Source organism: Tursiops truncatus, chromosome 5 (assembly GCF_011762595.2).
Source record: "Tursiops truncatus isolate mTurTru1 chromosome 5, mTurTru1.mat.Y, whole genome shotgun sequence".
Taxonomy (NCBI): Eukaryota; Metazoa; Chordata; class Mammalia; order Artiodactyla; family Delphinidae; genus Tursiops; species Tursiops truncatus.
The window spans coordinates 86,242,945-86,315,033 of NC_047038.1; the positions used below are offsets into that span (position 1 = coordinate 86,242,945).

At 35.6% G+C, this 72,089-nt stretch overlaps 1 protein-coding gene across 1 annotated transcript; it reads right to left on the minus strand.

The window, feature by feature from the left end:
- Positions 1 to 33,171: 33,171 nt before the first annotated feature.
- On the minus strand, positions 33,172 to 54,180 carry SULT1E1 (sulfotransferase family 1E member 1). Its single transcript, XM_004317384.4, has 7 exons — positions 54,029 to 54,180; positions 52,090 to 52,215; positions 50,992 to 51,089; positions 40,821 to 40,947; positions 38,571 to 38,665; positions 35,500 to 35,680; positions 33,172 to 33,606 (listed from the first exon to the last, which is right to left on the minus strand). The coding sequence occupies exons 1-7, from the start codon at positions 54,177 to 54,179 to the stop codon at positions 33,494 to 33,496; spliced, it is 891 nt and encodes a 296-aa protein (XP_004317432.3). The 5' UTR covers position 54,180; the 3' UTR covers positions 33,172 to 33,493.
- Between the last annotated feature and the right edge of the window lie 17,909 nt (positions 54,181 to 72,089).

The window sequence follows — 72,089 nt, forward strand, 5'->3', positions numbered from 1 at the left end:
GGAAATAGGCAGTCTACCTGAAAAAGAATTCAGAGTAATGATAGTAAAGATGATCCAAAATCTTGGAAATAGGATGGAAAATATAAAAGAAACATTTAACAAGGAACTAGAAGAATTAAAAAGCAAGCAAACAATGATGAACAACACAATAAATGAAATTAAAAATTCTCTAGAAGGAATCAGTAGCAGAATAACTGAGGCAGAAGGACGGAAAAATGATCTGGAAGATAAAATACTGGAAGTAACTACTGCAGAGCAGAATAAAGAAAAAAGAAATGAGGACAGTCTCAGAGACCTCTGGGACAACATTCAATGCACCAACATTCGAATAATAGAAGTCCCAGAAGAAAAAGAGAAAAAGAAAGGGACTGAGAAAATATTTGAAGAGATTATGTTTAAAACTTCCCTAATATGGGAAAGGAAATAGTCAATCAAGTCCAGGAAGCACAGAGACTCCCATACAGGATATATCCAAGGGGAAATATACCAAGACACATATTAATCAAACTATCAAAAACTAAATACAAAGAAAAAATATTAAAAGCAGCAAGAGAAAAGCAACAAATAACTTAAAAGGGAATCCCCATGAGGTTAACAGCTGATCTTTCAGCAGAAGCTCTGCAAGCCAGAAGGGAGTGGCAGGACATATTTAAAGTGATGAAACAGAAAAACCTACAACCAAGATAACTCTAACCAGCAAGGATTTCATGTAGATTCAATGGAGAAATGGAAACCCTTACAGACAAGCAAAAGATAAGAGAATTCAGCACCACCAAGCCAGCTTTACAACAAATGCTAAAGGAACTTCTCAAGGGGGGGAATACAAGAGAAGGAAAAGACCTACAATAACAAACCCAAAAAAATTAAGAAAATGGTAATAGGAACATACATATCGAAAACTACCTTAAATGTAAATGGATTAAATGCTCCCACCAAAAGACATACACTGGCTGAATGGATACAAAAACAAGACCCAGATATATGTTTGTCTACCAGAGACCAACTTCAGGCCTAGGGACACATACAGACTGAAAGTGTGTGGATGGAGAAAGATTCCATGCAAAGGGAAATCAAAAGAAGCTGGAGTAGCAATTCTCATATCAGGCAAAATAGACTTCAAACTAAAGCTATTACAAAAGACAAAGAAGGACAATACATAATGATCAAGGGATCAATCTAAGAAGAAGACATAACAATTGTAAATATTTATGCACCCAAAATAGGAGCACTTCAATACAAAAGGCAAATGCTAACAGCCATAAATGGGAAAATCGACAGTAACACAATAATAGTACGGGACTTTAACACCCCACTTTCACCAATGGACAAATCATAGAAAATGAAAAAAAAAAAAAAAGGAAACACAAGCTTTAAATGATACATGCAACAAGGTGGAATTAATTGATATTTACAGGACATTCAATCCAAAAAACACAGAATACACATTCTTCTCAAGTGCTCATGGAACATTCTCCAGGAAAGGTCATATCTTTGGTCACAAATCAAGCCTTGGTAAATTTAAGAAAATTGAAATCATATCAAGTATCTTTTCCAACCACAATGCTATGAGACTAGGTATCAGTTACAGGAAAAACACTTTAAAAAATACAAACATATGGAAGCTAAACAATACACTACTAAATAACCAAGAGATCACTGAAGAAATCAAAGAGAATATCAAAAAATACCTAGAAAAAAATGACAATGAAAACACAACAACCCAAAACCTATGGGATGCAGCAAAAGCAGTTCTAAGAGGGATGTTTATAGCAATACAATCCTACCTCAAGAAACATCTCAAATAAACAACCTAACCTTACACCTAAAGCAAGTAGAGAAAGAAGAACAAAAAAAAAAAAAACAAGAGTTAGCAGAAGGAAAGAAATCATAAAGATCAGATCAGAAATAAATGAAAAAGAAATGAATGAAATGATAGCAAAGATCAATAAACTGAAAGCTGGTTCTTTGAGAATATAAACTAAATTGAGAAACCATTAGCCAGACTCATCAAGAAAAAAAGGGAGAAGATTAAAATCAGCAGAGTTAGAAATGAAAAGGAAAAGTACCAACAAAGGATCATGAGAGATTACTACAAGAAGCTAAATGACAACAAAATGGACAACCTGGAAAAAATGGACAAATTCTTAGAAAAACACATTTTCCAAGACTGAACCAGGAAGAAATAGAAAATATAAACAGACCAATCACAAGCACTGAAATTGAAACTGTGATTAAAAATTTTCCAACAAACGAAAGCTCAGGACCAGATGGCTTCACAGGCGAATTCTATCAAACATTTAGAGAAGAGATAACACCTATCCTTCTCAAACTCTTCCAAAATATAGCAGAGGGAGGAACACTCCCAAACTCATTCTATGAGGCCACCATCACCCTGATACCAAAAACAGACAAAGATGTCACAAAGAAAGAAAATTACAGGCCAATATCACTGATGAACATAGATGCAAAAATCCTCAACAAAATACTAGCAAACAGAATGCAACAGCACATTAAAAGGATCATACACTATGATCAAGTGGGGTTTATACAGGAATGCAAGGATTCTTCAACATATGCAAATCAATCAATGGGATAAACCATATTAACAAACTGAAGGAGAAAAACCATATGATCATCTCAATAGATGCAGAAAAAACATATGACCAAATTCAACACCAATTTATGATAAAAATCCTACAGAAAGTAGACATAGAGGGAACTTACCTCAACATAATAAAGTCCATATATGACAAACCCACAGACAACATCATCTTCAATGGTGAAAAACTGAAACCATTTCCACTAAGATCAGGAACAAGACAAGGTTGCCTATTCTCACACTATTATTCAACAGAGATTTGGAAGTTTTAGCCACAGCAATCAGAAGAAAAAAATAAAAGGAATCCAACCAGAAAAAAAGAAGTAAAACTGTCACTGTCTGCAGATGACATGATACTATACATAGAGAATCCTAAAGATGGTGCCATAAATCTACTAGAGCTAATCAATAAATTTGGTAAAGTAACAGGATGAAAAATTAATGCACAGAAATCTCTTCCATTCCTCTACACTAATGATGAAAAATCTGAAAGAGAAACTAAGGAAACACTCCCATTTACCATTGCAACAAAAAGAAAAATATATCTAGGAATAAACCAACCTAAGGAGACAAAGAACCTGTATGAAGATAACTATAAGACACTGATGAAAGAAATTAAAGATGATACAAACACATGGAGAGATATACTATGCTCTTGAATTGGAAGAATCAACCTTGTGAAAATAACTATACTACCCAAAGCAATCTACAGATTCAATGAAATCCCTCTCAAACCATCAATGGCACTTTTCACTGAAGTAGAACAAAAATTTTCACAATTTCTTTGGAAACACAAAAAACCCAGAATAGCAAATGCAATCCTGAGAAAGAAAAACAGAGCTAGAGGAATCAGGCTCCCAGACTTCAGACTATACTACAAAGCTCCAGTAATCAAGACAGTATGGTAGTGGCATAAAAACAGAAATATAGACCAATGGAACAGGATCAAAAACCCAGTGATAAGCCCACACACATATGGTCACCTTATTTTTGATAAAGGATGCAAGAATATACAATGGATAAAAGACAACCTCTTCAATAAGTGGTGCTGGGTAAACTGCACAGCTTCATGTAAAAGAAGGAAATTAGAACACTCCCTAACACCATACACAAAGATAAACTCAAATGAATTAAAGACCTAAATGTAAGGCTAGAGACTATAAGACTCTTAGAGGAAAACATAGGCAGAACACTCTATGACATACATCACAAGATTCATTTTGACCCTCCTCTTAGAGAAATGGAAATAAAAACAAAATTAAAAAATGGGACCTAATGAAACTTAAAAGCTTTTGCACAGCAAAGGAAATCGTAAACAAGATGAAAAGACAACCCTTAGAATGAGAGGAAATATTTGCAAATGAAGCAACTGACAAAGGATTATTATCCAAAATTACAAGCAGCTCATGAAGCTCAATATCAGAAAAACAAACAATCCAATCCAATAATGGGCAGAAAACCTGAATAGACATTTCTCCAAAGAAGATATACAGATTGCCAACAAACACATGAAAGGATGCTCAACATCACTAATCATTAAAGAAATGCAAATCAAAACTACAATGAGGTATCAGCTCACACCGGTCAGAATGGCTATCATTAAAAAATCTACAAACAATAAATGTTGGAAAGGGTGTGGAGAAAAGGGAACCTTCTTGCACTGTTGGTGGGAATGTAAATTGATACAGCCACTATGGAGAACAGTATGGAGGTTCCTTGAAAGACTAAAAATAGAACTACCATAGGACCCAGCAATCCCACTACTTGGCATATACCCTTAGAAAACCATAATTCAAAAAGAGTCATGTACCACAATGTTCATTTCAGCTCTATTTACAATAACCAGGACATAGAAGCAACTTAAGTGTCCATCAACAGCTTAATGGATAAGGAAGATGTGGCACATATATACAATGGAATATTACTCAACCATTAAAAGAAACAAAATTGAGTTATTTGTAGTGAGGTGGATGGACCTAGAGACTGTCATACAGAGTGAAGTAAGTCAGAAAGAGGAAAACAAATACTGTATGCTAACACATATATATGAAATCAAAAAATAATAAAAAATAAAAAAAACTGTTCTGAAGAACCTAGGGGCGGGACAGGAATAAAAACCCAGATGTAGAGAATGGACTTGTGGACACAGGGAGTGGGTAGGGTAGCCTGGGATGAAGGGAGAGAGTGGTATGGGCATATATACACTACCAAATGTAAAACAGGTAGCTAGTAGAAAGCAACCACATAGCACAGGGAGATTAGAGTGGTGGGATAGGGAGAGTGGGAGGGAGATGCAAGAGGGAAGAGATATGAGGGCATATATATAGCTGACTACTTTTTTTATAAAGCAGAAACTAACACACCATTGTAAAGCAATTATATTCCAATAAAGATGTAAAAACAAAAAAAAATTGCTTCTTTGCTGTTATTTTTCCAAAATGAAAAACAGAGAAGTTCAACAGTTAGGTGTGTTTTCACTAATAGAGGAGATTGCATGCCGTTCAATTCCTCAAGCATAAAAGTTAAGCTGCATTTAAAATATGGAATCATAAAGGTCAATTACAATATAATCTAAGGCTTTTTAAACATTAACTCTACTATATGGCTTGAAATGACTATATGGCTATATGTCTTCCTATACTTCTGAAATCCACAATGAGATAAAAACTGATAAATTCTGGTGAGCTAGGCTATTTTATTTATAAATAGTGGGCTTTATTATCTTCATAAGTGTCTATAAAATCCTCAGATACAAAGCCTTGTTGAGGCAGAAACAGCAGTAGGTCAAGTGTAAGATGTCCAAATTTTTCCTTTATTTATCTTCCTCTTTTTCTTGTTTATAATATGGGAAAATTGAACTAGAGGACTTCAAAATCTCTTTCCAGCTTTCTTATATTCAAATCCTAAAATCAAATTAAGCCATGAGACCCATGGCTAATTTTAAATATTTTAATAACTCAAGACCACATGTTCTCATCATCCTTTTCTTTGAGTCTGTGAACATCTGCTACATAACAGTAAACATGATTCTATATTAGATCGAACACTGAATTTTCTACCTATAAAGATCACGCATTATTTAAATGTTGAAAACTTCCATCTGTCCTATTCACAAAAACATATACTCATCAAAATCTCCTCTTATGTAGGTATTATCTTTGGGTGGAAGATGAGTATAATATGGGTATTGGCATAACTAAATTCTTAATCTTTTATTATAGACACTTATGATTCAACTGTCCAAGCTCTGTCTATATCATTTTTCATCATGGTTCCTCCAGACACCACAAAAAGACAGGGGGATTTAGTCCTATGATGAAAAGGAATATTAAGAGAAAATACCATTTGTAATTCTGGGAATTATTAATCCATGAATGGCACTCATTTTTATATTGCATCTCCTTTACATCTCTCTGCATCCTCATTGCTATAGATCAAATCCAATATTTCACTGGTCCAGGTTGTTTCTGAGGAAAAAATAAATGGAAGAAACTCTAAACTTTTCTGTTAAAAAGGGTATGAGAGGGTTAATAGAGGTAGAGAAGCTGTGTAACATCAAAAAAAAATGTGCTCTTCATTTGCATTCCTTTTATCTCCTCTCTTTTCCTAGGAGACATCATTATCTATCTTGAACGTATACATATGTACTGTGTGTGTGTGTGTGTGTGTGTGTAAAATCTGATTAAAATAACCACAAAAGCAAGACATGAAAAGAAAGTAAACATGAAGTATTAAGGAGACAGAATGTAAGAAATGATAGCACACCCTCCTGGGTGAAATGGATGGGGGAAGCAGCCAATTTCAATGACTCTGATAAGCAATTTTTACATTTCCTATTTAAATAAAATGATTACTAGGTTTTGGGACTGATGATCACTTCAGGTAAAAATGTTCAACATTTGGTGGAGGGGTGAAGAAGGGAAACAAATAACTCTGTGACTGCATCCGTGGAGACCAGTGTGCCATTCACAAACAAAAATTAAGGATCCTGAATGAGCGGAGCAGATCAAGTCACTCTGATCTTTCTGAGATTGTGCTTCACCAGTCTTTTGAGAAATGAATCTAAAGTATATGAGGATATGGTCTACCCAATTGCCTATGGCACTCAATGATCAGCGTATTGAGGCACTGCTAAACAAACAAACAAGCAAGCAAACAAAAAACAACAAAAAAATTATAATACCAAGGAGAAAAATACCTCTTAACTGTTTCTCTCCTCTTCCTCTTTACCAAATGTGTAATGATAGCCTCTAAATTGAATAATCATGGATAGAAACTAAAAATTTAAATTAGATAATTGATCTGTACACACAGCAACATTTCTGAAGAATGATCTGTCCATGGATGCACCTTTGGATTGGTTCCAGATGTTAGAGTACTTTAGACTTCATTACTATTCAGTCCTTTCTTGTGGACAACTCTTCCTCCTTCTTGTCCCTAAATCATGAGTATGAGACTCTCTCACCCTTTCTTCTAACACAGACAATTACAGTGCTAAGAAAAAGATGAGTCCAATGAATGCTACCCTTGAACATCTTGTTGCCTGATCTGGTTTAGGCTTAAGCAATGATTCATGGGAAAGAAAGAGACCTAAATGCCAAAGTACAATATGACACATTTTATTTCCTATCTGCGGGTGTTTCAAATTGTGGCCAATGAAATCTGATTAAAAGCAATGCTAATTTAGCTATGCTTTGAACTGTAAACATTTATTTTCCATAATATTTGAAAAAATAGCACATGGCTTAGCTCATTAAGGAGTTCATTAACTTGGATCTTTTATAACAAAATCAGCAGGGCACTGATGTATTAATAATTTTAAGACATGTTCTAAATAGCTTGTAAGGGAAACAAAATAAAAGAAAAAAAAAGAAAAGGACCAAAGAGCATATGATTAATTTATGTGTAGCCATCTAGCTTTTACTATGTCAGAAAAAACTCAGCTTCAAAGGTCAATTTCATAGGTGAACAATTTGTATGATGGTAGCTTCCAAAGACTGTCTTTAGAACACTCCCAAACACCTAAAAATAAACAAATGGTTGGGTTGTTTGTTTGTTTTGATATTAAGCTGCATGAACTGTTTGTATATTTTGGACACTGATCCTTTGTCTGTTGCTTTGTTTGCAAATACAGTATTTTCTCCCATTACGAGGGCTGTCTTTTTGTTTTGTTTATGGTTTCTTTTGCTGTGCAAAAGCTTTTAAGTTTAATTAGGTCCCATTTGTTTATTTCTGTTTTCATTACTCTAGGAGGTGGATCAAAAAAGATCTTGCTGCAATTTATGTCAGAGTGTTTTGCCTATATTTTCTTCTAAGAGATTTATAGTATCCAGCCTTACATTAAGTCTTTAATCCATTTTGAGTTTATTTTTGTGTATGGTGTTAGGGAGTGTTCTAATTTCATCCATTTACATCCAGTTTTCCCAGCACCACTTATTGAAGAGACTATCTTTCCTCCATTGTATATTCTTACATCCTTTGTCATAGATTAGGTGACCATAGGTGAGTGGGTTTATCTCTGGGCTTTCTATCCTGTTCCATTGATCTACATTTCTGTTTTGGTGCCAGTATATTCAGAGACAACCATAATTTGGAAAGATACATGAACCCCAATGTTCATTGTAGCACTATTTACAATAGCCAGGACGTGGAAGCATCCTAAATGTCCAACAGAGGAATGGATAAAGAAGATATTGTACATATATACAATGGAATATCACTCAGTCATAAACAAGGACGAAATAATGCCACCTGCAGCCACATGGATGGACTTAGCGATTGTCATACTGAGTGAAGTAAGTCAGACAAAGACAAATAGTATATGATATTGCTTATATGTGGAATCTAAAAAATAGGTACAAATGAAATTATCTACAAAACAGAAATAGAGTTACAGGTGTAGAAATCAAATTTATGGTTACCAGGAGGTAAATGGGAGGGAGGGATAAATTGGGGGATTGGGATTAACATATACACACTACTATATATAGAATAGATAACTATTTTAATAATAAGGACCTACTGTACAGCACAGTGAACTCCACTCGATACTCTGTAATAGCTTATATGGGAAAATAATCTAAAAAAGAGTGGATACATACATATGTATAACTGATTCACTTTGCTGTACACCTGAAACTAATGCAACATTGTAAATTAACTATACTCCAATAAAAATTAAAAACAAAGTAAATCAAAGGTTGTCTTAACAGTTTCCTGCTTGTAAATATATCAAAAAAAGCAAAAACAAAAGAGCATGTACGTTCTCAATGAAAATCCTTCATTTTCTAAACTTGTACCTAAGCAAACAAATGTAAAGTAGGTTTGGTCCTAAACAATTTGGGTTTAGTGAACTGCTCTTTTCTAGTAACAAAAGAAAGGAAAAACTAGTTTTTGCCAAAATAAACATGTTTTTCATGTCTACAAAGGTCCATATCATACATTTGTTTACTTCCTAGTGGGAGCCTTCTGCTCTCATGCAGTGTTTGTAATTTTAGCATATTAGAATCACATAAGTTTTGCAGGGCTTTCCTCCTAGGACTTGTTATATATTGCTTTGAGGTAATTTTAATATTTATAATCTAAAAAAGATCAGCATTCAATATACTTATTAAAAATTTATTTTCCTCAATTCCTTTAAGAAATGAGGCAGGAATATAAAGGAAAATTGGCTTCAGAGACTGCAGTAATTAGACCAGTTGATTGATTACAGTCTCAAGTAAATTAACTGGATAAAAGGCAAGAGAGAGCCTCATCTCTCTGATATCTTTCTGTATATGTATCACTGGGTAAATTGAAAGACTCTATCATTAAAAGATAGGAAGAAATACAAATTTTTTTATTGAAGTATGGTGATTTACAATATGATTTTACTTTCATGTATATAACAAAGTGTTTCAGTTATATATATCTGTTTTTGAGAAATACAAATTATTGATCCTTATTGAGTCATAATAAATTCTCCTTTTTTTTTTAAAACCTTCCTTGGAGTATAATTACTTTACACTGTCGTGTTAGTTTCTGCTGTATAACAAAGTGAATCAGCTATATGTATACATATATCCCCATACCCCCTCCCTCTTGCGTCTCCCTCTCACCCTCCATAGTCCAACCCTCTAGGTGGTCACAAAGCACCAAGGTGATCTCCCTGTGCTATGTGGCTGCTTCCCACTAGCTATCTATTTTACCTTTGGTAGTGTATATATGTCAAAGCCAATCTCTCACTTCTTCCCAGTTTACCCTTCCCCCTCCCAGTGTCCTCAAGTCCATTCTCTACGTCTGTGTCTTTATTCCTGTCCTGCCCCATGTTCTTCACAACCATTTTTATTTTAGACTCTCTCTATATATGGGTTAGTATATGGTATTTGTTTTCCTCTGACTTACTTCACTCTGTGACAGACTCTAGGTCCATCCACCTCACTACAAATGACTTGATTTTGTTTCTTTATATGGCCGAGTAATATTGCATTGCATATAGGTGCCATATCTTCTTTACCCATTCAGCTGTTGATGGACACTTAGGTTGCCTCTGTGTCCTGGTTATCGTAAACAGTGATGTAAAGAACATTGTGGTACATGACTCTTTTTGAATTATGGGTTTCTCAGGGTATATGCCCAGGAGTGGGAATCTGGGGCCTAGGGTAGTTCTATTTTTAGTTTTTTAAGGAACCTCCATACTGTTCTCCATAATGGCTGTATCAATTTACATTCCCACCAACACTGCTAGAGTGTTCCCTTTTCTCCACGTCCTTTCCAGCATTTACTGTTTGTAGATTTTTTGATGATGGCAATTCTGACCAGTGTGAGATGGTACCTCATTGTAGTTTTGGTTTGCATTTCTCTAATGATTAGTGATGTTGAGCATCCTTTCATGTGTTTGTTGGCAATCTGTATACTTTGGAGAAATGTCTATTTAGCTCTTCTGTCTATTTTTGGATTGGGTTTTTTATTTTTTTGGTATTGAGCTGCATAAGCTGCTTGTATAATTTGGAGATTAATCTTTTGTCAGTTGCTTTGTTTGCAAATATTTTCTCCCATTCTGAGGGTTGTCTTTTCATCTTCCTTATTGTTTCCCTTGTTGTGCAAAAGCTTTTGTTTCATTAAGTCCCATTTGTCTGTTCTTTTCTTTTCATTTGTCTAGTAGGTGGGTCAAAAAGGATCTTGCTGTGATTTACATCATAAAGTGTTCTATGTTTTCCTCTAAGAGTTTTAGAGTGTCTGGCCTTACATTTAGGTCTTTAATCCATTTTGAGTTAATTTTTGTGTATGGTGTTAGGAAGTGTTCTAAATTCCTTCTTTTACATGTAGTTGTGCAGTTTTCCCAGCACCACTTATTGAAGATGATGTTTTCCCCATTGTATATTCTTGCCTCCATTATCACAGATAAGGTGACCATAAGTGTGTGGGTATATCTCTGGGTTTTCTATACTGTTCCATTGATCTATTTTTCTGTTTTTGTGCCACTACCATACTGTCTTGATTACTGTAGCTTTGTAGTATACTCTAAAGTCAGGGAGCCTGATTCTTCCAGCTCCATTTTTCTTTCTCAAGGTTGCTTTGGCTAGTCAGTCTCTTGTGTGTTTCAATATAAATTGTGAAATTTTTTGTTCTAGTTCTGTGAAAAATATCATGGTAGTTTGATAGGGATTGCATTGAATCTGTAGATTGCTTTGGGTAGTATAGTCATTTTCATAATGTTGATTCTTCCAATCCAAGAAATTGGTATATCTCTCCATGTGTTTATCATCTTTAATTACTTTCATCAGTGTCTTATACTTTTCTGCTTACAGGTCCTTTGTCTCCTTAGGTAGGTTTATTCCTAGATATTTTATTCTTTTTGATGCAATGGTAAATGGGAGTTTTTCCTTAATTTCTCTTTCAGATTTTTCATCATTAGTGTATAGGAATGCAAGAGATTTCTGTGCATTAAATTTGTACTCTGCTACTTTACCAAAATCATTGATTAGCTCTAGTAGTTTTCTGGTAGCATCTTTAGGATTCTCTATGTATAGTATCATGTCATCTGCAAACAGTGACAGTTTTACTTCTTCTTGTCCGATTTGGATTCCTTTTATTTTTTTCTTCTCTGATTGCTTTGACTAAAAGTTCCAAAACTATATTGAATAATAGTGGTGAGAGTAGGCAACATTGTCTTATTCCTGATCTTAGTAGAAATCATTTCAGTTTTCACCATTGAGAATGATGTTGGCTGTGGGTTTGTCATATATGCCCTTTATCATGTTGAGGTTAGTTCCCTCTATGCCTACTTCCTGGAGAGATTTTATCATCAATCGGTGTTGAATTTTGTTGAAAGCTTTTTCTGCATCTATTGAGATGATCATATGGTTTTTCTCCTTCATTTTGTGAATATGGTGTATCACATTGATTGATTTGCATATGTTGAAGAATCCTTGCATTCCTGGGATAAACCCCACTTGATCATGGTGTATGATTTTTTCAGTGTGCTCTTGGATTCTGTTAGTTAGTATTTTGTTGAAGATTTTTGCATCTATGTTCATCAGTGATATTCGTTTGTAGTTTTATTTTCCTGTGACATCTTTATCTGGTTTGGGTATGAGGGTGATGGTGGCCTTGTAGAATGAGTTTGGGTGTGTTCTTCCCCCTGCTATATTTTGGAAGAGTTTGAGAAGGATAGGTGTTATCTCTTCTCTAAATGTTTGATAGAATTTGCCTGTGAAGCCATCTGGTCCTGGGCTTTAGTTTGTTGGAAGATTTTTACTCACAGTTTCAATTTCAGTGCTTGTGATTGGTTTGTTTATATTTTCTATTTCTTCCTGGTTCAGTCTCAGAAGGTTGTGCTTTTCTAAGAATTTGTCCATTTATTCCATGTTGTCCTTTTTATTGGCATATAGTTGCCTGTAGTAATCTCTCATGATCCCTTGTATTTCTGCAGTGTCCATTGTTATTTCTCCATTTGCATTTCTAATTCTGTTGATTTGAATCATCTCCCTTTTTTTCTTGATGAGTCTGGCTAATGATTTATCAATTTTGTTTATCTTCTCAAAGAACCAACTTTTAGTTTTATTGATCTTTGTTATTGCTTCTTTCATTTCTTTTTGATTTACTTCTGATCTGATCTTTATGATTTCTTTCCTTCTGTTAACCTTGGGTTTTTTTTGTTCTTCTTTCCCCAGTTGCTTTAGGTGTGAGGTTAGGGTGTTTATTTGAGATATTTCCTGTTTCTTGAGATAGGATTGTATTGCTATAAACTTCTCTCTTAGAACTGCTTTTGGTGCATCCCATAGGTTTTGGGCCTTTGTGTTTTCATTGTCATTTGTTTCAAGGTTTTTTTTTTTTATTTCCTCTGATTGCTTCAGTGATCCCTTGGTTATTTAGTAGTGTATTATTTAGCCTCCAGGTGTTTGTATTTTTTACAGTTTTTTTTCCTGTAATTGATATCTAGTCTCATAGAGCTGTGGTAAGAAAAGATACTTGATATGATCTCAATTATCTTAAATTTACCAGGGCTTGATTTGTGACTCATGATATGATCTATCCTGGAGAATGTTCCATGAGCACTTGAAAAGTGTATTCTGTTGGTTTTGGATGGAATGTCCTATAAATATCAATTAAGTCCATCTTGTTTAATGTATCATTTAAAGCTTGTGTTTCCTTATTTATTTTCATTTAGGATGATTTGTCCATTGGTGATAGTTGGGTGTTAAAGTCCCATACTATTATTGTGTTACTGTCGATTTTCCATTTTATGGCTGTTGGCATTTGCCTTATGTATTGAGGTGCTCCTACTTTGGGTGCATAAATATTTACAATTGTTATATCTTCTTCTTGGATTGATCCCTTGATCATTATGTAGTTTCCTTCTTTGTCTCTGGTAATAGTCTTTATTTTAAAGTCTACTTTGTCTGACATGAGAATTGCTACACCAGCTTTCTTTTGATTTCCATTCCATGGAATATCTTTTTCCATCCCTTCACTTTCAGTTAGTATGTGTCCCTAAGTCTGAAGTGGGTCTTTTGTAGACAGCATATATGTGGGTCTTGTTTTTGTATCCATTCAGCCAGACTATTTTTTTTTTGGTTGGAGCATTTAATCCATTTACATTTAATGTAGTTATCAATATGTATGTTCCTATTACCATTTTCTTAATTGTTTTGGTTTTTTATTGTAATTTTTTTCCTTCTCTTGTGTTTCCTGCCTTTAGTATTTGCTTTAAAGCTGGTTTGGTGGTGCTGAATTCTCTTAGCTTTTACTTGTCTGTAAGGGTTTTAATTTCTCCATTGAATCTGCATAAACTCCTTGCTGGTTAGAGTTATCTTGGTTGTAGTTTTTTCCCTTTCAACACTTTAAATATGTCCTGCCACTCCCTTCTGGCTTGCAGAGTTTCTGCTGAAAGATCAGCTGTTAACCTTATGGGGATTCCCTTTTAAGTTATTTGTTGCTTTTCCCTTGCTGCTTTTAATATTTTTTCTTTGTATTTAATTTTTGATTGTTTGATTAATGTGTCTCTTGGCATATTTTTCCTTGGATTTATCCTGTATGGGACTCTCTGCACTTCCTGGACTTGATTGACTATTTCCTTTCCCATATTAGGGACGTTCAAATGTAATCTCTTTAAATATTTTTTCAGTCCCTTTCTTTTTCTCTTCTTTTTCTGGGATCCTTATAATTTGAATGTTGGTGTGTTTTATTGTTGTCCCAGAGTTCTCTGAGACTGTGCTCAATTCTTTTCATTCTTTTTTCTTTATTCTGCTCTGTGGTAATTACTTCCACTATTTTGTTTTCCAGGTCACTTATCCGTTGTTCTGCCTCAGTTATTCTGCTATTGATTCCTTCTAGAGAATTTTTAATTTCATTTATTGTGCTGCTCATCTTTGTTTGCTGTTTATTTCTTCTAAGTCTATGTTAAACGTTTCTTGTATTTTTTCCATTCTATTTCCAAGATTTTGGATCATTTTTACTATCATTACTCTGAATTCTTTTCTCTTAGACTGCCTGTTTCCTCTTCATTTGTTTGGTCTGGTAGGTTTTTACCTTGCTCCTTCATCTGCTGTGTTTTTATGTGTCTTCTCATTTTGTTTAACTTACTGTGTTTGGCATCTACTTTTCACAGGCTGCAGGTTCATACTTCCCATTGTTTTTGGTGTCTGCCCCCAGTGGGTATGGTTGGTTCTGTGGGTTGTGTAGGAATCCTGGTGGAAGGGATTTGTGCCTGTGTTCTGCAGGATGAGGCTGGATCTTGTCTTTCTGGTGGGCAGGACCACGTCCAGTGGTGTGTTGTGGGGTGTCTGTGAACTTATTACCATTTTAGGTAGCCTCTCTGCTAATGGGTGGTGTTGTGTTCCTGTCTTGCTAGATTTTTGGCATGGCGTGTCCAGCACTGGAGCTTGCTGGTTGTTGAGTGGAGCTTGGTCTTGGTGCTGAGACGATCTCTGGGAGAGCTTTCACCAATTTATATTACCTGGGGCTGGGAGGTATCTGGTGGACCAATGTCCTGAACTCAGAGCCCCCACCTCAGAGGCTTAGTCCTGACACCTGGCCCAAGCACCAAGACCCTGTCAGCCACATGGCTCAGAAGAGAGTGGAGAAAGTAAAAGAAAGAAAGAAAAAATAATAAATAAAATAAAATAAAGTTATTAAATTAAAAATTATTAAAATTAAAAATAGTAATAAAAAAAGAGTAGAGAGCAACCAAACCAATAAACAAATCCACCAATGATAACAAGTGCTAAACACTAAACTAAGATAAACATATAAATCAGAAACTAGTCAGTCACATACAGCAAAACCCAAGTCTACCGTTGCTCCCAAAGTCCACTTCCTCAATTTTGGGGTGATTCGTTGTCTATTCAGTATTCCACAGGTGCAGGGTACATCAAGTTGATCGTGGAGATTTAATCCGTTGCTCCTAATGCTGCATGGAAAAGTTTTCCTTTCTCTTCTTTTTTCGCACAGCTCCTGGTGTTCAGCTTTGGATTTGGCCCTGCCTGTGAATGTAGGTTCCTCTCTGGCATCTGTTCTTCCCCCAGACAGGAGGGAGCTAACAGAGTGCCTGATTAGGGGGCTCTCACTCACTCAGGCTCTGGGGAGGGAGGGGTACCGAATGTGGGGTGAGTCTGTGGTGGCATAGTTCAGCATGATGTTGCAACAGCCTGAGGCATGCCGTGTGTCCTCCCGTGGAAGTTGTCCCTGGCTCATGGGACCCTGGCAGTGGCATGCTGCACAGGCTCCCAGGAGGGAGGCCTTGATAGTGACTTGTGCTTGTACACAGGATTCTTGGTGGCTGCAGCAACAGCGTTAGCATTTCATGCCGGTCTCTGGGGTCCGCACTGATAGCTGCGGCTAGCTCCCGTCTCTGAAGCTCGTTTAGGCGGTGTTCTACCTTCTGTGGGCAGACAGGGAAGGAATCTCCTCTCCTCACGCACCCCAAAGCAGTGGTCTCTTGCCTCTTAGGCAGTTCCAGACTTTCTCCTGGACTCCCCCCCAGCTAGCTATGGCACACTAGCCCCCTTCAGGCTGTGTTCACACAGCCAACCCCTGTTCTCTCCCTGGGATCTGACCTCCGAAGCCCGAGGCTGGTGAGTGCTGGTTGGCACTGATCCTCTGTGTGGGAATCTCTCCACTTTGCTCTCTGCACCCCTGTTACTGCGTTCTCCTCCGTGGTTCTGAAGTTTCCTCCCCCACACCTGCTCACCCCCTTTCTCCACCAGTGAAGGGGCTTCCTAGTGTGTGGAAACCTTTCCCCCTTCACAGCTCCCTTCCAGACGCGCAGGTCCCGTCCCTCTTCTTTTGTCTCTGTTTTTCCTTTTGCCGTACCCAGGTACGTGGGGAGTTTCTTGCCTTTTAGGAAGTCTGAGGTCTTCTGCCAGCATTCAGTAGGTGTTCTGTAGGAGTTGTTCCACATGTAGATATATTTCTGATGTATTTGTGGGGAGGAAGGGGATCTCCACATCTTATTCCTCTACCACCTTGATGGTCCTGTCTAAATTCTCCTTTCTGAAATTGTATACTGAAATCAGAAGTTGTTTAAATTTACTGCAAAATATTTCTAAACATATTCATAAAATATGTTTGAAATAATAAAATATTTTACAAAATATGTTTAAAATATTAAAATAAGCAAAATATTTAAACATTAAAACATACAGAATGTTTGGCACTTCCCTGGTCATCCAGTGCTTAAGACCCTGCACTTCCTCTGCAGGGGGAGCGGGTTCGATCCCTGGTTGATGAACTAAGATCCCACATGCAAGATCCTGCATGCCACATGTGGCTAAAAAAAAAAAAGTATAGAAAGTTTATATGTGTATATATACTCTAATGTAAATCCTTTATATAGGCAGTTTAAAATTTTTTTATTTGACTTTAAAAAGAAAAGACAATTGCATTAATTTTCCCTCAGATATAGCCTCCATCTGATTGCAGACTTTTCAAAATAAGAAGTGAGTTTTTGTGATTTAAGATAAAAAGTCCCACAACTGCTACATGTGTTCACTTATCAAGTGATCTGCATGTCAGTGGGCTTACATATATGGATCAGTAACTAATCAGCTAGTACAAACAAGTGAAAACATCTTACCAGTTTGGGATAGGTGGAGATCAGAAGTTCATCTGGTCAGCTTTCAAATGACTCCACCTGGGACCACTTCTCAACAGTGCTGCAAAAGAGGGGGACACCCTGAACGTCCACTAAATCTGACCTGAAGATACCCATCCAGCTTGCTGTCCATTTTTGAAACACTAGATTTTTTCTTTTTTGCTTTCAATTTTATATTTTTAACATCTTTTTCGGAGTATAATTGCTTTACAATGGTGTGTTAGTTTCTGCTGTATAACAAAGTGAATCAGCTATATGTATACATATATCCCCATATTCCCTCCCTCTTGCGTCTCTCTCCCACCTTCCCTATCCCACACCTCTAGGTGGTCCCAAAACACTGAGCTGATCTCCCTGTGCAATGCGGCTGCTTCCCACTAGCTATCTATTTTACATTTGGTAGTGTATATATGTCCATACCACTCTCTCACTTCGTCCCAGCTTACCCTTCATCCTCCCCGTGTCCTCAAGTTCATTCTCTACATCTGCATTTTTATTCCTGTCCTGCCCCTAGGTTTTTCAGAACCATTTTTTTTTTTTAGATTCCATATATATGTGTTAGCATACAGTATTTGTTTTTCTCTTTCTGACTTACTTCAGTCTGTATGACAGACTCTAAGTCCATCCACCTTACTACAAATAACTCAATTTTGTTTCTTTTTATAGCTAATATTCCATTGTATATGTGTGCCACATCTTCTTTATCCATTCATCTGTCAGTGGACATGTAGGTTGCTTCCACGTCCTGGCTATTGTAAATAGTGCTGCAATGAATATTGTGGTACATGACCATTTTTGAATTATGGTTTTCTCAGGGTATATGCCCAGTAGTGGGATTGCTGGGTCATATGGTAGTTCTATTTTTAGTTTTTTAAGGAACCTCCATACTTTTCTCCATAGAAAATATCTGCAAATGAAGCAACTGACAAAAGATTAATCTCCAAAATATACAAGCAGCTCATGCAGCTCAATATCAAAAAAACAAACAACCCAGTCCAAAAATGGGCAAAAGACCTAAACAGGCATTTCTCCAAAGAAGATATACAGATTGCCAACAAACAAATGAAAGGATGCTCAATATCACTAATCATTAGAGAAATGCAAATCAAAACTACAGTGAGGTATCACCTCACACCAGTCAGAGTGGGCATCATCAAAAAGTCTACAAACAATAAATGTTGGAAAGGGTGTGGAGAAAAGGGAACCCTCTTGCACTGTTGGTGGGAGAGACTAGATTTTAAACAAAGGGGAACAGGTTAAATGGTCTTTATTTTAATAGTATCAATCAAATTAAAAATCAATTTATATTGTATCAAATAAAGTAACACTTCATTACTCTAGATCTAGCAGCCTAGATCACAGTACTGTGCATTATGAATCAGTGGAAAAAGAAGGTATTATAAAAACTAAAGAGGTATTGCACAATTCATTTCATTTATGTGCTATGTTAAATAATAGTTACTGAACTTTGGAGTAGGAGAAATTGTCTTTACAACAGTGCTCCAGTGCATCACAATGGACATTTGAACAAGCCCCTTAACTGCACTGGACCTTTTTAACTGTAAAATCAGGAGTGACCTAAGTTAGTACTTCCATCCCCTTAGATTACAGAGTGGATTGGTAAATTATTCTATCTAAGCTCATACATACTGATATAAAGAACACTGTCATGAAAGCAAAATAAATTAATTAAAAATTTATTGAATATTACTATTGAATATTATTATTTAATATTTGGCAGTCACTGTGCACTGGAGAATCTAATGATGAGGGGGAAAAATGTGGCTGTCTTCATGGTGCTTAGAAAAGTGGGTGGGAAAGATAAATACTTATCAAACAATCATGCCAATAAATTGAAATTTTCATCAGTGGTAACTGCTATGAGGCAGAGGTGTATCCACAAATTGAGGGAAATTGACAGAGTCAAGCTGCTTAGAAATGTTTCCCCTGAGTAATGAGCAAGAGTTAATTTGGAAAAGAGAACTTTCCAGCCAGGAAATAGCATGTGCAAAGACCCTGTGAGGGGAAAGAGAGTAGTAAGGTCTGTGTGCCTGGAGTATACAAAGTGAGGAGTAGTGTGTGAATACTTTGCCAAATTATGTAGTAAGAAACTAGAAATTTCAGGGTGATTAAGAGTGTCTGGGATATACTAAGTTTCTGGTTAGAATCTGCCAGAATAGGGATGTCCACTAACCTGCCATTATGCATAGTTTCAACAGCAGTTTTGTCTTCGTGTAAGAGCCTGGTGATATGCAACTGATTCTGGGATGTTTCTGAACATCACTGGGAGAGGAATATATAATTAGGTATTAGTGATATAAGTTGGTTTTTTTTAACCAAAATGTTTGGGGATTTATAAAAACCATATAGTTTCAATACCAGTAGATAATGAAAAGTTACTTTTTGTGTTTGTTATACCTCGAAAGTAAATTTATGACAACATTGGGGTATGGTTTAATCATACTGGTACTGTAATATTTCTTGTCAATTTTGGCTAAGTTTCATGAATTCCTAACTGTGAAAAGAAAGCATAAGAAATGTAAAGTTTAAAAAGTGCACAGTTAGAAGTTGTTTCTTTCCCGTCCTGTCAAAATAACACATTTTGATATATTTATTTAATAGTATTTGCTGGAAACTACTGGATACCAAATACTATTTCCAGGCACTGGTGATAGAACAGGGGCTGGGGCAGGAAAAGTGCTTTGCATTCACAGCACTTTTATCTCTTTCTGAGCATAAAGACTATGTTTCAGTCTCCCTCGCAGTTAGATTGGGAGGATGTGACTGAGTTCTAGCTGATGGGCTGTGGATGATGTAAAACCATTCCTCCACCCTGCGGTCCTCTCTTTCACTGCCATGGAGCCCTTGGAGAGTGTGTGTTCGAATGCTTAGGTACAAGATTGAGATGATCTTCCTCATACTGTGGCAGTGAAAAATAATTATTTAATATGTTAAACCATTGATATTTTGCTGTTTGTTTGTTTGTTTTGCAGTAGTATAGCCAAACATATTGTGGATAATATAGGACCACTGTCACATTGATCTCCCATCTCTTTGTTTATTCTCAATTTCCAAAAAAATATTTCTACCTATTTAGGTCAGAAGTATTGTTTTTCCTTTGAGTCCCATGGTTGACTTCCTTATTTTACACTCTTTTCCATGGTTTGAACAACCACCTGTAAGCTGATGCCTCCAGAAGATAATCTTTTTTTTAAATTTTCTGATCTGAGCTCCAGACCTATATATCCAACTGCTACTGCTACTGCCTGTCTTTCCCCAGAGTTCCTCAGCCAAGTCTAATTCAGTAATTACAAATTTAACTCATTAGCCTTGCTCTCCAGTGAACAAGTTCTTGTCCTAGATTCCCTACATACCTCATATTTTGGTGATACCACATTCACTCCACCACTTAAGTCAGAAAGCTGGAAGTCATCTTAGATTCTGCCTTCTCCTTGACTCTTCCAAATCCAATTGGCTCATAAATCTGATTGTTTTTATCTTTCAAGTATCCCTGGGAAAAGCAGCTTCTCTTCATGAGCTTAGTGGTTAAGACTAAGATCTCTAGATTCAGAATTCTATGCCAAATCTGTCATTTACTATCAGTGGGACTCTGGACAAATCATAAACTTAAGCTCAACTTCCCAATCTTAAAACAGAGGTAATGACTTATTTACTTTATAGAGCTATTGTGATGGAGAAATCAGAAGATGGATGTAACATGAATGTTCATAAAACATGGTGGGTGTATTTGGTAAATGGTAGCCATTATTAATATTATCATTATTATTATCCCCCACAATCTGCCTTAATTTATGTCCTTATCATCATTCACCCTGTACTCAGGCAATAGTCTTAAAATTAGTCTCCTTATCTCTAAGCTCACTTCTTCCCTTTCACCTGCTAACTATCATGATCTCTGTAACACCTGATCACAACCCCACGTTGAAAGGATAAAGTTTAAAGAGCTTTGCCATGGTTTTTCCAATTAAACTTCTCTGACCCTCTCTAGTTTTTTAAAATGATAGACCCACCCCCTTACATCTAGGTGTTGCATGTGCATGTTTCTGTCTTTGAGCTGATACTCTTATTTCTCTTGTCTATCCAGGTAACTCATTCTTTTCTCAAATTCTTGTACAAGTTTCACATCCTCTGAAAAGCTCTCCTGGTGACCTAAAGAAAAATTAATTACTCTTTCTTCTCCATTTCCATATACTAAATATACTGATATTATTTTATATATTTTAGTATGTTGTTATTATCTGTTTACAACGTGTTTCCCTGATTAGAATTTAGGTTCCTTGTCCGTAGATTGAAATATATATTTGACTTTGTAATTCCAAGGCCTTTACTGTAATGAGGTTAATAAATGTATATTGAAATGAAATGAAGTTTCTCTAATATTCTAGGTGGAATAATCAGGGTTTCAATTCTTTTATCTTCCCATTATAATTTTGATTATCAAGTTAGCACTTTGGGATATACTGGGACGTATCAGTAGGTCATAGACCCAATCAACAAGGAGTTTACATTCTAATTCGTTATTCAAAATACATACACATTCACACACACATTTATATACACACACAACCCTGCTTTCAGTGCATGTATTATGTTATTCAATCATTGAAAAAATCTTCTAATTTAAGTTCTATTATCCCTATTTTACCAAGAGGAAAATCAGTATAGAGAAAGCTTAAGTAATTTGCCCAGGTCTCATTATCAGTTAGTGGCAGGACTGGGTTTGAACCTACATAGTCTGACTACAGGGCCAGCAATCTTAATCACTATTGTACACTACCTTCTAAATATAAACATTGAAATTTTAATACAACATGATATAGGAGAAGTGCCAAGTTATGGTAAGGTGGTTGGTTGGTAGATCTCTAGAACAAGCTGTGATTTGATTTTGACCGCAACGTTTGGCTAATTAGAGATTCAAAAAATATTCAAGGTAGAAAAAATAAAGAAACAGTATTCTTTTTTGCTCAATATCACACACACTAAAGTGCTTCATATATATGGAAAAGACTACTAAAGTGCATAGGAAATTACTTTTAGAAAAACTGGATCACACTAATGATTTCTTTTAATAATATTTGTTTTCCTTTAATACTCATATATTTTTACCTGATTATATATAATTTCATTCAGAACCATTTCTAAAGGGAGATATTATGCATTTTAACCTTGTTTCATGTATGAAAACTGTACAATGAAATGTTTTAATTTAATTTATACACAGGTTTTTGTAACTTTTGGAATATTTGTGTTTTTTCCAATATCTGGTTATTATGGATCATACATTGAAGGTGAACTAATCACATCAGTGTATTTTAATAATTCCTGAACTGGATTCAAATTTTGCATGAGTTTAATATTCTAAAGCAACATTATGACTCTTAAAAAACTGAAAAGTATTATTAGAATAAGTACAGTCAAATTTAACTTACCTTTAAACTCCTGAGAGCTCTTTTTTTTTCTTTGCCGTACGCGGGCCTCCCAGGGAAGCCCCTCCTGGGAGCTTTAAATGAATATCCTCAAGTTAAGAATCAGGGCCAGGGCTTCCCTCGTGGCGCAGTGGTTGAGAGTCTGCCTGCCGATGTAGGGAACACGGGTTCGTGCCCCGCTCCGGGAAGTATTCCACAGGCCGCGGAGCGGCTGGTCTCGTGAGCCATGGCCGCTGAGCCTGAGCGTCTGGAGCCTGTGCTCCGCAACGGGAGAGGCCACAACAGTGAGAGGCCCGCGTACCGCAAAAAAACAAACAAACAAAAAAACCTGAAGGTCCAGATTTTGTTTCTACTGCAATTGGTTAATGGAAGCTTTCACTCTATATGTTGTTTCAGTCAACTGAGATAATCCATCCTATGCATTAGGAAGGCAAAAAAAGGAAGTCTATAGAACTGTATGAAGTTGATGACTAAACTGTAAAAACGTCTGTTGTTATTTTAAGCATTAAAAGCTTACCAGAAGGCTTTTTTGTTGTCTCTTGTGGTGGTAAATAAAATGAAACAAAGAGCCCATGGAAATCTACTAAGTTTAGCAACTGTAATTAACTGCTCTCAGATGATTATGTGCAGTAAGTGAAGGCCCTTTACTTTTGCTTTGACTTTTGCTTCTGATTTCAACAATAAAGACCAAGTAAAATACAGATGCTCTTTCATGGCTTCAGGGCTTCTATTAAAAACCCTCACTTAGGGCTGCCCTGGTGGCGCAGTGGTTGAGAGTCCGCCTGCCGATGCAGGGGACACGAGTTCGAGCCCTGGCCCGCGAAGATCCCACGTGCTGCGGAGCGGCTGGGCCCGTGGGCCATGGCCGCTGGGCCTGCGCGTCCGGAGCCTGTGCTCTGCAACGGGAGAGGCCGCAGCGGTGAGAGGCCCGCGTACCGCAAAAAAAAAAACAAAAACACGAAAACCCAAAATCCTCACTTAAACGTGATTTATCCTTACCTCTAGAAGTGCCAGCATAAATTCAACAAGCAAGAGCATGCTCCCTGTGTAGGATCAAAGGGAAAAGGAAATGCAGCCAAGAAAATGTGGAGCATAGTGTGCATATTAGATAAGGCCTGTACCATCTAGAGGCAGGTCTCTATATCACCTTTCTTAGCCACCTAGTAATAGTGGTGACTGTGGTAAAAACACCTGATTCAAAATAGAAAAAAAACTTGTTTGAAACTCTTGTCATTTTCCATATGACCAAAATATTTTCTATTACTTGGTTCCTTTTTGTCTCTAGATACTGAAATCATGATACTGACAAAGGACAAAGTTTTTAAAATCTTTGAGTTTTTAGATCTGTACAATAATGGAATTTGAAGTTGAAACCTCTCATTCAACAAAATATGAAGATGTAAATATTTTTTATTGTCATCTTCTGTGAACATCCTATACAAATATTTTATTTGAATCCCTTGGAGAAAATCTAGATTAAGATATTTTCTGTCCTGTGATTCAGGGAAGAAAACAAGAAACAACTTGAATGTCAAGCTGCTACAGAGTTACAGAAAGGCAGAACAACTAGAGGCAATTAGATGCTTTTACAGTTTAGTCTGAAAAGCAAGGGAAAAGCATTCCTAGTTTGCCTGTCTACATGCCTTGTAACCAGAAAATGATCCTCAGGTTCTCAGCATGCCCCATGTCTGCCCCATTTCTCTCATTGCAGGAGACTGGGGATTTATAGTCTAGAAAAATGGCAGTGTAGGGATTCAGGCATTAGGATCACTAGATATAGCCAAGGAAAAATGTGTCATAATGAAAACAAGGGAATTGTGGTAATATTACTGAACATGAGGGAAAACTAATATTTAGTTTGTCCCTTATTTTCTTTCGCATTTAGAAACAACCAGCTCTAGGACAAAATTACTCTCTTTTTCTCTTAACAAAAATATTTCCACTTTTTAGATTGTATTTTTGCAGACAACATATATCTTACATTTTTCATATATTGAAATACTATTATTTTTAGCAGCTTTCCTAATTATATATGTATTACAATTTTTAACCTTTAAAAACTTTAATCTCTAATGCAAACAAAGAACTGTTTGTTATATTAGCATTTTTTGATTGGCAAAGTTATGAACAGATCTTAAAACCTCTAAAAATATGTATAGTTTCACAGCATAATTTCTCTCTTTAATGTGATACAAGATGTCCGTTTAACAAATCCAAATATCTTTTTTTTTAATTGAAGTATATAGTTGATTTACAATATTGTGTTTGTTTCAGGTGTACAGCGAAGTGATTCAGTTTTATATACATATGTATTTTTTCAGATTATTTTCCATTGTAGGTTATTATAAGATATTGAATATAGTTCCCTGTGCTATACAGTAAATCCTGTTGTTTATCTATTTTATGTATAGTAGTCTGTATCTGTTAATCTCATACTGAAACTGCACTCTTTCTCTGGTGGGACTCGAAACCAACCAAAACTCAGATTGGGACTTGAACCCATGATCACTGAATTAGGAGAGGACTCAAACTCATTGTTTTTTTTAATTGAAACTGCTCATCTGGTGTCAGGACTTGTGGAAGCTCAGGTTCTTTTGTCTCAGCACAGAAAGATTCTAGCCAGTGGCAAAGTGGCAGGCAAAGATTGAGTTTATTAGCATTCAGGACGCATGTGAGAAATACTAGCCTGCAGGCGAGAAGGCTCTGCCCTTAGGTCTGAGAGGACTTTATTTTTATAAACAAAAGAAAAATGGGGAGGGGGAGAAGACCACCTCCTTCCTTATTCTTTGGCAGACATCAAGGCTTACATCATTAGCTCCTCCTTTGACCTTATAAGGTTTAACCAAGACTGTCATGGTGCTATTTAAGTCATATGCATATTTAGCTGAAGGGTGGTAACCTATACTGATATATAGTAATTCATCTCAGGTTTCAGTACAATGTCCCCTTTCACCTAGTTTTTTTTTTTTTTTTCCCCCTTTCACCTATATTCCTGTCTTGGCTATATACAGAAATGCTACTCTTCAAGGACTATTAACTCCCTGACTTACCATGTAAGAAGATTCAGACCCCTTACCTATCGTTTATCAGGATTTGTGGTTTGAGTGTGTCTGGTGATTGGTTGCACCTGGTGTTCCTGCAAGGTAATGTAAATTGTTTCTAGGTTACTGGATTCTTTTCTTGAGTGGTCATTAAATTACAAGTCTCCCAAACCCCCTTAAAATTCCCTTTCTTTAATATGTTAGTGTGATTTCTAAACTATTTAATTATCCTACTCTATTCTTATAAATATTCTTAATTCATCCCTCCTCCCCCTCCCTGTCCCCTTTGGTAAGCATAAATTTGTTTTCTATGTCTGTGAGTCTATTTCTGTTTTGTATATAGATTCATTTGTACTATCTTTTAGGTTCCACATATAAGTGATGTCATATAATATTTGTCTTCTCTATCTAAGTTACTTCACTAAGTATAATATTCTCTGGGTCCATCCATGTTGCTGCAAATGGCAATATTTCATTCTTCTTTATGGCTGAGAAATATTCCATTGTATACATACCAAATCTTCTTAAGCCAATCATCTGTTGATGGGCACTTGGATTGTTTCCATTTCTTGGTTATTGAAAATAGTGCTGCTATGAACATTGGGATTGCATGTATCTTTTTGAAGTAGAGTTTTTGTATTTTCTGTATACATACCCAGGAATTGGATTGCTGGATCATATGGTAGCTCTATTTTTAGTATTTTTAAAGAACTTCCATACCATTTTCCACAGTGTCTGCACCAATTTACATTCCCACCAACAGTGTTGGAGCGAACTCATCTGAACATACTAATTACTAGTAGTGAAGTTGAATTTGTAATAAAAAAATTATAAATATATACACACAAGACAACAAAGTCCCCAAAATATATGAAGCAAACCCCTGCAGGGTCCTTCTCCATTTTAGTAAGACTTTTCCAGTTAATTTGATTGAAGTATGCAGCTCAATTAATTTGACTTCATGGGAAAGAGTCAAGAATTAATCAACTTGACTTCACCATCTTTATTCCCTCAGATGTCCGGGCAAATAGAAACCAGAGGGCCCAGAATCCTGTTGATGTAATCCATATGCATCAGCCTCCAGTGCACAGAACAGGATGAAAAAAAAGTGGGGAATGAATCTGGAGGGATGAACTAAAGATATACAGCATGGCAAACTTGTCCCATTTTTCAGAGGGAAAACCCTAACAAAACTATAATTATTATTTTCCTAAAAAGCATTGTCAATTTGATTGGTGAAAAAATGTGTTAAATATTTTTCTGTATGGATACATTTTGTAACTAAATATTCTCTCTAGGAATAAATCTTATAAGTTTGCGTCTCCCTAGGAACATATATATGTGTATAACAGATTCACTTTGTTATAAAGCAGAAACTAACACACCATTGTAAAGCAGTTATACTCCAATAGAGATGTTAAAAAAAAACAAAATAACTAACTAAATAAATCTTATAAGTTTGCAGATCATATGTGTGTGTGTATAGAAATCAAGATTGAAATAAATGAAAATACATACTTAAAGATGAATTATTCATAGCATAAGACTGTGAGTTTTTGAGAGAGAGTATCATATCAGTGGATTTTATCAACACTATCCTAGATTTGATAAGGCTGAACCTAAGGGTAAGATTATCTCAAAGCATAGATCTCTAGCTTCTCATCACTAGATTTTATTTCAAATCACTAGATTTGTCATTATGTACTATGGATGATTTTTTTTTTTTTTTACACTGGATAGATTGCCACAGAGATGATCATCTCATGGCAAGTTGACTAACGTGACCTTAGCCCAGCTAATACCTCCCTTGTTTAATTTGCTTTCTCTTTTTTTAAAAATTGAAGTATAGTTGGCTTACAATATTATATTAGTTTTAGTTGTACAACATAGTGATTCAATATTTTTATAGATTATACTCCATTGAAAGTTATTACAAAACAATGGCTATATTTCCCAGTACTGTGCAATGTGATATAGAGAACAAACTAGTGGTTACCAGTGGGGATAAGGAAGAAGATAGAGGTATGGTTTTAAGAGTTACAAATTAGTATGTATAAAATAGATAAGCAACAAGGATGATCTTTAAGGTGTGGATCAATTTGATGTTTTCACTGTGGCCCAAGAGTCACAAATGGTTCTTACACTTTGGGCCAAATATTGGGAGACTCAGAGGCCTTAATGTGAGTACTGTGTGATAAATTCAGCATTTTCTTAACAGGAAAATAAATAACTGAATTTTAGGGATGGCAGGGGGTTAAGAATGAAACTACAAAGTGCTTGAACTCTTGATAATGCAATTCTTCCTGTAGAATATCAGATAGATAGCAACAGTTCTGATTATGAAGGCTATAAAAAGGTAAGAGAAGATTGTGGAAGTTGATGTTAACCTTGGCAAATATTCACTGTCCTCCACTTTGCTGGGAAAGGAGTATATACTTTCCTGCCCAATAACTTTGGACTTGGCCATGATATCTTTGCCCAATTAATTGTAAGCAGAAGTGAGAACACGCCAATGATGCTTTAAGAGAAGTGAGAACACGCCAATGATTGCATTTTACAACGGATCTCTTGTTCTTTACTGTGTCTAACTTGAGAATGAACATGTACCCCAAGGGGGCTGCTTCTTCAGCTTGGGTCCCAGAATGAAAAACATGTATCAGAGTCTCAGCCTGTCTAAATCCTGGAAATACATGGCAGTATAAAGGTAATATGAACTAGGACTAGCCCTCTGTTATTGTAGGTAATGAGAGATTTCAGATTGTTTTGTTTTTTTAGTAAAGCTGGCTAACATAATTGCTTCTCACAGACCTTCCCTAAAATAGTTGCTAAGTTGGAGACTGGTTTAACATTTTTCCTATAAGTAGTTGTTCGAAAATATGTACAATTAATCTTTCCCTTTATAGACAACTTTGGTCTTAATATTTAGAGATTTGAACAAAAGTACTATATAATTCAGTTAAAATTAATGTTCGATGGTTTCAAGAGTTGATATAAATGAGAAAAATGACATTTTCACTGGTATAAGTAAGGAATTTATTTTTTAAACTCTTTTTAATAACAGAGATGTACATATGTACCTGGGTAGACATTCATTCATTCATTCATCTAATATTCATGAATATATACTGTACACAAGTCACCGTACACAAGGCTTTGTATTGATCAGTGAATAAAACATAGTCCCTGCCTTCATGGAGTTTAACTGTATTTAGATTGGAGAGAGACAAAATAAATGTTATCTTTGATTATTGATCAAGTTGGAGTCTGATAGGTTATGTGCATCTTAATGTCACCTTTCTCTCTTTGTAATTGATTAGCATTGTCTGGAGAGGTACACTTAGTATCTGCGATATCCAGTTCTACATTGGATTCGTTATATACTATAGTGTAACAAATTACATACACTAAAATCTAGTAGCATAAAGCAACAAACATTTATTATCTTACGCAGTTTCTAAGGGTTTGGAATATGGGAATGACTTAGCAAGATAGTTCTGGCTCTGGGTCTCTCACAAGGTTATAGTCAAATTGTTGGTTGGGGTTCCAGTCATCCAATGGCTTGACTAGGATTGGAGAATTCAGTTTTAAGTTCTTTGACTTGCATGGCTGTTGACAGGAAGGCTTAGTTCCATTCCAGTTATTGACAAATGACCTAATTTCTTTGTCATGAAGGAATGTCCACAAGGTTGCTGAGTATACTCATGACATGGTAGCTCTCTTTCTTCCTTTGCAATCTGTGTGCTATTTATTTATTTATTTATTTATTTATTTATTTTTGCCTTATTACAGTGGCCAGAGCTTCTACTACCAGGTTTAATAAGAATGATGAGAACAGGTATTCTTGCCTTGTTCCTGATTTTAAGATGAAAGGATTCAGTCTTTTCACAATTGAGTGTGATATTAGCTGTAGGCCTTTTACAGATAGTCTGTATCAAGTTGATATAGTTTTCCTCTATTCTCAAATTGCTGAGAGTTTTTTTCAATGAATTCTATAAAATGATTTTCCTACATCAATTCATATGGTCATATGATAATTCTTCTTTAGCTTATTAATATGGTGATCTATAAAGATTGATTTTCAAATGTTGAAAACTCCTTACATATCTAATATGAATTTCAATTGGTCATATTGTGTGTTTTGTTAATACATATATTGCTAGATTCAGTTCACTAGTACTTTTGTTGAGGATTTTTGTGTTTAAGTTCATTATGGATATTGACCTATGGTTTTCTTTTTTGTACTATGTTTGTCTGGTTTTAGTATCAGGATAATATTGGTTTTATGAGTTGGAAAGCATTCTTTTCTTTTTTGTATCCTAGAAGAGATTGTGTAAAATTGGTCTTAACTCTTCTTTAAATGTTTGGTAAAATTCTGCACTGAAGTGACGTAGGAATGGCTATTTCTTTTTCAAGAGTATTTTAATTAAAATTCAATTTTTAATAGTCACAGGACTATTCAGGTTATATATTTCATCTGGTCTGAGTTTTGATAGCTTGTAGTTTTTAAGTAATTGGTTCATCTTTTTCTAAGTTGTCAAATTTATGTGCATAAAATTGTTTATAGTATTTTCTTATTATCTTTTTATTGGCTATGTAATCTATGGTAACATCTCTTCTTTCTATTCCTGATATTGATGATTTACATCTTGTATCCTTTAATCTTTGCCACTCTTGCTAGAGGATTGTCAATTTTATTGACTTTTTTTTAAGAACTAGTTTTTAGTTTATTAATTTTCTCTATTTTTTTTTCTGTATTCAATTTCACTTATTTATGCTTTAAACTTTTATCATTTCTTTCCTTCTGCTTCTTTGGGGCTTATTTTACTTTGGTGAAATAATGAAAATACTATTCCATAAATCCAGAAGAAACAGAAATCTAGAGAATCGAACCCTACTAATCCCATAAAGACTTCTGATTTCCTGAAAGGTGGCTGAGAAGCTGAGCATAGCTTTTGACAGCCCTATCGGTTTAGGAAGATAAAAGTTGGATTCTAGGCCCCAGAAAAAGATAGGGGAGAGGCCTTGTATAACCACTGTGTTTTCAATTGAATCCTGAAGACCACATAAGTTCAAATTCATATTTCTTTTCTTCATATTTCTTTTCCTTGAAAGTGGTAACATTACTAAGGGCTAAAGAGTTACTGGGGTCTAGCGGGCAACAGCATGCCTGGGTGAGGAAAAAGTGGCAGTGAATCTAGGGGTCAAGTAGGTGGCAGGCAAGAGCAGATAGTAGCATAAGCATGAGGTTGGTTACTATGGGGAAAGAGGGGTGTGATTAAGCAAAAAATAAGTACATTAAAGATAATGGGAAATAATTTAGAAATTTGGAAAATGAAAAGATTGTATAGTATTATTGAAGTTATAGGTGTAGATGTAAACTTGTATTTTTCATAGTACATATACTTTGATTCAAATTACATATATATATATAGATTTATCTATTCATTTACCCCTATGTATCTATATGTCTATCTATCTACAGAGAAAGATATTGAGAAATGAAGAGTGACATAGCTGTGCACTAAGGTGACTCAGAAGCAATGACAGTCTAGAAACAATGAGCACACAAAATACTCAAATCTTGATTTCTAAATGGTATCTTCCACTAAATTAACTCAAATTCCTTGGAAAAAATAGCTTGTTCCAAGGCCGATGCAAGGAAAATACATAAGTCAGATAATAAGTTCTCAAAAGATGAAAACGGAATGTCAAGAAGGCACAGAGCCAGTTTGAAGGGACTCCCACTGGCCAGAACTGAGATAATTTGAGTATCAAATAAATTTTGATATGACATATAATAACTTTTGAATTAAATGGGAAGTCATGAGTTCATATTGATATGAATAAATAAATGAGGGGAAAGAAAAATTCCTTTCTTATAATATAATGCCATGCAATAAATTAAGAATGATAGAAATAGAAACTATTGACAGAATTTGCAATCATTTTAGTGGTGAAAGATTTAGGCTAAATAATCAATGGATGCCAAATGCAAGGGAGTGAATTATAGCCTTAGATTATCTCCCCACAAAATACTAATCAATCACAAAGATAGAAAAGCTGACATTATGTTAGAGAAAAAGGGCAGACACCAATTTAACCAAATGATCAAGTTTGACAACACCAGTGTGCAACAGGCTGGTATTGCATGCCCTCTGATGTGATGTGCTGAGAGAGCCACAATTTTTCTGTATGTCCTGAGAGTTGAGATGGGCAAGATTGGAAGATATTGTGCAAAATTAAAAGTCTATATTCTAAAACTGCAAAGGTCATGAAACACAGAAAATACTGAGCAGCTGTTGAGACTGAAGGAAATCTGAATTATGATAATAAAATGCAACATGTTATCTCAGATTGGATCCGGGACCAGAAGGAAAAAACAAAAAGCCTTTGATGAAGCAGTTGGGATGGATGTGATTGCAATATATGGATTGGACGGTAGTACTGTGTCAATATTGATTTCCTGATTTGGATAGTTGTGATTATACAGGAAAGTGCTTTATTTGGGGGAAATAGACACTGGCATATTTAAGGGTGATTATGTCTTTATCTCAGATGGTTCAGAGAAAGAATAATGATAATGAATGAGTCTGAATGTGTGTATAGGTATATTCATGTGTGTATGTATGTAACAGCTGTTCCCTCCAGAGACTGAGATTCTAATTACCACCTCAACCCAAACAAAATCTTAAAAGTTTTCAAGACTCTTCAATTTTTGTATAATGCATAGAAATATTACACTAAAAAATAGCTTTTATTCTGAAAATCATAATTATTAAATAGGGGGCTGAGAAGTTCCTAGCCTTTCCCCCAAAGAATAAGAAAACATATATCACTTTCTCCCTAGATTTGATCTTTGAGTTTAGGAAGTAATGACATTCTATTCTACTAAAGACCCATAGTGAATTTTTTAAGATCTTGTGTGTCTTCTGATTTAGAGAAAGGAAGCACTGACTGTTAAAAGAAACATGCTATAGAAAAAAATGATCAAGAGAATAGAGAAAAATAGGAGACATAAGCCAAAACAACATTGTTTAAATAAAAAAAAATAATTCTTCTTTTACTTTTGTTTGTATTTTATTTTACTGGCATATATCACGTTCTTTAAAACTTTACAGAGCTTAATTTTATTATCTTGTGTATATGACAGAAATAATACTAAAGCATAACTATATCAAATTAGCTAAAGACAGTCAAGCATAAATAACACTCGTTGGGATTATTTATAAAGGTCTGGAAATCAGTTCTGTTATGCCCCAAATTTACATTAAACTAAGGTAAATTCCAAATTAAGCCATTTTGCAGAAAGTGAAAGAAAATATCAGGAAGGAAATAACAGATCTATTTATACCCTCATATTTATTTATTCTTTAGTTCTTTCTGTCAAGGTTTTCAAATTCCATGTAAATATATATATTTATGCATATATGTATATAAATGTATATATATATATATATATATATATATATATATATATATATACACTAAATGTACTAACGAATGGAAAAAAGTAACAACAAAGTTAAAGAATTTGGAATGTTTGGTTATTTTTGATGAGGCTTTAACAACTTCAAAAATTTGTGTGTTCCTACATCATTCTCATAGGTTATAGATTTGTGTAATAATTTGTAATAAAGAAAGAAGAGGAAAAACATTTTAAAGATAACAGCAGGGAAAAAAATCTTTCTTGCTTTTTTATATGAAGATCTCAATAATCATGTGAACCTGATCATGATCTTTCACATGACTCGCTCTCTACCAGTCTAAAATAAAAGAGGTAAGGAATGATGAGAAGAACACTTTAATCTCAGATGTGTCAAGAAAACCCTTCCTAGATCTCGGTTCGTAACTTCAGTGTAGACCCCTTCATTTGCTGCTCATAGTGCATGTCAAATTTCTCATTTAGGGCTACTGTAAAGTAATTCTTCCAGTCTCCTGCAATCCCTGTAACAAAAGAGAAAAAAAACAGTAAATATTATGTCTTCCAGCCAGAATAATGAAATTTTCTAATATTCATCACTTTCATTAACACTAATCAAATTTTATTCTTGTAATCCTTAATTATAGAAATAAAATATATACCATAAATACTATATATTTGAGAGTGCAAGCAAGGATTTGTCCTGATTGTTAAAACAAAACAAAACAAAACAAACAGCAAATTTATTTCTCTGAACTTCCCTGTTATGCTATCAATACTTCACTTAATTTTTCTTCTCCAATTTCCTCTGAAATGCTGGGGCTCCTGAGATCCATGTTTTACCTACTCCCAAGATATTAAATATCATCTTCATGCTGATAATATTAAAATGCAGACTTACGTCTTCATATCCAAGTGCCTACCTGATATGACCACTTTCATTCCATACGAGCATCTCAAATTCACCCAGTTTAAAAATAAATTCATTTCCTTCCCTACAAAATTGCATTTTATTGGTGACCTTTTCCATAACCTGGTTAATGGCAACAGCAGGTATCCACTGCATAAACTTAACAGTTATCCTTCAACCACAATATCTAATTCTTTATTTATATTCAGACTTTCTTCATAGCCATTGCCTTCTCTCCATTTCTGCTGCCAGCTACAGAGAAGCTCCTCAGCGGTTCCCACCTGTGTGTTACAATAGCCTAGCAGGCTCTTCTTTTTGCTTTTCATCACATCCAACCCTCCCCTGACAGAAGGAAGTCACCTTGTATTTTAAGTTAATCAATTGTTCAATTGCCCCGTTAGCTCAAGGAGATCTAAACTTTCCCAATGACAAGACCCAAAAAGCAGAAGATAGAAAATGTGTCTTGAGAATCATGTGGGGTCTGAAGGTATAACAGTACAAAGCCCTTTACAAACATGGCCATTATTTTAAGTTTGTTGTTTTATCTTAAAAATATATGAGGACATTATGGGAAAAGAAACTGAGATAATCTGAGGATTCAATAATTTAAATATACTCTGCATGTTAACTCTCTTTCATGTGTGCCCTATTTTCACCCAGTGGCAGGTTTGTTATTCCAATTGTTTAAAAAATCCCTGACCCTCTCAATGACAATTTGGTTCCAAGAGCAAGATTTTCTCTGTTCTGTTTCTGCTTCACATATCAGTAAGACTGGATGTCCCAATACTCTGCATATCCTACATGCCTTTGGATTTATAAACTGACTATATCTCATCAAGACCACCATGCCTCCTCCCAATAGATGTCACTTCATTGTATTTTGATATTTTTGCTAAGCCAAGCTGTATTTACCACTAAGTGTTTTGAAACTTAGTCTTTTTTAAAACAACTTTATTGAGGTATAATTTATATACAGAGAACTGTACATATTTAAAGTATACAATTTGATAAGTTTGGAAATTTGCCATTTAGTCTTGAAAAATGCCTTCCACTTGGTTAAGGAAAAGCTGACTAATTGTTCTAAGCTTGTTTCTTCATCTCAAAATTAGATTATAATAGAATTTTCTCTTAACTCTTGCATTAGAATTTTAAAAAAATTAGAATTTACAATTTATATGATGTATGTGATGCAGCACCAAGGCCCAAAGACTTAATAAGTAATAGCTAGTAGAGTGTGGTATTAGTGCTAGTACTGAGGCTGGGTGGCTGCTGGTCATTCTTAATATAATTTGCTGCATATACAAAGTAATCAACAAGTAATAGTAATTTATTAGTAGTAGTACTAATATTTTATGCTTCTGCAGAACTGGTCACTCAAATGTGAAACATCTCTGAAGAAAACAAGCAGGGTCCACAGGCATGAATAGACCTTAATAGATGTTTGCCTATAACTATTTCAACTTATGATTTCCTACAGCAATGGAGGCAAATAACATGACTATCTCACCCTTTCTCATGAAGGGAGATACTTTTTGGTTCATGACTTCATCCGGTAGCATTGTGTAATTGGTAGATGGATTGTTCTTCATCTCCTGGAATGAAGTGTGTTTTATAATCTTGTCCACAAGCTCGTCTGATGCCTTCCTTCCCAGAAATTCTATCAATTTCATCACCTCTTTTCTGATATTCTAAGAAAAAAAAAATATTTTGAAGACTCAGTTACTAAAATTGAATACATTACTTTGTGGATAAAAAAGGACACAGAAAGAAAACTTTTCTTCCCTCCTCTTCCCCCCACTGATATTGGAATTAGGATTCTAGTGAGCAAAAACATTTCTTGGGGAAGTGGTATTTTTTAACTTCTCTAAGCATAATTTTCCTCATTCATAAAATGAACATAAAAGAAACTTCAAAGATTTTTAGAACACTAAATGAGATGCTGTTTATAAAATATTTATTTTAGTCATTTATGCATAATACATGCTCAATAAATACTATCTATGAATATAATATACACTCTTAAAAACTACAGTCCCCTTTGACAGATCAAGTTTGAGGTTGAAAATATGCAGACAGCTTTCAATTTTCTTTTAATTTATTGATGTAACTAGTGAGAAGCAAAGGAACCAGAAAGATTAAGAAAGGGTGTAAAAAGTCAAATACTCAACATGGAACAATATCAGATTTTCATGAACCATAGCTACAAACATCCCCATCTCTAGTCACTTCTATAGCATACCCTATTATTCGGCTTAATCATTCAATGCAACGATTCTCAAAACCAACTATAATGCTTATTCTGGTGTATAGTTCCCTTTACACAGAATGCTGTTCTCTAATTCTCTGTTCTACAAATTACAGCTTGCCTGTCAAACTTCAGCTTAAGTATCACCTTCTTTGGGATAATTTCCTCGACTATTCCAATTTGAGTTAGATAACTCTATTTTTGCTCCCATAAATCCCTATATAAATCCATTGTACCATATACGTATTCTCACGTTTTTTATTTACTTGTTTTCCACAAAAAAAGGTAGTATCTCTACATAACAAGGTTACTGTCTTTTTCTCTTTCTACTTGATATGTTGTAGAAACAAGAGAAAACATTTATTCTTCTGTTCCTCATTCACTCAAATAGAGAAGAAACATAAACACGGCCATTTTTGACCAAAATAGGGAGTAAATGGACATGAACAATTTGCAAGGGTGAAATGGTTGGATTAACTAATACATTTTTTTCGTGTGCCTTTTAAATTTACTGTCTTCAATATTCTCGTTACAGAACACAAATTTAAGTAATAAAATAAACTATAGATCATGGCTGCTTCTCATTCCAATTTGTTCTGTGTTAAATTCTATCAAGAAGTAATAATTCAGTTTCTAAAATAATACTTATGATTTTATTTTAAATTTGTCCTCATCAAAACAACTCTAGAATTACTGCCACATGAATCTTAATAATTGTGCAAAGATGTGGATAAGACATGGATATCAATTGCTTTCTTGGTACTAATAAAGAATAAATAAAGAAAGAAAGAAAGAAGATATTTCTTACCCTTTAATAAAAAGACCCAGTAATTTGTCTTTCATTTTAAAATTATTTGATATGTGCACATATGTGCTTTAAAGAATAAAAATCAATATAGCACCCTTACCTACTACCGAATGTATGCAATAAGACATTCATAATTGGTTGAGTTTTTCCATTTGCAAGTTTCCAACTTCATTCTTTTCATTCTCCATTCCAATTTCCACAAACAACAACAAACTTGCTATCCTGAAATTGACCTAATCAATCCTGTGCTTTACTCTGTAGATTTGAGGCTCATGTATGTAACCCTAGACAACATATGGTTTGGTTTTACCCAATTGATGTGCACATTTGAAATGTATTCCTTTTCATTGCAATATAATATTTAATTGTAGAATAATAGTATATATCGTGTATTGATTCCTGAATATATGTATATTTGGGTTGTTTCCAATTTTTATGGTCATGGGGAATGCTGCTATGAAGGTTGCTGTATATATAAACTACTACACACAAGTCAGTGTTTGTCAAGAGCATATATCTACTAGTGGAATTCCTGAGTCTTAAATTATGTGCATGTTTGCCCTCCCTAGGTAACACGTTGTTTCCATAGTGTTTGTATATTTTTATACTCTTAACAGAAATGTGTTACTTCTCACTAACATACATCCTGACTGGTATTTATTATTGTCAGACTTTTTAATTGCTGTCAATCTGGTGGATGTGAAAAGGCATCCTAGTAATTTTTATTTTGAATTACCCTGATTATTAAAAAAGCTGGAAAAAAAACAGATTATGAAGAAATTGTGATGTCCTCACTCTTTTTCATATTGTTGTTCCAGCATTCTCTTTACTCTCTTCTTCTGGAAGTTTGAGTTGATATATGTGAGACCTTGTTAATCTATCTTATATATTCATTACCTCTTCTGAAGTATTCTGTTTATCTCACTGTGGTACATCCTGTGGACTTTCCTCAGCATCATCTTCTACATTAATAATTCACTATTTAGCCATGTCTTATCTGTTATTTAAACTATGTTTTAATTTTCTAATTTTAGTTTTTAAAATTTATTTTAGAAATTCTATTTTGCTGGGGGTTTTTCAAAATCTGCTTTATCAATTTTAGTAATCTCTTGTTTCTTTGTAAAATTTTTAATTTCTTCTTTTGTTTCTTTAAATATGTTCAGCATAGTTATTTTATGGTCCTTGTCTGATAATTCCTACCTCTATGGATTTGGAGACCAGTTAACTCTTCTTGCCCATTGTGATTCCTTGTGTGCATATGTGTGTGCGTGTTGTTGTTGTTTTGTTTTAGGAACTCAAATTCCTTCTTTTATCTTTGGTAAATTTTTGAGACTTGGGTTTATATGTATTCACTTACAGAAGGTTTTTATTTACTAGCTTCAAATCTGTGCTAAAGTATCTGGATTATTTTAACTTTTGGAGTTGGCTGCATCATTTATTTAAAGGCAGAATTTTGTATTTACCATGGTGTCAAATTCTAACATTTTGAGAATTACTAAGTTGCCATATGTTTTGAGTTCCTCACCTCCTTCATGTCTTCATAGAAAAGAAATAGCACTTGTGGATTCTCTCTCTTTTCCCACCAAGATTTTGTGTGTTCATACCAGGAACCATAAGGAACTAAAATTAGAGAGAAAAATAATGTGAGGACATAGCATCATCTTTATATAGCTTGAAAATGAGTCTTCAGACAAAGAAATATAAATAAATGATCATGGAATGAAAACTAGAGATCAGCTGCACATCTGAAGCAAATTTCTCTGCAGCAAAAGCAGCACAGTATGTTGAATAAACTATATACAGAAACATATTCCCAACTTTCATTATTATGACATGGTTTATGACTCAGAGGAAAAGTGAAGGAAGACTCCATCCATTTGATTCAGAGCTTATGAAAGCATTTTTGAAAATGGTGTGTGTGTGTGTGTGTGTGTGTGTGTGTGTGTGTGTGTGTGTGTGTGTTTGTGAAATCAGGTTGTTAGTGAAATGAGTTGAGTAGTGGAATTATCAACATTATTATGATCAGAATTCAGTCCAGGTCTCATATGTACCATTTAAAAACTAGCTTTGGGGCTTCCCTGGTGGCGCAATGGTTGAGAGTCCGCCTGCCGATGCAGGGGACACGAGTTCGTGTCCCGATCCGGGAAGATCCCACATGCCGCGGAGCGGCTGGGCCCGTGAGCCATGGCTGCTGAGCCTGCGCGTCCGGAGCCTGTGCTCCGCAACGGGAGAGGCCACAACAGTGAGAGGCCTGCGTACCGCAAAAACAAACAAACAAACAAAAAAACTAGCTTTGGTAACTGAAGCTAGCAGCTATATAATTTTTGTTACACCACTCACAGTTTAAATGGTAAGAGGTGCCCTCTTAGGGACGCTTAGTATCATTCTCACTCTAAAAAATTAGAAGATTTTGGAGATGATGTGGTATGACCATATACGGTTTCTTCCTTTCTCTTCCCTCATCTTCTCTCACATATATCCAAGTATTTTACCCAGTAAAAAGCTGACATGATAATATAATGATGTGTGAGTCAAAGTACTCTGCTTTGCATTAAATCGTTACATACCTCTTCTGTTCTTTGATTCTACCGACAATTTATTTATTTATTTATTTATTTATTTATTTAGTATAGTTGGCTTACAATATTATAGTGGTTGTACAACATAGTGATTCAATATTTTAATAGATTATACACCGTAAAGTTATAATAAAATATTGACTATATTCCCTATGTTGCCCATTACTTCCCTGTGACTTATTTATTTTATAACTAGCAGCTTGTACCTCATAATCCCCTTCATCTATTTTGCCCCTCCCTATCCCCCTCCCCTGTGGTAAACACTAGTTTGTTTTCTGTATTTGTGGGTAGGTCTGTTTCTGTTTTGTTACATTTATTTCTTTACAGAAAAAGTCATATAATGATTTTTATAGTGATCTTATTCGTTCATTTTGCAGAGGTACATTATCTTTCTCTGCCTTATAACACCTGTTTGATAATCTTGAGGCATGTATTTTATTCATGATGCTTTAGCATAAAATTTTCCAAATGTAGAGATAAGCATAATGCACATATACCACATTTTCATTGAGTCAATATTAAATTTTGTGGATATAAAAATGGTGTTATTATCTTTTTTCCTTACAATTATTACTACAGGATTAGAATGGCCTTCTTTAGTTAATACTAGATTCTCCTGAACCCTTTATTTCTCAAATTTGAATACTCAAGTTGCTTTAGTTGGGAGTTAAATAAAAAGACAAAATTTCCCAGAATTTCTGCTCAGGTAACTCTTACACTGTTCTGAGAAATCTAGTTGAATTATTCAGACTGCACAGTAGTTAGAATGAGTAAGAACTTTGTAGATATTCAGACTTCTTTGTGAATTCTGGCCCCATGTAGTATCTGAAATTTTTCTTAGAAACAAATGAACATTTTCTCTCCTCTGTCTTTTTCCCCTCTTGTTCAATGAAGTTGAAATAACACACTGTGAAGTGCTTCTGTAATAAAAAGAGATGAGAGAGAATTGGACACACATACATCTGTATACTTATTTGTAGGCACCAAACTAGAGTATCCAGGTTCTGCAATTTTCCATCCGCATCTGGAAACTCTATGCTTGTTCTAAAGTTCAAGGCCTTCTAGAATTTCTGTGTTTTAATTAAGGACTAGGAAGGATAACAGACCAGAACGGACAACAAAAATTTTTGCCCAGAGATGCCATTTGTCTTGTATCATTTACCTTGAAAGAATTCAGAAAAAGAAACTGTTCATACCTTCTCCATCCATGAATTTTTCCACAAAATCTTGAAAAGAACCAGGATCTGGATTAGCAGTCACCATTAAAAAGAAATAATAATAAGAAACAACCACATCCTTGGCATTCCGGCAAACATAGATGACCTAAGAAGATGAAATTAGACATTAAATCAGCTAATATTTTTCAAATATAGTCTCACCAAGATCTAAAAAGGAAATGTTTATGTTTTCAACTATAAACATAACACATATTTATTGTAGAAGTATATAAAATATATAAAATTATAAAGAAGAAAACTCCTTAAATAATCTAAAGTGACAGCATCTTTTGCATTGTTGTTCAATGTTAGCTCTCACTTTTCATTTTTGTGCCATATTCATTTTTATTTCACATATTTCATTTGAGTGTCTCAAATTCCATTGATATAAAATGGATGAGGCAGATTATTATCCCCAATTTATAAGTACAGAAACTAAACTGAAGCTTAGTCAGAATACATGGTTGAGAATAAATGTACCCAATGAGAGTAAAAAGTCTTCTGGCCTTTATGCTACACCACTATTCCTTATAGCAATAAAAAAAAAAAAAGTCCTGTTATTTTCTTGCTTGCAATCTTGAAGAAAAAATCATGTTTATGAGGTTCTTTTTAAGTGCATGTTGCTGTCAGTGAAAAAATATAATCTTCACTCACACCTTGTTTAGTTTCCATTTTATATAGCAAGGAAACATCAATAAATGAACAGACAGGAAGCCTTGGTTTTAGACGCTGGTTCTGGCACTAATTTCTACCATCTTGTGCAAAGCACCAATCATTTTGGACCTACATTTTCTATCTACTAAACAAATGAGTTACATCAGATCGTTACAGTCTTTTCTAGGTCAGACACTCAGTGCTGCCAGAAAAGAGCTGCAAAAGTAAACTTCATCTCTCTGGTCTTCCACTTCCTCCTTCAGGCACCTGAGAAATGCCATTGGGAATGGCTGCTCTTGACTCTCCACTCTTTCCTGGATATGATTAGGCTCATAACCTGTCTTACTAAAGTTAATACATTTTCAAACAATTTTAAAGAAATCTTTTTGTTTACTCTAAGAAGTATGGTTTTCATTTTTAAGGTCCCACTATAAAACGCTCCAAATGCTACAGTAAATAAAGCGAACTTTCTTTTCTCATCAAAGCTATCATTAGCCATATTGAACTTTTCCAACCTTACTTAAAACTCTCCCTAGTCCTCTTTGCCTATTAGCTGAATGGAACTCTTTGCCACTATTTCCAACACTTTACTTCATAATTTTCATCCCTTTTTTTATTTATGCTTTTCCCTCTGTCTTGAATATTCTCTGCATCTCAAAATACTATCCATGGATTGGTTTAAGATGGAGGAGTACAAAGATGTGTTCTTACTCTCTCTTCCAAGAGCACCAGAATCACAACTAACTGCTGCACAATCATTGACAGGAAGACAGAAAGACAAAGAAAGATACCCCACCTCAAAAGACAAAGAAGCTGAAATGAGATGGTTGGAGGGGAGCAATCATAATAAGATCAAATCCCATAAATGGGGGGTGGGTGACTCACAAACTGGAGAAAAATTATACCATAGAAGTCCACCCACTGGAGTGAAGGTCATGAGCCCCACGTCAGGCTTCCCAACCTGGGGGTCTGGCAAAAGGAGGAGGAATTCCCAGAGAATCAGACTTTGAAGGCTAGTGGGATTTGATTGCAAGACTTAAACAGAACTGGGGGAAACAAAGACTCCACTCTTGAAGGGCACACACAAAGTAGTGTGCACATCAAGACTCAGGGGGAAGGAGCACTGACCCCACAGGAGACTGAACCAGACCTACCTGCTAGTGTTGGAGGGTCTCCTGCAGAGGTGGGGGGCACCTGTGGCTCACTGTAGGTACAAGGACACTGGCAACAGAAGTACTCCTTGGCATGAGCCTTCCTGAAGTACACCATTAGCCCCACCAAAGGACCTGTAGGCTTCAGTCCTGGGTCACCTCAGGCCTCACAACCAACAGGGAGGCAACCCAGCCCCACCGATCAGCAGACAAATGGATTAAAGTTTTACTGAGCTCTGCCCACCAGAGCAACACCCGGCTCTACCACCAGTCCCTCCCATCAGGAAGCTTGCACAACCCTCTTAGATACCCTCATCTACCAGAGGGCAGACAGCAAAAGCAAGAAAAACAGCAATCCTGAGCCTGTGGAAAGAAAACTACATTCACAGAAACACAGACAAAATGAAAAGGCGGAGGACTATGTACCAGATTAAAGAACAAGATAAAACCCCAGATAAACAACTAAATGAAGTGGAAATAGGCAACTTTCCAGAAAAAGAATTCAGAATAATGATAGTGAAGATGAGCCAGGACCATGGAAAAAGAATGGAGGCAAATATTGAGAATATACAAGAAATGTTTAACCAAGACCTAGAAGAATTAAAGAACAAACACCTAGAAGAATTAAAGAACAAACAAACAGAGAAGAACAATACAATAACTGAAATGAAAAATACACTAGAAGGAATCAATAACAAAATAACTGAGGCAGAAGAACGGATAAGTGACCTGGAAGACAGAATGGTGGAATTCACTGCTGCGGAACAGAATAAAGAAAAAAGAATGAAAATAAATGAAGACAGCCTAAGAGACCTCTGGGACAACATTAAATGCACCAACATTCGAATTATAGGGGTCTCAGAAGGAGAAGAGTGAGAGAAACGATCCAAGAAAATTCTTGAAGAGGTTATAGTCGAAAACTTCCCTAACATGGGAAAAGAAATAGCCACCCAAGTCCAGTAAGTGCAGAGAGTCCCAGGCAAGATAAACCCATGGAGAAACATGCAGAGACACATAGTAATCAAATCAACAAAAATTAAAGACAAAGAAAAATTATAAAAACATTAGGGGAAAAATGACAAATAACATACAAGGGAACTACCATAAGGTTAACAGCTGATTTCTCAGCAGAAACGCTACAAATCAGAAGGGAGTGACATGATATACTTAAAGTGATGAAACAGAAGAACCTACAACCAAGATTACTCTACCTGGCAAGCATCTCATTAAAATTTGATGGAGAAATCAAAAGCTTTACAGACAAGCAAAAACTAAGAGAATTAAGCACCACCAAAACAACTCTACAACAAATGCTAAAGGAACTTCTCTAAGTGGAAAACACAAGAGAATAAAAGGACCTACAAAACAAACCCAAAACAATTAAGAAAATGGTAATAGGAACATACATATTGATAATTACCGTAAATATGAATGGATTAAGTGCTCCAACCAAAAGACACAGGCTCACTAAATGGATGCAAAAACAAGACCCATCTATATGCTTTCTACAAGAGACCCAATTCAGATCTAGGGACACATACAGACTGAAAGTGAGGGAATGGAAAAAGATATTCCATGCAAATGGAAATCAAAAGAGAGCTGGAGTAGCAATACTCATATCAGATAAAATGGACTCTAAAATAAAGAATGTTACAAGAGACAAGAAAGGACACTACATAATGATCAAGTTATCGATCCAAGAAGAAGATATAACAATTGAAAATATTTATGCACCCAAACAAAGGAGCACCTCAATACAAAAGGCAAATGCTAACAGCTATAAAAGAGGAAATTGACAGTAACACAACAATAGTGGGGGACTTTAACGCCTCACTTTCACCCATGGACAGATCATCCAGACAGAAAATTAATAAGGAAACACAAGCTTTAAATGACACAATAGACCAGATAGATTAAATTGATATTTATAGGACATTCCATTCAAAAACAGCTGATTACACTTTCTTCTCAAGTGCACATGGAACATTCTCCAGGATAGATAACATCTTGGGTCACAAATCAAGCCTTGATAAATTTAAGAAAATTGAAATCACATCAAGCATCTTTTCCAACCACAGTGCAATGAGATTAGGAATCAATTACATGGAAAAAAACATAAAAAACACAAACATGTGGAAGCTAAGCAATACGTTACTAAATAACCAAGAGATCACTGAAGTAATCAAAGAGGAAATCAAAAAATACCTAGAGACAAATGACAATGGAAACACGACAATCCAAAATGTATGGGATGCAGCAAAAGCAGTTCTAAGAAGGAAGTTTATAGCAATACATTCCTACATCAAGAAACAAGAAAAATCTCAAAACACAATGTAACCTTACACCTAAAGTAACTAGAGAAAGAAAACAAACAAAACCCAAAGTTAGTAGAAGGAAAGAAATCATAAAAATCAAAGCAAAAATAAATGAAATAGAAACAAAGAAAACAATAGCAAAGATCAATAAAACTAAAACGTGGTTCTTTGAGAACATAAACAAGATTGATAAAACTTTAGCCAGACTCATCAAAGAAAAGAGGGAGAGGACTCAAATCAATAAAATTAGAAATGAAAAAGGAGAAGTTACAATGGACACCACAGAAATACAAAGCATCATGAGACTATTGCAAGGAACTCTGTGCCAATAAAATGGACAACCTGGAAGAAATGGACAAATTCTTAGAAAGGTATAGCCTTCCAAGACTGAACCAGGAAGAAATAGAAAATATGAACAGAACAGGCACAAGTAATGAAATTGAAAATGTGATTTTAAATCTTCCAACAAACAAAAGTCCAGGACCAGATGGCTTCATGGGTGAATTCTATCAAAGATTTAGAGAACAGCTAATACCCATCCTTCTCAAAGTCTTCCAACAAATTTCAGAGGAAGGGACATTCCCAAGCTCATTCTATGAGGCCACCATCACGCTGATACCAAAACCAGACAAAGATATTACAAAAAAAAGAAAATTACAGACCAATAACACTGATGAATATAGAGGCAAAAATCCTCAACAATATACTAGCAAACAGAATCCAACAATACATTAAAAGGATCATATACCACGATCAAGTGGGATTTATCCCAGGGAGGCAAGGATACTTCAATATACACAAATCAATCAATGTGATACATCATATTAACAAGCTGGAGAATAAAAACCATATGATCATATCAATAGATGCAGACAAAGCTTTTGACAAAATTCAACACCAATTTATGATAAAAAAAAACTCTCCAGAAAATGGGCATAGAGGGAACCTACCTCAACAAAACAAAGGCCATATATGGCAAACACATAGCAAACATCATACACAATGGTGAAAAACTGAAAGCATTTCCTCTAAGATCAGGAACAAGACAAGGATATCCACTCTTGCCACCATTATTCAACATAGTTTTGGAAGTCCTAGCCATGGCAATCAGAGAAGGAAAAGAAATAAAAGGAAAGAAATTGGAATAGAAGAAGTAAAATTGTCACTGTTTGCAGATGACATGATATTATACGTTTAGAATCCTAAAGATGCCACCAGAAAACTACTAGAGCTAATCAATTAATTTGGTAAAGTAGCAGGATACAAAATTAATGCACAGGGCTTCACTGGTGGTGCAGTGGTTGAGAGTCCACCTGCCGATGCAGGGGACACGGGTTCATGCTCTGGTCCGGGAAGACCCCACATGCCATGGAGCGGTAAGGCCCATGAGCCATGGAAGCTGAGCCTGCGCCTCTGGAGCCTGTGCTCTGCAACGGGAGAGGCCACAGCAGTGAGAGGCCCGCATACCAAAAAAAAAAAAAAAAATTAATGCACAGAAATCTCTTGCATTCCTACACACTAACAATGAAAGATCAGAAAGAGAAATCAAGAAAATAATATCATTCACCATTGCAACAAAAAGAATAAAATACCTAGGAATACACCTACCTAAGGAGGCAAAAGATCTGTGCTCAGAAAACTATAAGAAACTGATGAAAGAAATCAAAGATGACACAAACAGATGGAGAGATATAGTATGTTCTTGGATTGGAAGAATCAATATTGTGAAAATAGCTATACTACCCAAAGCAATCTACAGATTCAATGCAATTCCTATCAAATTACCAATGGCATTTTTTACAGAACTAGAACAAAAAATCTTAAAATTTGTATGGAGACACAAAGGACCCCATATAGCCAAAGTAGTCTTGAGGGAAAAAAAACGGAGCCGGAGGAAGCAGATCCCTGAGTTCAGACTATACTACAAAGCTACACTAATCAAGACAATATGGTACTGGCACAAAAACAGAAATATAGATCAGTGGAACAGGATAGAAAGCACAGAGATAAACCCATGCACCTATGGTCAACTAATCTATGACAAAAGAAGCAAGGATATACAATGGAGAAAAGACAGTCTCTTCAATAAGTGGTGCTGGGAAAACTGGACAGCTACATGTAAAAGAATGAAATTAGAGCACTCCCTAACACCATACACAAATAAACTAAATAAATAAAACAAAATGGATTAAAGACCTAAATGTAAGCCTGGACACTATAAAACTCTTAGAGGAAAACATAGGAAGAACACTCTTTGACATAAATCACAGCAAGATCTTTTTTGACCCATCTCCTAGAGTAATGGAAATAAAAACAAAAATAAACAAATGGGACCTAATGAAACTTAAAAGCTTTTGTGCAGCAAAGGAAACTATAAACAAGACAAAAAGACAATCCTCTGAATGGAAGAAAGTATTTGCAAATGAATCAATGGACAAAGGATTAATCTCCAATATATATAAACAGTTCATTCAGCTCAATATTAAAAAAAACAAAAACCCAATCAAAAAATGGGCAGAAGGCCTAAATAGACATTTCTCCAAAGAAGACATACAGATAGCCAAAAGGCACATGAAAAGCTGCTCAACATCACTAATTATTAGATAAATGTAAATCAAAACTACAGTGAGGTATTAACCTCACACTGGTTAGAATGGCATCATCAGAAAATCTACAAGCAATAATTGTGGAGAAAAGGGAACCCTCTTGCACCGTTGGTGGGAATATAAATTGATGCAGCCACTATGGAGAGCAGCATGGACGTTCCTTAAAATACTAAAAATAGAATTACCATATGACCCAGCAATCCCACTACTGGGCGTATACCCAGAGAAAACCATAATTCAAAGAGACACATGTACCCCAATGTTCATTGCAGCACTATTTGCATTAGACAGGTCATGGAAACAACCTAAATGCCCATCAACAGATGAATGGAAAAAGATGTGGTACAATGGAATATTACTCAGCCATAAAAAGGAACGAAACTGGGTCATTTGTAGAGACATGGATGGACCTATAGACTGTCATACAGAGTGAAGTATGTCAGAAAGAGAGAAACAAATATCCTATATTAACGCATATATGTGGAATCTTGAAAAAATGGTACAGATGAACCGGTTTGCAAGGCAGAAATAGAGACACAGATGTAGAGAATAAACATATGGACACCAAGAGGGGTAAGCAGGGTGCGGGTGGTGGTGGGATGAATTGGGAGATTGAGATTGACTTATATATACTAATATGTATAAAATAGACAACTAATAAGAACCTGCTGTATAAATAAATTAATTAAATTAAATTAAAAAATACTATCCATATTTAAACCTTTGCTCCAAGTCCTCCATAAAAGTTTTTATTCTCCAGGATGTGGGGCGGGGGAAGGTGGGAAGTTAAAGCAATTCCTCTTTCCTTAAACTTCCATCAGTTTGTCTTATCTCTTTTTTGGAAGATCCTATTCTCTTCCCTAACTTTTCACTGCACATGCTCTTCCTGCCTTCGAGGTAAATCTAGGTCTTTCCACTCACTTCTCTCAAGTCAAAGTTTCTAGTTTGCCCACAATTCACTTGGGATCATAATCTATCTTAAAATTCCTACGCTTGAAAACCCCCTGATCCTATAATAATTCATACTTCAACCAGCTGTGACATTTTTAAGCTTGTGGTCATTGCCTTGTTTTAACTGAAGATTTGAACACCTGCCTTATAGTGTTACTCTCCATACCAAAACTTTTCACCACACTGTATAATTTTAGTGTCTGTATGCATGAACCATCTGATTCTCTAGGTTCATGTGGTCATTGATCATTACCTCTATTTTACTTCAACTAACAATATTTTTAGCCAAATCTTGAAACTTGTCAGTACCCTAAAGTTTCTGAAGGCTTGTCCTTGAGCACCATGTTTTCTTCCAAGACAGTCCTGTTTCTTTATTCTTTCTTTCTTATCAGGAATATACCTCTTCTGCAACAACTCCAAGTTCTCAAGTTTATTGGCCTCAATTGTTTCTTTTATCTATTAGCCTGTTCCCTTTTTTTTTTTTACTTTCTTCTTTTTTATCACTTAAAGTTTCTAGTCCAACACTCCAAACACACTTTTACTAAGAGTCTCAATCCACTTCTCTTCTTGTCTACCAGTGAATCACCCTGGAAGTACTCAGGATGTGAATCCATCCAGTTGTCTCCTAGTCTTTGATGATCTCTGAGATGATCAGCAGTTTTGTGAAGACTGAGGCTATTATAAAGGTACAGTATGTATTTTCATTTAAAAGTAAAGGGGGGGAATTCCCTGGTGGCACGGTGGTTAAGAATCCACCTGCCAATGCAGGGGACATGGGCTGAAGCCCTCGTCTGGGAAGATCCCGCATGCCATGGAACAACTAAGCCCATGTGCCATAGCTACTGAGCCTACATGCCACAACTACTGAAGCCTGCGAGCCTAGAGCCCATGCTCTGCAACAAGAGAAGCCACTGCAATGAGAAGCCTGTGCACTGCAATGAAAAGTAGTCCCCGCTCGCTGCAACTAGAGAAAGCCTGCACACAGAAATGAAGACCCAACACAGCCAAAGATAAATAAATTTATAAAAAATATACTTTTTTAATTTTTAAAAATAAATAAATAAAGGGGTAACATCAAGGCTTCATCCCATTCTCAAAAGAAAAAAAGTAACTTGGCCAAATCTCTTGAAAAAATAGTAATCACATGTTTCCCAAAAGATACATGAATAATGTTTATTAAAGAGAGAGCTCTTGTGTATGGAATGATTTCAGCAGCATGTATGTGATCTTTCTAAGATTGCCTATGATAAAAACAAACAAACAAACAAACAAAAACCATTGGAATCTTCAAAATTTTGCACCATGGATCTCCAGAAAATGTCATATATGCCCTGTTACGTCAGTGTACAAAATGGAAATGTTTCATGACTCAGATCCCCTTTTTGTCAATAATGACTACGCATAGTACTTTAATATCTTATATGTTTAGTATGGGTCATAGTGTGTCCTAATAAAGCTAGTAAGGTCTTGAGAAATGGCTTCAGTGTTTTAAGACAATGTTTTGCCTGTACTTTAGGATTCCATGTATTATTCTTTCTAAGAAGCAAAATTGATCATATAAATCAGCAGCTTAATATGGCTGTAACTCCTCATTATCATCAAAGTGGAACCCAAACTTTCTAAATTGGCTTCCATATCTGTTATAAACAAACCCAGCTTATCTCCCTTCACTCATCCAGCCAGTATGGACACTCAGCTTTCCAGCTAAATTGAACTGGTTTCACATCCCACCTTGGGTTGCCTCTGGGATTATATAGACTAATTCCTATACATCCTTCATATATCAACTGAGATGTTACTTGCTCCTGGATAACTTCTCTGCCCTCAATGTCTGGGCTAGAATTCTTCTCTTACTTGACTTATAGTACCTTATGTATTGTTTCTTTATTTGTCACTTTCCCCCTGTGGACCATGTGCCCATGAAGACAAGGATTGCATGCATCTTATTAATTGTCATATTGCTGGCTCAGGATAGGCACTCAGTAAATAATTATTATGTTATTTTTGTCTGGTTTGTCCTTGTCTAGTTCATTTGCATGCCTCACAATGCCAAGCACAATAGTTTTCAAAAAGAGTATATTGAATGCAATTACTAATAACAGCAAATACAAAAGTAGCTACCATATGTTATTTATAACATGCTAGGTACTATGTTAAGCACTTTACAAGAATTATTTTAGTTAATCCTTATAACAACTCAATGCAAAATGCAATTATTATCTCTCTTTTATAGATGAGGAAACTGAAGCTTAGATAGTTTACCTGTTTTTCTCAGAATTACCTCTGGAGTTAGAACTGAAATCTAAACTCTTTGACTATACTGACTATGATCCACATTTTAAAAATGTCTATAGATTCAATGAAGGAATAAGTAAACAAGTGTGTATAAGACACAGTTAGGATGTTACATAACTTTATCATTGTAAAATTCTTTGAGTTCAGTGAAGTTCTAATAACACTTTACTCTGGTTACCTTACAGTTCTTTTCCCAAAATGAGGCTGGAAGAAGCTCAGGTGGCAGATGAGACTTCACTATTCTAGGAGATGCCATCTGTTTTAATTGTTTTACTCCTAATTTTTTAAAAAAACAAAAGTTAGACAACTTCAAAAATTATAAATATTTATATGGATTTTCATAGATTAAAAAAATAAAAGTAACTATATACTCTATATTGTTTTCATAATAATAATACATATTCACTATGACAGAAGTTTAGGTAGAGAAAATTATAGAGAAAAAATAGATCAAATAAAATTTCACCTTTGAAAAAAATCATTATTAACGTTTTGGTAAGCATCCTTCCATACAAAGATGTCTATACACCCAGACTCACAGCCATACAAATACCACACACACAGATGAAATATTTAATATCTTCTGATCGCATTTTTCTTCTCTTTTAAGATTTTTTTCATGTGGACCATTTTTGTAAGTCTTTATTTAATTTGTTATAATATTGCTTCTGTTTTATGTTTCGGTTTTTTGGCCGTGAAGCATGTGGGATCTTAGCTCCCTGACCAGGGATCAAACCCACACCCTCTGCATTGGAAGGTGAAGTCTTAACCGCTGGACAGACAAGGAAGTCCCCTAATTGCATTTTTCTCGATATATTATAATAACACTTCAATGTCAAGAAATATATGTCATTGTAACATGTTTAATGATTTCATATCACTTTTAACTCTTCTTTTGTTGATTAACATATATATTGTTTCTAATTTTTCATAATATTAAAAGAATCTGTGATAAAAATATTTTTGCATATATCCTTGAAAATTTTATGGATATCTTCCTGGCATTTAAAGTACTGTTGCATACATCCCATAAAGAGATAAATGCTCACATATTACTAGGCTCTGCTGAAAGCATGTCAGAGCTATCCTATTCTCTCTATTCCAGGCATATGCTATACCATAAACTCTGTCAAGATTTGAAATTAAATTTACATTCTTTCTTATGTAGAAGACATAATACTAATTGCCACTTTTGCTTATAGTCTCTTTCCTTGCACCATTTACATCCACACTTAAAATATGTGTATATAGCTTTTAAAATTAACTTAAGCATTACCATTCATCACCTTTTCGGTTCTGCATTCCAGGTAAGGAATTCGATTAAAAATGGCATCTTCTTTGCACTTTTCCACATCACCCTCTGTATAAATCATGTATACAATTTCACTAACCCATGTTGTGCCTGAAAAAATTAAACAAATCTGAGTCTGCCACTGATGATGCATAGCTGATGATGCAGGGAGTGATAGATTTATAGTTGGATAAAGTAGGAAGTTACCAATGCAATAGTATTTGAAAGATGCCAGAATAACCACAGGACTCAAGAAATATTTCCTCTAAAATTTAATCTTATAGGATCTTAACATAGCATCAATAAATAAAGAACATTGTAATAAGATACACCTGTGGTAGAAATCTGAATGTGTCGATGATGAATTGTGACATTGTACAATCTGATAACAGTCTTGGAACTAAATTTTTACATCTAAAAAGTAACCATGCTTTCATCCACAAATTTTCTAGATAGCTTCTATGCCTCAGGTTGAGTCCTACTACAGAGTATATAGAAAAGAATAAATCTGGTCCTTGTCCTGTGATGTTCAAAGGCCCTCTGAAAAGTCAGAAAGAATGCTCAAAAATTACAACACTTCTTTTTCCTTAAGATGTTGTAATACAGATGGTCACAGGGATTCAAAGGACTTTAAAGGAGGAACTTTGTGTGCTTCTGCTGCTGCCGTGATGTTTCCACAAGAAATGCCTTCAAGATACCATGATAATTGAGCTTAGCTTTAACAAACAATTGGCATAAATTCACAAGTTTTGTAAGGTAGGAAAGTGGTCTACCAGACAGAAAATCTGTTTGTTTGTTTTTCTTAATCAAAGGCCAGATACTTACAAATAGTAAAGAGGCAAGGAAACAAATTGGATGTAGATTATAAAGACTAAATCAGAGGCTACCTGAAGGGATGTGTGGAGATGAGCTTACAGCAGCAACCAGACACTGAGCCTAAAAAGCCTTGTAGTTCATACTAGAGTTCAAGTTGTTTTCTAAAAGTTTTTCAAAGGCATTAGCATACATTAAGCAAGGAAGCAAGATTATCATGGTTATATTTTGGAAGAATTCCTCTAGAGCCAAAGTAAATAAAACAATGGAGTGAGGGGTCAATAAGAAAGGTGACAAGAGACCTGTAAGAGACTGACTGTGAGGCATATCTAAGAGACTAAAAGGGCAAAACACATTGATTGACTGAATATGGGAGATGCAGAAGTAAGAGAAATTGACTCTGGAGTAGCTCTCAGGTGTCCTCTTCATGTGACTGGTTTTGTGCTGACATAGATCTAGACAAGAAAGAGAAATGCAGGAGCTCTTTACAGTCAGAGTAGTCAAAGACATATTTAGTGTTTGACATACTTGTGTTAATTGGAACAGTTAGAGAAGATAGAGATAGAGAAGATAGAGAAGAAGTCTGTACTGGACCTTTCTAATTTCTAAAGATCTAGGATTGTAAGACTCCAGAGTTATGACTAACAAGCTAATTTCAGGAAAAAAGACATTGCTTGCAAATAGAGTTTCAGAGATGGACTTTATAAAGAGGAGCTCGTTAGCTGAAAAAGTGTTAAGTTTTAAAAAATCTGTGAAAATTGCTTATACTTTGTCTATACAACGACAATAATGAAATAAGGTAAACACAGTGGGTAGTTTTAAATTTTAGTTATGGTTCCATATTCATCCATCTATATTATGTGATTTTCTAAAGTGGTCAACAATACCCATTTGTCAATGTGCTGCTCAAATTATAGGTACAGATTGTGGTCTTAGAATAGAGCTATCGTATGCCACTTTTTGTATGTCTATACCAAAACTGCTATATCTGTCCTTATTTAATATAGAGAATGAGGGTGGGAGGGGTGAATGGCTCAATATTTACCAGTCAAGGTGGGTTTGTCATTTCTAGGTGAAAAGGGAAAAACTTTGACCTAACAAAGAGACTTACCAGATTTGGGATAGGTGACAATGACAAGGTCATCTGGCCTTGCCTCAAATGCCTCCACATCATGCCAATATTGGATAAATTCTTTATACAGTAGAATTCCATGGATTCTGCCAAAGTAATCTAAATAGGCAGGTTTGGAAGAATTCATCATAGAGTGGTACACTGAAAGAAAAAAAGGTATGCTTTCTACTTTGTATGTACTTTAAAATGTTTTAACATTAATAATAGCCCTGTACATTGAGTTTCTCTTGGGTGTCTAGCATTTCTTAGCTGTTGAGCATATGGGGTAAATGCATATTAAAGAAGGATATAACATAGCCTTGGTGTTTTAAGAGTTTCTAATCCTATTAATAAGTCTAACATATGAAAGAATAAGTACAAAGCACAATAAAGTAAGATGTTTCAAAACTATGTACAAAATGTGTGATACATTCAACAGAGCCTTCGATTTCTCTGTCAAAATTGATGGGGCATATAAAAAAGCTAAGAGATTGAGAAAATACAACAATACTTTGGCAAATAATCACTTTGATTAATTCTGTATACATTAAGTAACAATAAAGATTGATGGTCACATTTGATAGCTATTGCCAAATAACAAAGTCAGAGCTTCCTTAGTTCCTGAATATGTTTCATTTAATGAAAAAAAAATCAAATGCTTGTTGAGTGTATTAAAAAGAAGATGAAATTAATGACACTGTAATGGATACGTCTAAGACGGATTCTTGAGGGTAGAGAAGATTCCTGTGTGATCCCTAGCATTATTTATACTTTTCTCTCTCACTTGATCAGTAAAGAAGTCGACACTCCCATTGAGTGACTTGTGTGACAATTATAAGGTTAAACAACATGGTTATCATTGACAGTTCCTCTCCTGATCCCATGTTAAATCATTTCATGTTCAGAGTTAGCCTTAAAATTTTTAATTAAGCACACTTTCCTTTATTGGCTTTCAACTTCTTTCACTACATTTTTACTCCCCAAACTTACCCCGTTCTGAGTTTGTGATATAGTATCTCAACAAATGTTGTCCTTCTTTGATATTAGCATTACAGCTAATATCCACCCTTGCCCAAAAAACTGCCAGATAAGTTGTTATACCCCTATACATTTGTGACTGCTGTGGCTTTTAGTGTCTTTTTCAGAAAGTTCATACCGTAACAGGAGCCTCTTGGAGGCAGTAGTTCTTTTAGTCACCTAATGTGTTTCCTTTAATACAGAGCATCCCAAACTATGAGAAGTACACTCTAAAGAGGAAGTGAAATTAGCAGATATTGTAACAAATGCATTAACCCAAAGGAAGAAATAACTGATGGTAAAATTTTAGAAAGATGTGACCTACAAATCAAACCAAGTATTTAGACCACTGACTTACACTGAAAGCTCCTTCTGGTAGTGTTTCCCCTACTACATTTCAGGCTAAACAGTGGAGATGAAAACTTTCAGATGTTACTTCCCATCTCTCCCCCACTAGCACCAGGCACTCAAACCCATTGATTCCATCTCCATTATTTTCTTCTTTTTTCTATCTTCATGGTCACTGCCCTACTTAGGAAGCTCAACAACTACTGACTGAATATGAAAATAGCCTTCCAGCTGGCCTCACTGTAAGAAGTGCCTATTTTTTTTCTACAACCACCCTAGGAAAGAAAATAGATGTTATTTATTAGACACTTTTTGCCAGACATGAAAAGTTTTATTTTAAAACGTTATGCATATGTCATAAGGTTCTATGAAAAAGCAGACATCATTATAGATTAGGTTAAGTTTGTCCTGCAGGAGACTCTTTGAGGATTGAACCATATCCATTTTACACAAGGAAGGATAAATTCGCACACATTCATGCATCCATGTAAACATGCACATATAAATATCCTTATTTTTGACATGTTGAAAACATTAAGTGATATAGAGAAAATGAAAGTGCTCTCTTTATTCTACACATAAGACATGATCATTCCTAATAATGCTGTTTCTATGTTTCTAAATATTTAAGTATATATAAAATCTATACACTTATGAATGTAGTTTAATTTGTATTCTATTTTACATTCATTTGTAATCTATTTTTATATTGAACTGTATGATGTGAACATATTTTGCTGCTGGTACATAAATTCTGTTTTTATTCTTATAAATAACACATAGCAATCCATAGTATGGATGTAACATAGATGATACAACTCTTTATTGTTGGGAATCCCTGTTGTTCCTTTTTTCCAATATAAATGGTACTGCAACAAATTTCTTCGAGCATATGTCTTTTCACACTTATCTTTGCAGTGATGATGGAATTGCCAAAGTAAAAGGTATACACACTTAAGAAATTGGCAATTGTCTTTAACAAATCACTAAAGGAGTGTGCACATTTGCACGGTATATGAAATTGCCTATTTTCTCACTGCATCATCAGTATTGGAAATTTAATTGTTGCAATCTTTCATAATTGAATATATATTATTTAAAATCTGTATTTCATAGATATTTTATAATTTTTCATATTTCTTAAGTTTATTGGTTCTTTTAATCATTTTGATCAATTTTGCCCATCAGGAGTGTTGTTTTGTCCTAACTGATGTATAGCTAGTAATTTATTATTTATTTATAAATTGAAGATAACTGCAGTTTTCCCATCATGTATTTCCAGTTGTCTTTAACTTTCTTACTGGCTTGCATAGAAGTCTATTGTTCACATAATCACTAGAAAAAACTGTGTGAGGAAGGCATCCCTTGCCCTGTCTGTTGATTTGTTTATTCATGTGAACAACTTTCTTGATGTTCTGCCAAGTTTGTAAGAATTGGCTTATAGTCAATCGGGAGTAGCTGATTTATTATCAAACAGTTGACTGACTTCTGGCTGACCCTTCATGGTCAATTTGAATCTGAGTTAAACTAGGTGGCATATAATAAAATCTCTTTCTTTGTTTACCTAACTTCTTTTAGTAAATTATCTCACATCACAATGTATAGATTCACCTCTAGCTGCTTTTTTCTTTCTCAAAAGACCTATTTCAGTTAGAAACTGTCAATTTCATTTCCTAACTGAGTATGTAGGTTACTGGTGTCTAGAAACACCAACAAAAATTATTAAAACTGTTATTAAAAATTCAGTTGAAGGAAGAAATATTTCTTCTTTCTCTTTTATTTCTTCTTTCCTTCCTCTTTTTCTTTCTGTGTTTCTCCATCCTCCCCTCCTCCACTCTCAATCTGCCTTTAATTCAGCAAGTACTCTCTGTCTGAGTTCCTCTGTTGTTACCAAACCCAGTGATAAGTGCTGAATACCAGGGTGAGTGTAGATGCAAAGAGCTCACTTCAGCCTCACCTTCTTCGACTTACTTGGATTTGAGCAAAGTGGCTGAAAGTAGAGAATATCCTCTTGTACATCATTCTATCCAGAACCTCAGCACTGTGTCACAAAATAGATGCTAAAAAATCCTCATTAAATTCAATTATTTAATTGTTAGATCAAATCTCTTCAGGCTCTCTAGGTTCCACTAAAGTCTCCTAGATAAAATAAGTACTATCCTGACAATGGTCTACCTGTCAACAACTTACCAAGGACTTGGATTTCTGCTCTTGTGTATCTGATATCTCTCACTTAAAATTGATAGTAATATTTTCAAGGCCTCTAGTGGTAATAGACTTCTGATATATTTCACAGAAGTAAACACCTGACTAGAATTCAGTCTCCCCTCTAACTTTTCTACTCTGTTGCTTTGTTTTCTTATCAGTAAAATAGAGAACATGTCCAACATGCAGGACTTACAAGGCAATTAGGATACTGTAGTTTTATGTTAAAACTCTTTAAACAGCAAAGCATTATATAAATACAAGATATTATTTTTAATGATAAATAAGTGATTTAATAAAGCTTTACATGTTGTACATTATTAAGTGACTAAAGTATTGATTAAAAACTTCATTATCTCTATATTTCCTTTTTAAAACAGTTTTGTAATAAATAATTTGCATTCTGTATTTGCTATATCTAAAATCTAAATATTAATGTCAGCAATAATGAGATAAAACCTGTCCAGACGGTCCTGTGAAAGAAACTTGGTGATCCAATCCAGTTTTCTTCAAATCTCCACTCAGGTTTCAAGCTGCAAAAAAAGATGAGAACTACTGTGCATTTGGAATGTTTCTGGTGAGCTTTTATTCTGAATGCCAGAGAAGGAGGCGGAGATTAATCTGCAGGACTAGGCTTTCTGGAGTTTGTGTTGCAACGGAGTAATACAAATATGGAATCATACCTGCAGATGCAGTGAGCCACACAGAGTCATGTTTATTCATACAGAGGTGTAGAAATTCTTCTGTTATTTTTCATTCTTGGTTCATTATCAAATTTCTATCTGCCAATAGCCATCTGTGGGTTGAGGAGAAGGAGGGAGAGGAAGTGAAGGCAAAGAAGAGAGGGAAAAATGTAAACATGATGCAACAGAGTATAAGAGAGCTTGGAAGACAGCGTCCCTTACTCATTCACTGATGAATAATCAAATAGGCGCGCTTGATCTTTGAGAGAATAAACTTACTAGGGGAGTAAGAAACAGAGAAGAAACAGGAGGGCATCGAGGACCCTGGATCAGGAGACCTAGATTAGTTTAGGGAGACCTGTCAAAGAAGGCATTGTAGTACTTGCTTGTGTCCTAAGTCACTTGGAAAACACCTTCTATTTAAATATCTTTGCCTTTAACTCTTAAGCATCCCTGAAAATCAAAAACAGGTGACAGCTAAGGAAAGAATGTAAACGGCACTCACCTTTGGATTATTATTATTTTATTTTTATTTATTTATTATTATTATTATTTTTTTGCGGTACGCCGGCCTCTCACTGTTGTGACCTCTCCCGTTGCAGAGCACAAGCTCCGGACGCGCAGGCTCAGTGGCCATGGCTCACGGGCCCAGCTGCTCCGCGGCATGTGGGATCTTCCCGGACCGGGTCACGAACCCGTGTCTCCTGCATCGGCAGGCGGACTCTCAACCACTGTGCCACCAGGGAAGCCCCTGGATTATTATTTTTAAAATCTCACTTCTCTCTGCTCCCAGTCACATGTTCAATGATGTAGTGTGAAATTTCCAGGTAGTTAGCCATTGGCACCATTGGCACCATCGGAATTTAGATAAGAGAATGAGAAAAATGGACTTGGAGTGCATTATGCTAAGTAAAGTAAGTCAGACAGAAAGACAAATCCTGTATGACATCACTTATATGTGGAATCTAAAGAAATACAACAAACTAGTGAATATAACAAAAAAAAAGCAGACTCACAGATATAGAGAACAAACTAGCTGTTACCAGTGGGGAGAGGGAAGGAGGGAGGGGAAAGATAGGCATAGAAGCTTAAGAGTTACAAATTGTTAGGTATAAAATAAGCTACAAGGATATATTGTACAACACCAGGAATATTGCCAATATTTCATGATAACTATAAATGGAGTATAACCCTTAAAATTGTGACTCACTATATTGTACACCTGTACTTATATAATATTTACCTCAACTATACTTCAATTCAAAAAAAGTCCAAGGGTTTTGGAACGCATGAATCCTTCACATTTTTTTCTTTTCATGTCTCTGCACCTACTCTGTCTTCCGCTGAGGATATTCTCCTTTGCTCCCACCTTATACCCCCATCAATACCTCCAACCCAGTTAGTTCAAAGCCTGATTAGTTCTCCTTTGTCTCTTGACTCTAATTTGATTGCACTGTCTTTGAGAGGCTTTTCAAGACTCTTGCAAGACTGAATATCCCTCCAAGTGACCTTTGAAACCTTGCACCGCATCCTATTTAGCATTTACCTCATTGTGCCATAATTAAAATTTACTTGTCCAACTCCCTTATTAGTCTGTGTATACATTTAAAACAGAGTGCTATTCTGTAATTAGCTCACTGCATGGCATTTAGCAGGCTGGGCATTGAATGCATATTAACTGAATGAAAGTGGCTCATGTGTTCAAGAAAAAAAAGAGTTAAGAGAACTGTGGTTGTTAATTGTAAAAGGCATTAATATCCAGCCCTACGACATAAATACACTACCATGTATAAAATAGATAGCTAGTGGGAACCTGCTGTATAGCACAGGTAGCTCAGCTCGGTGCTCTGTGACCACCTAGATGGGTGGGATGGGGGAGTGGAGGTGGGAGGGAGGTCCAAGAGGGAGGGGATATAGGTATACATATAGCTGATTCACTTCACTGTACAGCAGAAAGTAACACAACATTGTAAAGCAATTTTACTCCAATAAAAAAAGGCAAAAAAACAAACAAAAAATAAAACCAAAAAAACCCAAACAAACAAAAAAAATAAAATAAAATGAACAGTTAGGTGGTTTTTGAAAAATGATAATTTTTCATGATAGAAAATCAAAGTAGAGCAGGCTTAACCAGGGGCTTATTTTTAGATTGTATATTATTTGGTCTTATGTAGTTGGTGATTTTATTTTTTATATTTATTTGAGTTGAATAAAATGTGTTAAAACATTTAATTGTTAAAAATACAAATTTCATTTGGCCTGTATTATTTAACACTATTGTGTAGCTTAACTTAATTTTTAAATTATCATTATTTAATGATAAGGATCTGTGATGTTTCCTTCATTGTTTACCAAGATATTCTTTGATCTAAAAAGTCAGGGTATGAGCAAAGGCTAATATGAACAAATTTAACCTTCTCTCTTGTCTTTCAAGCCATCTCTCTTGTCTTTCACTCTCTTGTCTTTTCTTTCTGTATGACACACTTACTTCTTTTAGATCTAATTTGAGGGGGTCCTAACATTTGTTTTATAAATGACAAGATTTCGATATTTATAGTGAAAAACTGTGGCAGTGTGACGGAGTGGTTTTTATTGTTATTATTAGTAGTAGACTTTATTTTTCAGAACAGTTTTAGGTTTACAAAAATGAGCAGGTAGGGGCTTCCCTGGTGGCACAGGGGTTGAGAGTCCTCCTGCCGATGCAAGAGACACGGGTTCGTGCCCTGGTCCGGGAAGATCCCACATGCCGATCCGCGGCTGGGCCCGTGAGCCATGGCCACTGAGCCTGCGCGTCCGGAGCCTGTGCTCCACAACGGGAGAGGTCACAACAGTGAGAGGCCCGCGTACCGAAAGAAAAAAAAAAAAGAGCAGATAGTATAGAGAGGTCTGATATATCTCTTATCCCCTGTTTGCTTTCTCCTATTTATTAACATCTTACATCAATGTGGTATATCCGTTATAATTGAAGAACCGTTGTTGAAACATTAGTATTAAATGAAGTCCATAGTTTACATTAGGTTTCAATTTTTTGAATTGTACATTTCTGTGGGTGTTGACAAATGCTTAATGTCAAGCATCCACCATTATGGTGTCATACAGAATAGTTTCAATGCCACCCCCCACCCCCAACACAAAAGAATATCTATTCATCCTGATTCCCCTCCTGTGAACTGAAAATCAGTGATTCTTTTACTGTATCTGTAGTTTTGTCTTTTCCAGAATGCCATATAGTTGAAGTCAAACAGCATGTGTAGCCTTTTTAGATCAGCTTCTTTGACTTAACAATGTACATTCAAAGTTCCTCCACGTCTTTTGGTGCCTTGATAGCTGATTTATTTTAATTGCTGAATGATATTCTATTGTCTGAAGGTACCAAAATTTGTTTAACCATTCACCTCTCGAGGGACTTCTTGGCTGCTTCCAATTTTCACGAGTATCTATAAAGGTGCTATTAAGATTCATGTGCAGGTTTTTGTGTGGAAATAAGTTTGCTCCTCATGTGAGTAAATATGTAGAAGTATTATTGTGAGATTGAATGATTAAGACTATGTTTAACTTTGTAAGAAACTGTCACTGTTGCTGTACCATTTTGCACTCCCACCAGTGGTGAATCAGAGTTCCTACTGCTCTAAAGCCTCACCAGCATTTGGTATCGTAAGAATTTTGGATATTATCTGACTAAGAGTTAGGCTGTATTTAATGTTTGCTATAGTGTCACATACTTGAATTTCCTCTAGTGTCCTTGCTTTGGTCTCCTCTGTTATATTTTTCCTCCCCTTTATGAGACAGGAAGCCCAGAGGGGGCTGTAGTTGAGTATTTCCCTTCTGCCGCGTGAGATAAGATTATGGTAAGATCTTTTTCTTTAACGAGTAGGCCCTTATTGTGGAGGACACTCTAGGTTTTTTTTTTATTTTTATGTTTTCCTTCGGCAAAACATGTTGGTTATAAAGTTTACCAGAAAAACACAGAGCAAAAATAGCCATTAAAATTCTGAAAAGAAGAACTCTAGGAAACACTTCCTTAAATATTTAAATTTTTCAATGAATTTTGAAGGGTGAAGAAAATGAGACAATTACCTTTCAACAGAACAAATACTAGACAGAATATTTAGCTACATTTTTCTTTTTGTTTATCTCCAACTCTTTCTCATAGATGGAACTTTTATTTATAAGCAGATTTAGGTTTCAAAATATCCTCTAACATTCAGGAAGACTTTATTAAGTAGATAAATCTATGCTTTTTTTTCCGTGACCCTCAAGTTTGAAGAGATTTCTCATATTTGAACTAGGCCTAAATGTATTTCAAAAATAAACACAGACTCAAATCAAATACGTTGACATTGTCTCTGTACATATTAATCATGAAGACATTATGAGCTTTGCATAGAAAGTAAGCCTAATATTGATGAAATAATGTTCCTCTTGGAAAATCTGTGTAACTGTAATTAAGAAGGCAGGACGAAGGATAAGAGCTCCTTTAATATGTGGCTGGATATACCCAATATCAAACATCTAAATAAATGATCCAAAGTTCAATTTATCATCTGTATCTCTATGACTATAATTTTTACTTTCATCTGTTTATATTAAGATACTAATGACTATAGACACTTTTCAAAACCTTTTAATTTCAGGTACTTTTGAAATTTGCATTCTGATTTTTTCCCTTTAGTTTTTTTTTTTTTTTTTTTAGATTGTTATTCTTCCCCTCTCACTGTCTGAACTCAGGGGATTTTTCTCCATTTGTTCTTCAACATGATAACCTGGTGAGACTCTTGGAAATAAAACTCACAAAAGCCTGGGGTTTTTCTCTGACTGGGCCCTCAGGAGTTTTTAACTCTTAAACTAAGCCACACTGAGCCTCCAGCATTTCTTCAGTTCCTACCGGTTACTGGCTCCACTGGCTTTCACTCTCATTGGCTCTCATTCTATGTATTCTCCTGTTTCTCCCGTTTTGGGGACTGCAGTTTGCCCTGTGACCTCATTTCTCTGATGGATCTAAGACACATTGTTGATTTCCCGGTTTTTTTGGTTTTTTTTCTTGTTGTGAGGATGTGATTGACTATTTACATGCTCTTTATATGTCAGAGCAAATCCAGTAGTCTGACAGCACTTTAATGCATCTATGTGGCTTCACTTTTTGATAGTCTGTGAGCCTAAAAATGTGAAGTGACTACAGTCTTCTCCCACTTGTGAAAAGTCCCCTGAGAGTCTTATCAGGAAAGAAAGACATAACCACTAACTTTTCAGTAGTGTTCATTAGAGCAGATAGCTTCTTTGAAATGCCTGATACTTGGAACGCCAGAAATTTTTAAATGATTTACAAAACTCGACATCTTTGTTTATCTTAGTAAAAGAAGCACAAACCCGTGTCCCCTGCATCGGCAGGCGGACTCTCAACCACTGCGCCACCAGGGAAGCCCAAGAAAATCTTTTTGAACCCAGATTTTTTCAACATCAAATTTCGTACTTTATTTTTCAGTCCTATCAGATATATACCTGCTATCCACTTGATAGTTACCTTTAAAGCTCAAACAGTAGTTGTTGGCCTCTAAATTGTACTGTGAATTCCAAATTAGCCTTATCCAATTATTTTAACGATGTTGTACATTTGAAAGTAATAAACTACATATAAAATAGACTATAATTCATAGTATTTTGCTACATGTGTCATGACATTATTAGTGTAATATTGCTGTACTTTAAATACAGCACTGGTAATTTTGTAAATACTTTAAAAATCCTTACATTATAGTCCTATTTTTCATGGATTTCTTTATTTTGTAAGGATTTTTTACCTTAAGTTCAAGCAAGTATCAGCTTCCAGGAAGATTATGAAATCATATGTTCCTCTTACTGTTTTGATTCCATTCCCCTTGATGGCTCTAATTCTCAAACATGATATCAATATGCAGGTTCAAGTTTCCTCATTTTACCATTCCACTCCCAATTCTTGGAAAATTAAAAATTATTTTGAAAAAATATTAATACTATACTTCTTTTATGGAAAGTCAGCCCTGTTACTGGTCTAATGTTAGCCTGTATCTAGTAATTGGGCTCTTTCTTTACTCATGTGTCTGCAGCAGCAACAATGACAAGAAGAAGAGGACATAGTAAAATTTATAGAATTTATATACCATTCAGTTTGTGTACAGTTATCTGTTATCTTCATATTTATCCAGTGGAAGTATGTCCTACAACTATGTCCTGAGATATGCAGGTGGGAGGACACACCTGTGATATTGGAAACGAACTGCACAAAGACGCATCATGGTGAAGAGAGAGTGAGAGAAACCTGGGCTAATCTTAAACCCTTTCCAGAAGTCATGGTCTTCATCTTTAAAATGATTCAGATTTGAGTTAGACTTCTTGATCAAAAAAAAAACACGTTATCACAGAACAGATAGGCAGAAAGTGCTAGGACAATGGAATTCAGAGAACATGCGGTAGTAGGTAATAGAAAGGTGGGTATTAAGAGTCAGGAATTGGAGAACAGGGTCAGAAAGAGCTGAGCAGATGAAAGAAGTCTTGCTATAAACCTGGAGCTCAGGAGCAGGACTAATTCCCAGAGAGAAAGAAAAAAACAAGTCTGAATCCTATATAAGAGGAGCTTAAAGTACCGAGATAAAGATTCAGATGTGGAAGAAAAGTGAGAAACCTGGGATATAATGGAATATAATGCAGGTTTTATCATAAGACAGAATTCCTCACCTGATTTGTAAAACTGCTAAAATTATCTCAAGTTTCATGAGGGCTTATTTCATCCCAGGAACTATGCTGAGTACTTTTCATAGATTATCTCTTTTTTTCCTCACATCAATTAGTGCTTTTATTCTCATTTTAAGACAAAAGAAAAGAAGTTCAGTTAGGTTAGGTAAGTAGCAAAAATTTATAGCCACTAAGTGGCTGACTTGGGATTTGAACCCAAGCCAACTGATTGAAAAGCTCATTCAAAGAACCCTGTGGCAAAGGACTGTAGCAGTTAAGTACACCTCACTTCCCTGCACCACCTCTATCTTCATCTTCTCATTGCATCCTCATTCTTAGCAGGATTGGCTTCAGGGCATGAGGAGATGCCTCAGCTGTGGAAACCAGAAAGATTTTGGGGGAGTGAGAAGAGATGGATTTTTAGATATCCCCCAATTGCTTAGTCAAGTCCAGTAATTCTCTAATCTTTAATCAGCATATTGAATTCCTACTTTATTTTCATCTTTTTTTTCACTAGCTCCCAATAGTTCTGTCTCTGATGAGATTGCCTAGCTAGAGTTGAGCCAATTCTGAAAGGGATAATCATTCTAACCTACCTAAGGGCTTCTGCCTCTGTGCATAGAGAATCAGGTGTAATTTCCATATTCCTTTTGCTCACAGGAATCTCATAGTCAACTACACCAGGGAACTGGTGAACTGGGGCAATTCCTGAAGATCTGCAGCCACAGAAATAGCTTGCACCTATGCTGGTCCACTGCAACTGTAGGTTTCTGCTCTGATCTCCACTCTGTAGTCAGTCTACTTTCTACTATTTTGGCCATCTTCTAAGAAAGAATTCCATCTTGATCCATTCCTCTATTTCCTCAATTTCGGATGTAACTGAGGTAACTGTTGTAGTGTATACTCTTGAAATGTTACGAACAGGGAGAAAAGAAGAAAAATGGTGGCAGATTTATAATTTGTAAGAATGAGTTCCCTCTTTGCTTGTTATGGGTTGAATTATGTCCCCTCAAAATATATGTTAAAATCTTAACCCCTGGTACCTCAGAATATTAGTTAAGAGGAGCCTTAATCCAATATAATGATATCCTTATAGTTGACAGTGTAAAGATATAAGGGAAAAACTCCATGTGAAGATGGAGGTAGAGATTGGAGTTATGCATCTACAGTCCAAGGAACACCAAGGACTGACAGATACCATCAAACCCAGGAAGAAGCAAGTAAGGATTCTACCTACAGTCTCAAAGGAAATATGGCTCTGCTGACATCTTGATTTTGGACTTCTAACCTCCACAACCATGAGAAATTAAATTTCTGTTGTTTTAAGCCTCCTAATTTGTGGTACTGTGGCAGCCTTAGGAAACAAATGCACAGCCACTGTTACCTGAAGGTGAAGTATAGTTCTCTACTACAATAATCTTACAATTGACCATGTAACTTGCTTTGTCCAATAGAATATGAAAGGACATGACATAGGCCATGTCTGAGCAAAATCTTGGAATGTCTTTGTGTGTTTTGGCTGTCATTCTTGTTGTTATCCTCCACCAAGAGAACATAATGTACCAGATAATACCTCCTCCTTCATCTTCAGTCTTTGAACGAGAAGACAAATGAAGCTCAGCAGAGCCCAACTACACCATAACTGAGTTGTAGCCTTTAAGTGGCATGAGCAAGAAATTAACTTTTCTTATTATAAGTCACTGATATTTTGCAGTTGTCTGTTCTTTCAATAAATGCCAAATGAGCAAATCCTAGAAAATAAAGCTGTATCTTTCTAAATGAACCAATCTGATTAAACAAATAATGGTCAAATTAATTCATGCCATGATATATATGATAGTATATATGATACTGATTAATATAAGGGAGGTACACTGCATTTTAGAAAAATATTACAGAGCACAGTAAAGTAATCTAGTATTATGGGCCTTTGCACAGATTTAAGGAAAAAATATGATTTTATAATACAATAAAGATATCTTGTTTTATCTAGGACATAAGGCATATGTAATTAGAAGTGAAGAGCTATACAAGGCTTTAAAAATTAGGGTTGGTATTATGAAGAGAATTGGACAATACCTAGAGCTAAGAACATGGGAATATCTGACCTTGGATAAGGATAAGGTCAGATTACTGTTTCAAAAGAACATTTACTCTGACTGTGAAATGGAGAATGTCCCTTATAGATTGCAATATTGTAGTTTTAAAAAAACAAACAAATCTGGACTTAATAGAAAGAAACTTTATTTAAAAGAATTAAACTATTTCAAGATGACAGGGGATTGGGGGTGTGTGGAGGAAGAATCACTGCAATAGGGAGAACATTCTGACTGATAGATCAGCAAGCATCTTAAGAGTCAGGCAAGGTATATATTATGTGATCTCACTTATGTGTGGAATCTAAGAAGTCAAACTTGTAGAAGCAGAGAGTAGAAAGGTGGTTACCAGGGAGCTGGTGGGTGGGAGAATGGGGAGATATTGGTTAAAGCGTACAAACTTCCAGCCATAAGATGAATAAGTTCTGGGGATCTAATGTAAAGCATGGTGACTATAGTTAATAATACTCAAAAAGAAAAATACTCTATTGTATACTTGAAATTTGCTGAGAGTACATCTTCAGTGTTCTCACCACACAGACAAAGTTAGCCTTACGAGATGATAGACATGTTATTTAACTTGATCATGGTAATCATTTCACAAAGCCTGCTTATATCAAATCATCACATTACACAACTTAAATGTACACAGTTTTTATTTGTCGGTTATACCTTAGGAAAGCTGGGGGTGGGAGAGCTAGGCAAAAGGTTTTTTCTTTCATATGGAGAAGTCAACAAGGTTAGAAAGAACCATGAATGGAGAAGTGGGATGAAGGGTGATGTGATGGAATAGACAATCAGAGAATGTCTCACCCTGAGGCCAGCCTATTCTCAGATGGGCTGTTAAAAGGGGTTGTTACTACTCAGCCATGTAAAAAGATGAAATATTGTCATTTTTAACAACATAGATAGATCTTAAGGATATTATGATAAGTGGAATAAGTCAGACAGAGAAAGACAAATACTGTATGATTTAATTCATATGTGGAATCTAAAAAACAAACTAACAAAAACACAAAATAAATGAACAAACCAAACCAAACGAAAATGAACACAGATACAGAGGACAGAGTAATGGTTACCAAAGGGGAATGGGTGGGGGAAGAGGGGAAAATGGATAAAGAGGCTAACTGTATGGTAATAGATGGAAACTAAATTTTTGGTGGTGAGCACGGTGTAGTCTATACAGAAGTAGAAATATAATGTTGTACACATGAAACATATAATGTTCTAAACCAATGTTACCTCAATAAAAAAATAAATTTTATAAAATGGGGTTGTTTATTGATTCAGGCAGATGGTAGGACAAAGTTCAGGCTTCTGGGGGAAGGAAAGAATCATAACCAAAGTTTAGTCAACAAACATTTTGTTCAGTTAATCATTTACAAGGCAAGAATGGAAATGTGGAGGGTAACTGTGTCTGTGTTACCGGTAAACAAGGGGGCATCTGTGACTCTTACCAAAGTCATATAGGAAAGGGTGTTTCTTTGCAATAATCCCTTTTCCAGAGGACAACAGGTGAAGTTCAATGCTGTCAGCATAATTGTAAATTCACTGAGATGAGAAATCAAATGTAATTTTTTCCCTTGAAGTTCATGGTGCCCTCCATAGAATATCAAACAAGATAGTGAATGAAAATAGACCTGATAGTGAGGCTACCTGGTCTCCTTGTGATGAACTGAGCAATACAAGGGAATTATTTTAACTACTATTTCTTAATATAAAAGAGAATAACACATCTTCTCTTACTATAAGGAATGGGGCAAATATGAAAATCTTTGGAAACGCTTTGTAAATTGCAAAACATCAGACATGAGTTTAATATGTGTAAAATGAATATTGGCTGAACAAATGAGTGTGTGCAGAGGTGCAAGGGGACAGAAGGAGCCCAGTGTTCTCTCTGCTAGTTTGTTAGAACATACTGCTTCCTCGGCCCTAGCTTGCCTCCACATCTTTCTTAAGTAGGAAAGAGTAAATTAGGTTTAGCTTGCCAGAGATAGCAACTTTGAATTCTATGCTGTCCAGCACATATCAAAAGTCAGGTTATGAAAAACAATATTTATAGAGAGCTGTTTGAAGGAGCGAATTCTATCTGTTTCTCTGGATATTTTAAAATGCTACTTTTGGATTAAGGCAGGCCGTCAAAGAGCTATGTACTTTACGCTCACTTATTTTGTTTTCTCATAGAATAATTTCATTGAGCCAAGACTTGATACAGGAGTTTGATGGAGTGGCTTAGAGCTCCGACTCTAGACTTGGTGCAGACCTGAATTTAAATACCAGTTCTGTCACTTAATTGTTGTGACCTTGAACAATTGATTGACGCTTCTTGAGGTTTATCTATAAATTGTGTTCATATAGTAACTTCCTTATAGGGTTTCTGGAAGATTATATGAAATTATATATTCAAAAAGATGATCACCTTTTCTGGAAATAATAAACATTTTTGGATATGTTTCCAGCAAAAAATGATGTTCTGAACTCTACAGCTTTAGAACCCCAAAAGTCAATTTTGTAAAAGTGACCCTTTTGGTCACAGATGATCAAGAAGGAATTAGATATTCCCCCAGGTAGGGCTAATCAGATTATGACCGGGAATCTAAAACCTAGAGGTTCTATAGGATTTGGGGTTGGGCTCTTAAACAATTCAGTTATGGCACCAGAGTAGCAAAGTTCTGTTTGCATTGCAAATTGAAGAGTAGATAGAGCCATACAGGGAGAGAAGAAAAGAGAAGATGTGAGAAAAAGATAAAACCTTGGGAGCTTTTCTCTTTGGTCTCAAGTATCTTTCTGAATGCTGCACCCCTGGCCTTAGGATCCAAGATTACCCTCATGGGAAAACTGTGTGTCTAGTTTCAGAAGCTGTATATTTCTATCACAAACTTCTTCAATTATTTATTCTATTTTTATTTTTTAAAGATTTATTATTTACTTATTTTATTTATTTTTGGCTGCATTGGGTCTTGGTTGTGGCACATGGGCTCTTCCTTGCAGAGTTTGGGCTTCTCTCTAGTTGTGGTGTGCAGGCTCCAGGGTGCGTGGGCTCTGTAGTTGTGGCACATGGGTTCCAGAGAGCATGGGCTCTGTAGTTTGCAGCACTCAGGCTCTCTAGTTGAGGCACATGAGCTCAGTAGTTGTGGCGCGTGGGCTTAGCTGCCCCACGGCATGTGGGATTTCAGTTCCCTGACCAGGGATCAGACCCACATCCCCTGCATTGTAAGGCAGATTCTCTACCATTGGACCACCAGGGAAGTCCCCTTTTTTTATTTTTAGAAAGGAAAATTGAAAATTGGATCAGAATAAGATTAAATGAAAAGGAGAGATTTTATATATGATCTGTGCATGCATGTAAGGAGTGTACTTTATTGATGAAACCAGCATCCTATACTGCTTTAGTATTTAATTAATTTAAATGGAAATCAAGACATACTCAATTATTACTAAATTTAAATATTCTCTCAATAGTTTTTTCTCATCCAGCATAAACTCATCAATACAAGTTGAACCCTCATTTGAAAAAATCTCTAATTGCAAAAGTCAATTTATAATTGTTGGGGAAGGAAAAAACTTTATTCTTCTAGGTTCTTCTGACTGAACTAACACTTAAATTGACATGAAGCATTAACAGAAGAAAAATCAAATTTAACTGCATATGCATAGAGCTTCCATAAGACTATGAGGCCCAAGGACAAGTTAGGCAATCGAGGCTTATATGCCATCTGAGAGAAGAAGGGGGTAAGGGTTTGAGGCTTCAGAGAGGAGGAAGTCAATTCACATGGAGATGGAAAAACAAATTTTTGGTAAACAAATGTTTGCTACACCATAGAGACAGTGGGACACAGAGTGGACTTTGGTCTCCAGGCCCTGCTGAGTTTCCCTACCACAGTAGCCCATGTTCTCTGCAGATATCTCTGGTGAGAGGGCTCTTCCTGGACAGGGTCCCTTATCTAAATTCTTTTAGGCAGTTAAGGGGGAGGAAAAAAGAAAGACTTCCTGAGCCTTTTGATTCTTCAAAACTATCAGCTCAAACTAACTGTCAAGCCAAGGTGACACATTTTGGGGTGGCAAGTTTTGTTTTACCACCTAATCACTCAAAAAACTGGATTGTAGCTAAGCAAGAATAATTCCACTCAAGAGGATTTGACTAAAATGAGTTTCATGAGGTTATTTCCAAAGATGCAGGCAAGATTAAGGGACCTGAACTAATAAGGAATAATGAGGCACCCAGAGACTGGCTTCAGTAGAAAGCGATCACCACTTTGGCCTGAAGGGGCTAGGGAAAAGGAGATTACGAGAACCCAGTGAGAGCTGGAGAAGAGGACACCTCACAGGAGTTGACTTTTCTATATGACTTTCCTTAGAATCAGCATATCTAATTAAACTGTAAAACAAACCCTGTATTTTTATCACTTTTGTTTTATTAACTAACTTAGGAAGAATTCTTAACTGTATGAATTTTTGTCTATGTAAAATCACAGAATCTTTCAATTACTCAAGTCTTAGTTTGTATCCCTCTGTAGGTTTCATGATTTTTTTCATTTAAGTCTTATGTGAATCCAGCTTTATGGGGAAGGGTGTTTCATCTTTGTTGCTGTTATTGCTGTTCTTGTTATTACTGCTGCTTTTGTAAATCGTTTTCTTCATTATCTCTTCTATCAAGTGATTCCCTTATTAATTGCAAGCTCTTGGAGTTGCATTTCAGAGTGAGCTTTTCACCACTTTGATGGTGGTTACTAAGTGGTCACTAGTTAGTACTCTTCCTGCCCTTCTTCTTTTCACTTCTTCACTATCAGATTTGGCCAATCTCAACTCAAGGGAACAAGTTGGCACCAAATGCCTTAAGTGTTTTCCCCACATTTACATTTTAATTTAAAAAGACATATATAGGGGCTTACCTGGTGGCGCAGTGGTTGAGAGTCCTCCTGCCGATACAGGGGACATGGGTTCATGCCCCGGTCCGGGAAGATCCCACGTGCCGTGGAGCGGCTAGGCCCGTGAGCCATG

Coding starts and splice junctions, on each gene's coding strand:
- SULT1E1 (XM_004317384.4), bottom strand. CDS start 54,179: ATGATGAATTCTTCCAAACCTGCCTATTTAGATTACTTTGGCAGAATC. Junction 40,948..50,991: donor TTTGGGAAAAGAACTGTAAG/GTAACCAGAGTA, acceptor TCATCTTCTTAG/GTCATCTATGTTTGCCGGAA. Junction 35,681..38,570: donor TCTATGAAGACATGAAGGAG/GTGAGGAACTCA, acceptor TTTTTTTCTTAG/AATATCAGAAAAGAGGTGAT.